At 54.1% G+C, this 54,153-nt stretch overlaps 1 protein-coding gene across 4 annotated transcripts; it reads right to left on the bottom strand.

Annotated features, from left to right (window-relative positions):
* Positions 1-6,198: 6,198 nt before the first annotated feature.
* Positions 6,199-44,972, bottom strand: TMCC2 (transmembrane and coiled-coil domain family 2). 4 transcript variants are annotated; one of them, XM_069544513.1, is made up of 7 exons: positions 44,202-44,972; positions 43,138-43,221; positions 41,946-42,044; positions 32,323-32,838; positions 9,265-10,211; positions 7,779-7,914; positions 6,199-7,543 (listed from the first exon to the last, which is right to left on the bottom strand). In XM_069544513.1, the coding sequence occupies exons 4-7, from the start codon at positions 32,809-32,811 to the stop codon at positions 7,232-7,234; spliced, it is 1,884 nt and encodes a 627-aa protein (XP_069400614.1). In that variant the 5' UTR covers positions 32,812-32,838; positions 41,946-42,044; positions 43,138-43,221; positions 44,202-44,972; the 3' UTR covers positions 6,199-7,231. The 4 variants fall into 4 exon arrangements, with proteins under 4 accessions (XP_069400614.1, XP_069400613.1, XP_069400612.1 ...); XM_069544512.1 differs by lacking the exon at positions 41,946-42,044 and having other exon boundaries at positions 44,202-44,942; XM_069544511.1 differs by lacking the exons at positions 41,946-42,044; positions 43,138-43,221 and having other exon boundaries at positions 44,202-44,949.
* Between the last annotated feature and the right edge of the window lie 9,181 nt (positions 44,973-54,153).

Genomic DNA, 54,153 nt, shown 5'->3' with positions numbered 1-54,153 from the left:
GATGATGCTGGGCTTCAGAAGTAAGCTTTCTGCCCTGTCCCCATCCGAACCCCTCCTGACAAGGGCCTTCTTCCCACCTTCCCTCTCCTCCCTGTCTGCAGTGCTTCCTCTAGTCAGGCTGGAGTCTGGACCCCCTCTGCCTCCCTCAACCACCTAACCTTCCTTCTCCGACCCTGTACAGAGTACAGGGGTTCCTCAGTCAGACCCTTCCAGGTGTGTGTGTCATCTGCCGTGAGAGCTCAGACTCAGCTGCACCTCACTGTGGCCATCTCGAGCAAGTCACTGCGCCTTTCCGGCCCTCAGTTTCCACATCTGTATAATGGGAGCATTGGCTAGAGGTTTCATGAAGGCCTCACAGCCCTCACTTAGCTGCTGAAGTCACAGGCTAGGATAACTGGGCAATGGCCAGGAGTACTGGTCACTGCTGAGCAAGAGGGGCTTAGGTGACAGAAGGGACTGTCTGGCTGGAAGGCTTCCGGGGCATGGGTGAAACGTATGTGATGAAAGGTGTGTCATCAAGGGACGAGAACTTTGCTAACCCAGCTCTCCTCTGGCAGCTAGATGCTCTTTCTTAGATGATAGCTTCACTGTAGCCGTTGCCGAGCTCTACTGTCATTTACCTATTTTAACCTCCATCTTTCTGGATAGATTTTGAGATGTTCAAAGGGAAAGAGTTTGTCTAGTTCACCTCAGTATCTTCCATCTCTGACATAAAGACCTTCGGTGAACAGATGAATACATTGTCTCTTTGGATCTTCCCTAGCCTTTTCCCTCTGGGGTTGGTAATAAGCTCTGTGCCTCAAAGGACTCAAGCTGGGGGAAAATAGAAAGTCAATGAAATCTGTAGAAAAAAATTTTTCCCTTTTTTCCTCCTTGAAAATGTTTTTTCCTCAATCTCTCAGACCCTAAACTTTTTTTTCTCTGGCAGAGTAAATAAAGTTCTCTGAGGGATAAACTAATTCATACTAACATGTGAAGGGCTCAAGGTTTACTCCTCCTAGGGGCACCTACATTTGTACATGTAAGAAGCAACACTTAAGCTGACTGTGGGTATTAGGTTTCAATTACAGGCAGTGGCATTGTCAGCAAGCCTGGGTTTGTCCTGGGGCTGCCATTCACCAGCTGTGTCCATGAGTAAGTTCCCCTCACCCTTCTAAGGCTCGGTTTGCTATCTGTAAGTGGAGTCTTATGACATCTCTCTAGTCACCCTCTAGGGTTATGATGGAGATAAAATTAATCCATGCACACAAAAAGCATTGTGAGCTGTGAGTTCCTGGCTAAGAAAAGGGATTGATATTGCCATGGCTTTGGGCCAGGGTGGGGCCTCCCCACGCCCTCAAAATCATACCTGAGCAGATGACTGCCTCATGGAAGCCACCTCCTTTTTGATCTTATAGCTACCAAGCGGAGAAGAAAACCCTGGCACCTCTCTCATCTTTATCCCCACTGCCAGGGGAAGGTAAGAGGGAGGCCAGGAGAGACTTCAGGGCCAACCCAGGTCTCCCACGCACCCTCAGCCGCCTCCCACCCACCCCGGGCATCAGCAGTTAGGACCCCAGGGCTGGAGCACTAGTCTCCTGACTCCTGTCTGCCTGCGTTCCTGCTCACAGACCTCGCCCAAATCAACCCTCCCCTCCACCACTCCAGCCTGCTTCACAGAGACACATTCTGAATCTCCCAGACTCACCAGCTTTATCAGCCTCTCCATCCTAAATTCTCCATTTGTGTGAACATAGGGACCCTAAGGCCCAGAAAGTTTGCGTGATATTCCCGGTACCACACAGCATAGTTGAATGTGAGTCCCCAAGTTCCTAGTTTTCCAGATTGTCCCAGCTCTCCCTGCCTTATCTCCCCAAACTCCCCGTGCCTTCCCTCTCACTTCCAAGCACAGACAACCCCTCTGAGACCCCGAAGCCTCAGAAGTTCTGGAGTGGGGTTCCCTTCCCCTCTTTCTGCTCCTTCTCCCTGGAGCGGCCTTAGAAGCCGCTTTCCCAGGTGATCTGCCCTCTGGGGGTGAGGGCCGGCAGTACGATGCCTGAAACACTGCATATTCCTGCAAGCTTTCCGTGATGCCTCTGCCTCACCTGCGAAACCAGGGCCTGACCGAAACCATCCGCTACAGGACACTCCCCCTGCTTGCCTCTTGCCTGACGGGTGTTCTCGCTCTTTGCTTGTCCCGTGTTCAGAGAATCCTCTTCAAACTTCCCCCTCAGAGTAGAGCTCTCACTCCCTGGGCCTCCTCCCACCCCCAGCTCTGCCGCAGCGTTTATCTCTTCCTGCCTCTGTGTGTGTGTGTGCGTGTGCACGTGTGTGCGTGTGTGTGCATGTGTGTGTCCCCACACTAGGCCATGGGCTCCCTATGGATATGGACCCTATCTTGCTTTCCTTTTTGTCTCCAGTGCCTGGCACAGAGTAGGTGTTCAAAACTGCGCTTCTTAAATTTCATTGAACCCAAGGCTCAGGGAAACTGGGGGCCACCCACCTGGACTCCAGGCTGCCCAACTGTGATAGGAGCTCCAAGACCAGCGAACGGAGGGGAAGGAACAGGACCCCTGCTCAGCCCCTTCTTTCTCAGCATGCGCGCTGCTGTTTTCCAGGTCTCTCCATCCCTGGCCTGGCCCGGCCCGGCTGAGAAGATGAGGAGAGGACGAGACTGAGATAGCTGACGGGTCTGTGCTGGTGACCTGTCTCTTGCATGAGTCTTTTTAAGTCCCAGTTTCATGGGAAGTCCTCTCCTCCTCACCTCCATCTCAACTCTGAGTGCTTGGGCCTGGGCTGGGCTCACTCGAAAAAGAACAAAGGGACCCAAGAAAGCAGCAGCAGAATTCGGCCTTCCTTAGGAGCCCAGAGATCAGAGCGCTCCAACCAGCCGGAGAGCTAGATCTTTCTAAAGCCTTTACTCTGGTCTTACCAGCCATGCACTGAAATTGCTCCAAGAACAAGGCAATCAAAGAACTTTCTGGCTGGGCAGCTGGTGGGCAGCAAGGCAGCTCCCAGCTCCTTTGGGAGGTTGGCTCCAACACTTCTGCCTGAGGGCCCCTGCTGTCCCTTCTCAAGCCCTGCCCAGGCCTGTCCCGGAGCAGGTCAGAGCCTTCCTTGGGGACCCCTGGTGGCCTGCTGCCCCAGGGAGACACCCAGAGCTTGTGAAATCTCCTGTGGAAGCAGAGCCAATCAGTGAGTGGCTCCCCGGAGGCAGGGTCATGGCCAGGGTGGCCGGCCCAGCACCGCTGGGCCCAGGACAGTTAGCCTTGGGAGGTGGGGGCCCAGGGATGGGCTGCGGGGGGGTGCAAACCTCGGGGAGGACCCACGCTGGGAAGCAGCGCTGGCATCCCCGGCCTGGACCGTCCTTGCTGCCGGCTGGATGACTCAGGTCCTGCCAGCAGGTCTGGATGTGCTGTGGCAAGTCCAGCCTCCCCTCCCTCCCCTCTCCTGTCTCAGCACTCCAGGTGGAGGCCGGGCCTCCTCCTTCCCGCTCCGCTGGGAGGGTGGCTGCAACGCCTCAGCCTGAAGGCCACCGCCGGTCACTTTCTCAAGCCCTGCCCCAGAGCAGGTCAGAGCCCTCCTCCGTGGGGGACCCCAGATGGCCCAGCAGCGCCTCTACAGGCATCTGCCTCAGAGAGAGATTGGGAACCTGGAGGGAGGCACCCACATTCCACATCTTCTCGGAGCCTCACGAGCGCCCTGCCCCTTAGCCAGCCCAGGCGCCCTTATTTCAGACGAGAGGACAGAGGCCTGCAGCCTCATAGCTGGTGCCGAGTGGCTGGGCGTCCACTTAAACCTGAGCCTCCAGATACGGGCTCTCAAGTGCACACCAGGGCCCATGGTCTGCGGGAGGCAGGGCCCCCCACACTCACAGGTCCTGGGCCAGGCAGGCCTCACCTAGTCCTGGCTCAGGCTGGGGCCTGATTCCTTGGGACTGGATTTGTCTATAGGTCTTAGGGTAAAGGTGTGTGGAATAAGCAGGTTCTCAGCAACCAGGCCTTCAAGAGTTGAAGGCCACAATCTCCTGAGTCACCCTCGGCCTTGCTTGTATCTGCGGGGTCGCTGTAGACGTCTCTTGAGCAGTTCTGCACTTGAACATCCCCTGACTTCAGGAAGGAGGAGGAGTCATAACTGCCTCGGATTAGTCCTTTATCATGTTCTAGGAACCAGACTAAGGTCTTGACACACAGAATGTCTTCTCCTCTGCGCCCCAAACCTGCGAGCCAGGTATCGTTTGTGTTCCTATGGGCAGAGGAGGAAGCGAACGGAGACACCGGGGACCTGGTCTAACCTGAGTGGTGGTGCTGGATTTGAGCCCAGGTCTGCAGGCGCCAAAGCCCAGGCTCTTACACGGGAAAGCTGACCCCACCTGAGGGCCCTGCCACACAGAGCCAGCAGGCGCCCTGGCTAAAGCTCCCCTCTTCCCCCACCCCGGGGCTCCAGGTCTCTCCTCCCCACCCTGGAATCACCCTTGAGTAGCTCTGCGTGGTGAGGGTTAGGCGGCCACCCTCTGCCTCCTACCGTCAGAGGTCTTTGGTCTTGGCCCAGGCTGCACCTGCTGCAGCTCCACGGTCTCCACGCAGCTGGCACAGCAAACAAGCCAGCTCCAGGCTGGCCAGCTACCCGCCAAGTGCTGTTGGAGCCCCGGCCCCAGGCAGTTCTGCCCCCGCCCTGGGTGGCTGAAGCCGCGGGAATGTGCCAGCCAGGCCGAGCCCTCCGAACCCCAGTGTGGGGCTTGGGGCTGAGAGGACACGCGACCTGGGACAAAGGCTGCCTGCTGTTCTGCAGTCCAGAGGAGAGTGGGCCCTGATTCAGCGTCTCACTCTGTGAGCCCAGGCGGGTGTGGCAGGTGGGTTCAAACGAGAGCAACTCGTCCGCAGTTTACAGAGTGCAGGGAGGCTCGGACACAAACACAGAAGGGCAGCGACTATCAGAAGGAAACTCAACTCCTGGTCAGGCTGGGCTTTGCACGAAGCCCCTTGTCACAAAGAGGCCAACATAAGGCCTGCCAGTTCCTCTTTTTTGCAGAAGATGGCTCTGTGGGCAGGTGCCGTCCCCCTCCTCGGGCTGTTTGCTTTGCGGCCTCAGGATCTGCTGAGAATGTCCCCCTCCCCCCTCCCCCTCGGTGTGGACTGCAGCTGGCAGTGGCATTGAAGAACCAGTGCAGAGAGGGCACCTGACCTTGGGGAGGAATGTGTGAAATGTCAGCAGCCACCCCCCACCTCGGGCCCAGGAATGCGGGTTCCTGGCCCAGCAGCCCGTGGCCCCCAAGGGAGGTGCATGTGTGGCTGGAAGAGAAGGTGGGTGCGGGGCCCAGGAATGGCATTGTTGGGAGGCCCTGCAAGGTCACCGGGTGAGACTCCCGCCTGGTTACAGAAGGTGAAGCTGAGCCGTCCAGCTGCCCTCCTGGAGGTGCCAGCCCAGCACTCACTCCGATCCAATTAAGGGCACAGTCCCTCACCCCTAAAGGCCCCTGGAGCCCACGGCCATGGGTACAGCTGTGACTTGACTTCTCAGACCTTCAGAACCACAGATGTCAGAGCCCTTCCTCCACCCATGTTGCAGATGCGGAAACTGAGGCCCAGAGAGACGGGAACTGGCCGCAGGAGCACTGACTGTGAGCCAGGTCTCGGGGGTGCGGGGTGCTTTCGCTACACTTCCATGAAGCCGGGGGTGTCTCCTGCTGACAACAAGGGGACTCAGGTGGGCCCACCAAGCTCCCACAGGTTTCCAGCTGGGAATCCAGCACCTTCCGCGGGTGCGCTTCCCTGTCAGGGCAGACACTCTATGGGCTTGGCCTCTATGCTCCGGCTCCTGGTGAGCCAGCAAACCTCTGCTCTAGCCACACAGCATTAATAAGGCCAACCCAACTCCAACCGATGCTCCTCTCTGGGACTGAAACCCAAGGACGTGCTGAGTAAGGACACTGCTGCCCTCTTGTGGCCATGCCTGGGCATGACTGCTGTCCTCCGGGCCTCCAGTGGCTTCTGATTCTCCTCCTCCTAGAAAGCAGCAGGGGCCAGACAGGGTGGGCACCATCTCACCCCCCTATCACCAAGGCCAGCGCTTCAGCTGCAGAAAGCAAACGGGAAGGCTGGACCTGCCGACGTCAGATCTGAGAGGAAGGAAGAAGGTCTCATTACCCAGAACACTTGAGTGTTGGGAGCAACTCGGTGGTTTCCACGGAAACAGCCTAATGACCAACACTAGACAGGGTGGTTTGAAAGTCTGGAGGATTTATTTCTCGGGAAGGTCCACGGCAACTGGCAGGCACTCCCCTCCCCTGTTCCCAAGAGGTTCTCTCTCCTTTGGTGAGAGAACCCCTCTCTTCTCGGAAGTGCCCCTGGGGAGACTGGGATGTGGAGAGAAACCACACGCAACACTCCAGAGCCTTAAAAAATACAGCCACAACGACCTCCCCCACACGAGTACACACATAGAAAATCAACAGACGTATAAAAGAGGCTGGCCCCGCCCCCAGCCGGGACTACCCAGAGCTAAACCGACGGAAGTGCCCGACGGCCAAGACGCGGCCCTGGCTTCAGAGAGGGCACCCAGGAGGCGGGCAGGGGCCCTCTCCCTGGACCTCAGGACAAGGTACCAAGGAACAAACAAATAAATAAATAAATAAAGCCCTAAGAGCTTGGGCTGAGGCTTGGGGCCCCCAGGGGCGCCTTCCCTGAAGAGCAGATCCAGTGACCAGCAGAAAGAAGAGGGAAAACACAAACCCAAAGCTGCACCCACCCGGCCTGCAGAGCCGGCATCCTCAGATGCCAGAAGGGCCCCACCCAGGACCCAGCTCTGGAGGAGGGAGGGGTGAGCTGAGAGCCTCCTGGGCCGGGGAGGCCACCCGTGCTCCTGTCTTCATCCCGGCCATCTCCATGAGCCGGGGCTGCAGCTGTCTCCTGCGTGGGCTCCCCCCCAGGAAAGCTCTCTTCGGCCTTCCTGACCCCAGGCGTCTGCTGGGAGAAGTCCTGCCAAACAGTCCATCCGGGTCCTTAGCTCCGCGTGGCCACAGGCATCTCCCCCACCTCCTGCGGGGGCTACACTTGACGCTCCCTTCAGGCCAACAAAGAAAAGGCAACAGACAGAAGAAGCACACACAGAGAAGGGGGCGGAAGTCGCCAGGACGGACAATTTGGGCAGGAGGTCAAACTGGACACACGAAGATGCCCCACAGACTCAGGAGCCCCAGGGTCCCCCCCGGCGCAGCAGGGGCCAGCGGGGAGCTGGGGGGAGCACGGGGCCCTCAGCTGGGCAGCAGCACGTGCTCCAGGAGGTAGGTGAGGGAGTCCCAGTGCTTCCAGAGCAGGAGGAGGACGAGGGCCAGGAGGGCAGTGCTGGAGACGCGCAGGCGGGTCTTCATGAGCGGCGTGATGAAGCTGGCAACGGTGGACACGAACACCAGCAGCACGGCCATGAGCGCCAGGATCACGCTGATGAACTTGCCCAGCAGGGCCCGCGCGTTGGCGTTCTCCACGCCCTCCAGCTGCACCACCTGCTGCTGCTGCTGCTGGAGCTCCAGCTTGGTGACCCGGGTCAGGCAGGACTCCACGGCCTCCTGCAGGGGCACAGGGGCGGGTGAGCTTAGGGTGGGGAGACCTCCAGTCTGAACCCCACCTGCTCCTCGGGAGGCGATGATGCCCAGGGCACCCCCCTCCAGAGGGTGGTCAGCTGCAGCTAAGGGGCCCCGGTCCTTTCATGCTATTTGGAGAGGCTGAGGGGAAGTGGAAGTCTTGATTAAGGGGAAGGGGCGGAAGCAGCCTGCTCCCAGCTTCCTCTCGGGGCTGATGTACCTGGATGTCCCGGGCCCTCTCGTAGGACTGGTAGGCCACCTTCTCCTCCATGCTGGCCAGCTCCTGCTTCAGGTTGGTCATCTCATTCTGGTGAAGTTCGGTCAGGTCATTGAGCTGTTCCTCCAGCCGCTCGTACCTGGCAGAGGGAGAACACGTGACGCCAGCCCTGGCTCCCCAAGTCTCCCATCTCCTCCCCCAGGGTCAATGTCACTCACTCTCAACAAGGACTCAATCCACCCCCTGTGTCCAGACCCGCCCAATTTTAACAGCAACAAGAAAGCTACTATGCACACAGCAGGCTCCCCAGGTGCTAGTGGTAAAGAACCCGCCTGCCTGTGCAGGAAACATAAGAGACGTGGGTTCAATCCCTGGGTCGGGAAGATCCCCTGGAGAAGGAAATGGCAACCTACTCCTGAACTCTTGCCTGGAGAATCCCATAGACAGAGGAGCCTGCTAAGTCCTAAGGTTGCAGAGTTGGGCACAACTGAAGCGACTTAGCACACACAAGCATATACACAGCCCTTCTTAGAGGCGGGCTCTGTGCTAGGCACTTTAGCTACCTTGCCTCCTGGGGTCCTCCTCACAAACCTTCCGATAAGGACCAGCACCATCTGCACATTTCATCCGAGAAGACTGAGGCCCAGAGGGACTGGGGACTGCCTGAGAGCACAGAGCTCACGGAAGGAGGGTCGGGGCCTGACTGTCCACAGCCTGGGCCTGGGCTAAGGTGCTCCCCTGGGGACAGGGACCCAGACGCACAATCCCTGTCCCAAAGGCACAGATATCAGAGGACGACTGTTACGTGGGGGCACTGAGTTTTCAGGCAGGTTTCTCCCCCCATTTTCCAATCCTTCTTCAAATATGCCAAGGAGGAAAAGAGCTATCTAAAGACAAACTCTCTAAGGATCCCAAGGAACAAGTGCCCAACGCCACGCGCAAGGCGCAGAGCAGAGCAGAGCCAGCAGAGGGAGGACGTGGGGGCTCCAGCTGATCCCAGGCCGGCTCGCCGGCTCCGGCCGGACGTTCCCACGGACTGCGCCAGATAGCTGCGCAGGGCGCAGTCCTCACAAACCCTGTGAGCCGGGATTCACGTTACTCCCGCTTCACAGATGAGGACACCAGGTGCAGAGAGCAAGGACTTTGTCCACGGTAAAGAGTGGGAAAAGTAGAGCTGGGATCCAAACCCAGGTGATCTGCCCCTGGGGTCAGTGCTCTTAGCCAGAGTCGCTCCAGATAAGAAGCTGGCCCCTGCCTCGGTTTCCCCTTTTGCACAACCACCATGTACTCAAGTAGGGATGCCATAACGCTCCTTCCAGAGGCCCAGTCATCCTATCTTCCAATCGCCCTGGAAGCTGGTGGAAGGCTCCTGGGGGCCTCCTCCTGGCCCCTTCCAGCAGCCCAGGGCGCTCGGAGATGCTGCGTCTGCTTCCACCACTGAACCTGAAATCCGGCCCGTCTCACCGGCGGGGCGGCGCGGCGCACGCACCTGTAGCGCTCCTCCTGCAGGCACTGGGTCATGTAGGTGTAGTCTCTCTGCAGCTGCGCCTTCAGGTCCTCCATCGAGTCCTCCAGGTGAGACTGGCCCTCCTTGATCTCCCGCAGTTCTTCCAGCACAGCGTCCACGTTGCCGGGGCCCCCATACAGCGGGCCGGACTTGGGGCTCCCGGGCGCGGCGGCGGCGGCGGGCCCGGCCCCCGAGTTGCTGCCCGCGCCCGCCGAGCTGGCGCTGGCGCTGGAGCACTCGTCGTCGCTGGCGTACTTGGGGCTGGACACGAGCGTGGCGCTGCCGCTCAGCGCCCGGGCCGCCTCCTCGGGGGGCCCGTCGTCCAGGGGGTCCTTCAGGTGCGCGATGTTGTCGGCGCTGCCGAACTTGTTCCGGATGAGGCTGGCAAACTCCCGGGGCTTGGACACCACGGCGGAGTGCGTGGCCTGCGAGAGGCCCGAGAGGCTGCCCTTGACGCCCTCCACCACGCCGCCCCCGAAGCCGCTGATGCCGGCGCGCACGTTGGCGCCCACGTCCTTGAGGCCCTGCTGCATGTCCCGCAGCACGTCCTTGGGCTGCCGCGACGGCCCGTTCTGCTCGATCTCCCTCAGGCGCCGGCGGCAGTGCTCCAGCTTCTTGTGCAGCTGGGCGATGGTCTGCGCCGACTTCTGGTTCTTCTTCTCGAACACCTGCTTGATGCGGGATGCCTGCTGCTTGTCGGCGTTGTTGGCCAGCTTCAGGTACTCCGCCACGTTGTCGTCCCGCGCCTCCTGCTCGATCTTGATCTGCTCCGTGATTTTCAGGATCTTCTGGTGCAGGTGCTCGATGGCCGCCTTGGTCCGCTGGGGGTCTGGGGCCCCGTCCGGCACGTCCAAGCTGATGGGGCCATCGGCGTCACCATGGCCGGGGCCGCCGGCAAGGTTCAGGGCCAGGAAGTCCCCCTTGTCGACCTGGGGAGGAAGGCAAGCAAAGCAAGCTACAGCCCATCAGGAAACTGAGGGAAGGGGGGTTCCCCGAGCCTCTGGACTTGGTTTCGCTCTCTGGAAAATGGACGCAGGATGAATAGGAAATTTTTAAGGAAGGAGTTCAAAAGAGTCCCAGCAGCGGCAACAGAATCCGCTCCCGCCGTCATTTATGAAGGGCGTGCACAGCTGCCCCCTGCCTGATCCCTACCACGTCCCTGCCATGCAGTTGGGCAGACCTGCGCCTCCTTCGGTGCAGAGAGTTCAAGCAACTTGGCTGGGGATAAACAGCTACAGGAAGATAGAACCGGCAGCCCAGGATTCTTGCTGCCCCATCACATGGACCAAGCAGGCCCGAGGCTTCACCGTTATTCCAGGTTATTTCTCAGGGAGCAGACACACTGTTCCCCTGGACTCAGGCATCAATAAGGCTCCTGCCTGGAGCAGTCCTCTCTCTCAGGCCGACCGCAGCCTCACTTGGGAAGTAACCCCCACTTTCCCACGTGGGCTTCCCGGGTGTGGCTCAGCAGGCTCCCCAGTTCTGCTGATGCCTCTCCCCGTCCTGCCCTTACCTTGCCGCTCCCTGGAGTCGTCAGCAGCCTCTTGCACTTCATGGTGGTGGGGGCGCCTGGGCCCGCCCTGTCCCAGAGGAGCAGGCGAGGAGCGCACACCCCTGCCTGCCGGCGGGGTCTCGGGGGACTCGGGTCCCAGAAGGCACCCACAGGCCGGGGGACACGGGGCCCAGGCGAGGGGCCTGGGGACACCTGCCGCCCAATGTGGAAGGAGCTGAACGGGCGGCAGGGAGAGGACAGTGCCTTTTCCTCTCCGGCAGGCGGGCTCCCCGGGTGCATCAGGGCAGCACAGAGAGGAGCCCAGAAAGGAGACAAGATGGGGGGTGGAGCGGAGCGAGGGGCAGGAAGGGGCACAGAGGATGGGCGAGGGGGAGACAGGCTGGATGGAAACGGGCAGGCCTGGAGCCCCACTCTCCAGGGCCGGACTCCCCTCAGCCCTCTGGAGGGCCTTGGTCCACAGCCGAGTCCCCAAGCGTCTTATCACCATGCAGCAACGGAAGCAGCAGGAAATAGCTCAACCCCATGTATTTTTACACACAGCACACCCCAGGACAGCGGCTGGGTCGGATCGTTCGCTCTCTATGTGTATGTTGTGGTGGGGGCAGGATGAGATATACGTGGGGGAAGGGGTTAAACACAAACAAAGTGGCCCCTTCAGCTCACGCAACGGAAGCAGCCCGTGCCAATTACAGGCAGAAGTCACTGGGCTCCATTTCTCGCAAGGTACAAAGTTACTGGAAAACACCATGAAAAACAACAGCCCTGCCAAACTCAGGAGGCTCCCCTGTGGGCTTCCTCTCCAGCCTTCCCAGGTCATGGTGCCACTGGGGATGCTGGGAACAATACCATCCCTTCCCATCCCTCCTAAGGTCGGGACTTTCCTCGTGTCCCTGTGCCCTCTGCCAGGTGCTGGTATCTTCATGACTTTGCACACCAGAGGGGCCCACACCGATCCCGAGGTCTACTCGCTGCATCACAGACTTCAAACGGCATCCTGCAGTTAAACCCCTTCCTCCAGTGCTGCTCCCTACAGTGACGGCAAACAGACGGCCTCTGGACCTTCCTGACCCTCGGTCTTCCCCCCTGTAAAATGGGGACACTCATATCTCTTCTCAGGCCTCTGGTGAGGGGCATGCCACATGATGTCCAAGGGCACTTGGCACAGTGTGGGCACACAGGTACTCATCTGTGCTGGCTGGGTCTGGCAGCACAACTTTGTGTGGTGGAGGAAATGAAGTGTATTTAAAAGATGATACCAAAAAATTCATTCATCATTGAAACTATGAGACAAAATTAAATTCTATATGCAACACAGCTTTTAATACTAACTCATTATTGATTCGGGGATTTTTGCAGAAACTAATACTTGTGGCTGGCAATTTGCTGCACAGTGATATTGAAACCTCTCTGGTCAATAACGTTCAGGTAACAAAAGATGTTGAAAGTGTTAGTCACACAGTTGTGTCCAGCTCTTTGCCACCTCATGGACTGTAGCTGCCAGGCTCCTCTGTCCATGGAATTCTTCAGGCAAGAACACTGGCTGCTGCTGCTGCTGCTGCTGCTAAGCCGCTTCAGTCGTGTCCGACTCTGTGCAGCCCCATAGACAGCAGCCCACCAGGCTCCGCCGTCCCTGCGATTCTCCAGGCAAGAACACTGGAGTGGGTTGCCATTTCCTTCTCCAATGCATGAAATTGAAAAGTGAAAGTGAAGTTGCTCAGTCGTGTCCAACTCTTAGCAACCCCATGGACTGCAGCCTACCAGGCTCCTCTGTCCATGGGATTTTCCAGGCAAGAGTACTGGAGTGGGGTGCCATTGCCTGGAGAGGGTAGCAATTCCCTTCTCCAGGGGATCTCCCTGACCCAGGGATCAAACCCGGGTCTCCTGTATTGCAGGCAGATTCTTTACCATCTGAGCCACCAGGGAAGCCAGTAGAGGCAAGGCTATGGTTTTTTCCTGTGGTCATGTATGGATGTGAGAGCTGGGCCATAAGGAAGGCTGAGCACCAAAGAATTGATGCTTCTGAACTGTGGTGTTAAGAGAAGATTTTTGAGAGTCCCTTGGACTGCAAGGAGATCCAACCAGTCCATCCTAAAGGAAATCAGTTCTGAATATTCACTGGAAGGACTGATGCTGGAGCTGAAACTCCATCAGGCCAGGAGGAGAAGGGGATGACAGAGGATGAGATGGTTGGATGGCATCACTGTCTGAATGGGCAGGAGTCTGAGAAAATTTTCCGGGCGACAGTGAAGGACAGGGAAGCCTGGTGTGCTGCGGTCCATGGGATGGCAAAGAGCTGGACACGATGCAGCGAGTGAGCAACGGCAGCCAAAGATACGTCCCTGGCCAGTAGCGTGCTAAAGAACTTGACCCCTTTATAAGGCCGCTTTCCAAGGTGCTTTCCCAAGAGACTCAACACTTTTCCTCTCTTCCGCTCCCTTCACAGGAGAAAGAACAACCAGAAACGACTGTGATCTGGCTGCTCCACGGCCTGGTGCTCAGCTGGGCCCTGGGCTCGTCTTTATAAAGAGGAGCACGTCAGTCCGCCCACTGGAGGAGTGTGGGAAGACCTAATGAGACGGGGACTCAAAAAGCCTGCGAAAGCAGAAGTTCTTGGGATCACAAGGGAGTGTAAGAAGGCAAATTCCCTGCCTGTCCTGGCTCCAGCCTGGCAGCTCTGAGCCTTTTACCCCTCGATCTGGCGGCTCTCTAGCTTACAAGTAGAAAAGCAGAGTTGCAACTGGCTGTGAAATCCCCGTGAATGAGAGAACAGACGCTCCAGGAAACCAGCAGGGCTTGGTGGTGAGCTCTTCCTCACCAGCCGGCCCTCTTCTCTGTCGTGGGGCCCAGACTCAAGCCGGGGGGTCCCGCAGCAGGGCCCCAGCTCCCTCCTGCCCCTCCACTGAGGTCTACAATGCCTGCAGCGTCTGGTCACCTCAGGTTACAAAACACCCCACTTTCTTCCTCGGTCTCCCCCGAGGGAGGCAAGTAGGGAGTTCTCCACTCCCTCACGTCCCCCAGCACATCCCCCAAGCCTGCAACACCCTTTTAGAACTAAAGAAAAACAGGGTCCCCAGGGAAAGAGAGCCGAGGAGGCTGCAGACAGACGGGCAGAGGCTCAGAGAGGGATTACGGTTTAACAAAGAAAGGAAAACTAGAGCATTAGGAGAAAAAGATGAGAAAGCTGTTAAGAGGCCGTAACAAGCAGCCCCGGAGGAGAATGGGATTTGCCCCCCAAAAATGAAGGAGAATGGCAACGAGACAGGATGCAGGACCCATGCAGGCCGCTAGAAAGGGCACGAAGGATGCGGGTGGACACTGGCTTAGAACGCTGGCTCTGTCCCTCACCGGCGATTTGCCTTCGGACACGTCATTAACTTTCCTAGGACTCAGCTCCACCCCCCTCGACAGATTGTCGGGGGATGAAACGAGACCGAGAGGACAGTGGCCGTGGTGCAGCCTTGGGGCACAGACACAAGCCGCAGTCAACCGACAGTGCACACCCACCGGGACAGCCATGGTTTAGAAAGGGAAATAGCAAGGGCTGCCAAGGATGTGGGGAAATCAGAGCCTTCATACCGTGCCAGTAGGAATGCAAAATGGTGTACCCACTGCGGAACACAGTTTGGAGGCTCCTCAAAAAGTTAAACACAGACTTATCACATGACCCGGCACCTCCACTCCTAGGTACACCCGCAAGCAGTTGAAGGTGGGTGTTTAAACAAGCACTGGTGCACACGTGTTCACAGCAGCACTAAGCCAAAGGGTGGTGGACACAAGTCAAACGTCCGCTGATCACTGGGAAGCAAAACTAGTACAGCCACACTCTGGAATATTACTTGACTATACAAAGAGTGAAGAAAGACTGATACACGCCACAACACGGAGGAACCTCAGCAACACCAAGTAAAAGGAACTAGATACTAAGGGTCACATTCCTTTTATAGGAAATGTGCGGAATAGTTAAATTCTTAGTGACAGAAGGCAGAATAACGGCTGCCAGGGGCTGGGGAAGGGAGAGATGGGGAGTGGCTGCTTAACGGGCCCGGGATTCCTCTGGGGATGATGAAAGAGCTCTGGCGCTAGACAGAGGTGGCGGGGCGGCACAGCCTGCGTGTGCGAGGCCTGGTCCTCAACCTGCCAGCCTGCACTGCAGGTCCAGCCCGTGTCCTGTTACAGGGTGGGTGGCAGGAGGGTGTCTGGCTCCTTCCTCTTACAGCCACATTCTGAACACAGCAGAAGCTCTAACTCACTCCCTCAAAAGAGGAGCAATACAGATCACCGAGCTGCAGGCCGCTAGCAGGAGAAAACTCCCAGGGCCCACCGGCCCCTGAGCATGGCGCTGGGTGGGCTACACGGGCCCCAGCCCTCTGTCCAGGCCCAGCCACCAGCACCAAGGCCTCCTCTCCCCACTCTCCCATCTAAGGGGCCGGATGCTCTGCAGGTGCCTGGCCCCACGACGAATCCCTGAGCGCTGTCGGACGCGGGGCAAGTTCTAAGAAGAGGCGAACCATGAGGGTGAGCCCTGCTTCCTCCATGACCCCGACCCACACAAGCCAGCCAGGAGGCTACCAACAGGCAGTGGTGCTCCCTGCTCAGGGCGACCGACAGCCAGGGCTGAGGGTATGGACACCAAGGTCCCAGAACTGCTGATGGGCGCTCTGGGAGAGCCAAAGTGGGGCACTGCCTGCGTCTGGGATGCAACTCTCCCTGCTCGTCCCCGTGCTCTGGTGAGACCCCTCATACAAGGCTTCACAGCGCCTCGGACTCTCCTCCCTGCTCCCTTCCAGCAGCACCCAGTGAAGCCAGATCAGGCGCTCCGCCAGATTACAGGGCTCCCTGCCCAGGCTCCCCGGGGCCTCCCAAGACGCCCAGGTCCTCCGGGGCCTGAGCCCACGTCCTCGGGTTAACCCCACTGGACACGGGTCTTCCTCCCACGTGCTAGCCCAGCAGCCTGGGTCTCTGAGGCTCTCATGAAGCCCGTCCGTACAGAGGGGAAGGGCACTAGCGTGTCAGGGGTCAGTTTCCTCAGCAACAGTACATCATAAACATTCTTCAGGATGGACCACGTGCACAGTCACACCTGCAAGGAGTGCGTGCTCCATAGCTGTGCTCCGAGGCTCCCCACCTGCAACTCCCCTCCTGCGGGGACAACAGCCCTGCCTACATTTACAGAGTGCTCCCTGCTTACAAAGGGGTCCCCAGGGCAGGCTGACACAGAAGTTGGGGCCTTCCTGTTTCAGCTCCCTGTTCAGGAGTTGAAAAGCCAATGCTAAGTTCTGTTTTAGGGAAAAAAAAAAGGGGGGGGGGAAGCGTGTGGCTCCTCTGCTTCCCTTTAGGAGGTCAGGGTGGCCCCGACATCCTGGGCCAGGTGGCCTCTGGGCCCCTTCCAGGGAGGAGAGCAATGGAGTCAGGCGTCCATCCCATCTTGTCTGTGGGTCTGGCTGGGCAGGCCGAGTCCACGCAGGGTACTACCTCTGGGCAAGGCCTGGGCCAGCAGAGGCCGAGAGCCCCGCAGGCAAGGGTAACGGGGTTGTGGGCCGGGGTGACTCAGCAGAGATGCCTCCATCTGCTGACTCCTGGCCCCGTGACTGTGATCTGAGCACCTTTCTCAGAATGGAGAGCACACGGATTCCTCTTCCACTGGCTCCCCGAAGGAAAGGGAGGGGAGTCAGGCCAGGGTGGAGAGGGGCAGTCATGGCCGGCTAACATCCCTTTGCCCAAACAGGCAGGTGCCTCTGTGATGAAGCTGGGAGGGAGGCAACCTGATGTCTCCCATCCGACCTGACGCTCGGGCCAGAGCAGGCTGGGAGGAGGACGTCAACCCTGGGCCCTGAGTCGGTGGCTGGCCCGTTCTTCCAGATCAGCCGGTGTGGCCTGCGGGCTCTCTCCTGCTGCTACGGACAGGCAGGCGTGAGAGGCCACTCACCCCAGCTCTGGAGCATAATGACCGCCAGCCCAAGCCAGCGGAGGAGGGCCGGGAAGGCGAGAGTGAGGAGGGGAGGGCACCACCTTCGGGGGAGGGCCGGGAAGGCGAGAGTGAGGAGCGGAGGGCACCACCTTCCGTTGGCGCCTGGGAGCCGAAGCGGCTCTGCTCCTGAGGGCAGGAAGGCCAGTGTTTAGATAAAGGGGCACACGTGGAGGAGCACACACGCACCTGGGTCTGGAGAAGAGGAGGATGAAAAACTCCTGCAGTGAGGGCCCAGGGATTCGAGGGCGGGCGCTGAGTGGGGGCTGGCTCCTGACGCAGCGCCCCGTCCTCCTGGTACCCCGCCCTCAGCGGATTAGCCAGGAGCTTTACCCTAGGGCCAAGTCCACACAGACGGGGAGACTCACCCCCTCCCCATTCCATGCAGTGCCCACGGTCTCCAGGCAGCTGGGCACTGAGGCTTCGATCAGCCTTCCCCGGCAGCCCAAGGGTGCCCGCCCACCCTGGTCCTAGGGGCAACTCTGCCTGGCAGAATGTCACGATTCTCACCCAGCCCTGGGATGCCAGTCCTTTCCTTGAGGCCCACCCCCGGTTCTGGTCGGAACCACACCCTCGGCTTAGCGGCCTCCTTTCGCCCTGCTGAGCACAATGGCCTTCTGTCCAGCGGGCGGCCTGCGATCCCCTCTGCCTGCTCACCCCTTCCGCCTAATTTCACGGCAGCTCCTGTGGCCCGAGTGGGGTGACACACTCTGCTTGTTTCTGCAGGACTCCATGCCGGAGTCCCCTCCCCCAACCCCAGGGCCCTGCCAGCGTCCAGCGGCCCAAGCGTGCAGGCCTGCTGGCCAGCCCTGCCCCCTCTCCCATCTTTCTCATGCAGACACCAGAGGAAAGGGGCTGCACCCCGAGCGAGCGTGGGGAACCCGACTCCTCTGACTGACTGCCCTCCTCTGACTGACTGCCCTCCTCTGACTGACTGCCCTCCTCTGACTGACTGCACTCCTCTGACTGACTGCACTCCTCTGACTGACTGCCCTCCTCTGACTGACTGCCCTCCTCTGACTGACTGCCCTCCTCTGACTGACTGCCCTCCTCTGACTGACTGCCCTCCTCTGACTGACTGCACTCCTCTGACTGACTGCCCTCCTCTGACTGACTGCCCTCCTCTGACTGACTGCCCTCCTCTGACTGACTGCCCTCCTCTGACTGACTGCCCTCCTCTGACTGACTGCCCTCCTCTGACTGACTGCACTCCTCTGACTGACTGCCCTCCTCTGACTGACTGCCCTCCTCTGACTGACTGCCCTCCTCTGACTGACTGCACTCCTCTGACTGACTGCCCTCCTCTGACTGACTGCCCTCCTCTGACTGACTGCCCTCCTCTGACTGACTGCCCTCCTCTGACTGACTGCCCTCCTCTGACTGACTGCACTCCTCTGACTGACTGCCCTCCTCTGACTGACTGCCCTCCTCTGACTGACTGCCCTCCTCTGACTGACTGCCCTCCTCTGACTGACTGCCCTCCTCTGACTGACTGCACTCCTCTGACTGACTGCCCTCCTCTGACTGACTGCCCTCCTCTGACTGACTGCCCTCCTCTGACTGACTGCCCTCCTCTGACTGACTGCCCTCCTCTGACTGACTGCCCTCCTCTGACTGACTGCCCTCCTCTGACTGACTGCCCTCCTCTGACTGACTGCACTCCTCTGACTGACTGCCCTCCTCTGACTGACTGCCCTCCTCTGACTGACTGCCCTCCTCTGACTGACTGCCCTCCTCTGACTGACTGCCCTCCTCTGACTGACTGCCCTCCTCTGACTGACTGCCCTCCTCTGACTGACTGCACTCCTCTGACTGACTGCCCTCCTCTGACTGACTGCCCTCCTCTGACTGACTGCCCTCCTCTGACTGACTGCCCTCCTCTGACTGACTGCCCTCTCCTGCCCCCGCCCCCGCCCGGGCCTCACCTGCGTGGGCACTGCTTCCCGCAGCCGGGCTGGCGACGGGGTGCCAGGGGCTCTGAGGGCCCAGCCATCCGCAGGCGGTGCCGGGCCCCCAGGGTCACATTCCCGGGGCAGCACGGGGCTGGCCAAGGGAAGCCGGACTCTGCGGGCAGGTGTCCCGGAGCTCCCGGGCTCTGCACCCGCCATCTCCAGTCCGAGGCCAGGCCTGGGGATTAGGGGCGGATTGCTCGGGGAGATCCCCCCCGCCCTGGGGCTCACAGCTGCTCCTTCCCATCTGGGAGGAGGAAGGGAGATCACGGAGCAGGGGGACCGAGCTGCAATGAGGCACCCTCCCCCCCGCCCCCCCACTGCCCGTGCAGCTGTTGCCACTCTGAGTCTGGTGTGCGGGAGGACATCTGGGTGTGACTGACAGCAGCTCCTGCCTGCAGGCAGGTTACAAAAGCGCGTGGTGACTCGGTTCCTGCCTCTTTCACCCGCCCAGACGCATACTCGGCTTCTCCCACCTCTCATGCATGGGTGCAGACGCTTCTCGCCCTCAGAAAGCCCCCTCACAAACAGGCACGGCACCACTGACTCCCTTCATCAGCCTCAGAACAGAAGCACACCTCCCAGCCAGGCTTCCAGGGCGGAGGCGAGCTCCTCAAAGCCATACAGGCTGGAGCCTGGAAGGGGCTCCCTGACAGACCCCAACACGGCCTCTGCCCCTCTCCCTGCGGCCCTGCCCACAGCTGAAGGCACCCTCACTCCCCAGACATCCTTCCTACTCCAGTGGCTGTCTGCAGGACAGCAGCCAGCCTCACCCGGGGACTTTCTCTTCTCTGAGATCCTAGAAATCTACTTTCTGCGCTGGGCACTACTGGCTTCCGCTTCCCATTCCTCACCCCACCCCTCAGCAAAAGCGCCCAAGATAAAAAGATGGATGGCAAACTCACAGCCTTCTCCTCTTCCTTGGACTTCATCTTGCCAGTCCCAGCAGGAAATCCTGCGAGTGGCCAGCAGAGGGGGCCAGAGATCCACAGGTGGGGCGCGCACGCCGTGAGGAGGGCGCGGGGTGGCCGGCGGTGTGCAGGGTCTGCTGGGTCCAAGCACAGCCTCCAACAGCAGGATCACCAGCCAGAGATGACGCAGATTCTGTGCCCACTGGGGGGTGACGAAGGACTCGGGGCTTAAATATGAAGGATCGGCATGGATCATGCTGACGGGGCGGTCCCCGGTTCAAGAAGGTGCACCCAGATAAGGGCCCAGTGCTATCTCCAGGCCCCACCGCCAGGCCCTCAGCCAAAACACCAAGAGCACGCGTCCCCACACCCCGGGCTGGGGGAACCCTCACAAACATTTGTGGTGGCGATGACCTGGGGTCTGCGAGGACAGCAGCCCAGCGAGGGCACAACACACAGATCCCAGCTTGGGGGCCGGCTCAAGCGGGAGACCCAGGTTCGATCCCTGGGTCGGGAAGGTCCCCTGGAGGAGGGCATGACAACCCACTCCAGTGGTCTTGCCCAGAGAATCCCATAGACAGAGAAGCCTGGTGGGCTACAGTCCATGGGGTTGCAGAGTTGGACACAACTGAGCAACTTTTTTTTTTCAAGCATGTGCGTCAGGGACACATGGGGTTAGGAACGCTTTCAGCAGCTCCTCCCATCTGTAAATGACCTCCTGCCTAGGCCCTCGATTTTCACTCCATGCTTCCCTGGTGGCTCAGACGGTAAAGCCTCCAATGCGGGACACCCGGGTTCATTCCCTGGGTCGGGAAGATCCTCTGGAGAAGGAAATGGCAGCCCACTCCAGTACGCTTGCCTGGAGAATCCCATGGAGAGAGGAGCCTGGCGGGTTACAGTCCATGGGGTCGCAGAGTCGGGCGTGACTGAGAGACTCTCTCTCTCTCTGGGCACTGCACGATGCTCCTCTTGTGTAAAGGAGTTGTAATGCTCTGAGACAGGCAGCGGTCAGATCGTAACTATACCCGGCCCTTCACTGTGCCTAGCATAACAGGCGTGTGTAAAGACCACCTGACCTACCCCAGCAGAGACGGAAGGCACGCCAACTGCTGCAGCCTGTCCAAGGTAGCCCCGGAAGCAGCCTGGACTTCTCACTCAAGACGTCCCTCCTCTGCCCCCCTCCCTCCTAGGCCCTGCCAAGCTAGTCTTTGTAGCCTTTCCTTACAAGCGAAACAGTGGGAGGGAAAAAGGAGAAGGCAGGAGCCCAGAGGCGAGGAGGGGGCTGAGTCAGCCGAGCGGTGGGGCTCTCACGACACTGTGCAATCTCACTCCCGGCTGCTGGTGTCAGGAAGGCTCAGAAACACCAGGAAGAAGTCCCTTCCAGGCCTCACTGCACCAGTGAGCGCACTCACTGCACCCCAGGGAAGACCCCGAGGAGGTGTCTGGCATCCCCTTGACGGGAGGCTCAGCTCGCCTGCAGGGACACCTCACCCACCAGCACAATAACTGGAGCAGGAGAAAGGAGGGCGGAGCTCAGGGCAAGAGAGGAGACAAACAGGAGCCGGGGGCGTCTGCCAGGCAAGCCAGCTGGGGTGAGGTCCCTTCTCCCGGAGTGTCGGTTCCTGTCCTTACGTGTTGAGGATGCAGAGCTTCCTGTTCTAGGGGTGAGGAGCAGGAGCCCAGGGCACCGTGATGCGGCGGGTCCCATACCAGCTATGGGACCTGGGTCAGGTCGGTACAGGTGAGATGCAGCGTCCACAACTGCGCTGGGCAGAGCAAATGAAAGCGGGGCTTGGAAAGTCCCAGCAGAAGGGATTGTGTTGCTGGAAAAATCTTGCTCCCTGGGGGCAGACCTGTCTTTCAGTGGCAAGGCCGAGGATCAGGTCTGAAGGGCTGATGTAAATCCGCACCCCGCCAACTTGCTCCTGATGTACCCTCCACAAGCCCTGTTCACCCCTCTTCACAACGGCAAGAAGAGGCGGCAGCACCCACAAAGCAGCGGCTTGGAGAAAGAGGCCTCAGGGACGAGACTGGTGGCATCAGGAGCCAGAGGAGAGGGTGGGCGAGCTGAGGCCTGCAGCCTCTGCAGCTGAACCTGGTTTCTCAGCTGCAAAACTGTACATATGACTGTTACCTCCCAGAGCTACCAAAGGGGACCAAAGGGGAATATGAGTAAAAATTCCTGACACATCTTACGTTTTACTGAAATCCATGAGTCCTGAGGCCCCTGCACATGAGTATATACACACACCCCACAGTCACTCTAGGAGGTGCGTGGAAGCGTGCACCTGGGACAAAGCCAGAGAGTAGCTTCTGCGGAGCACGCTGAATTATTCACTAGCTGCGGATATTGCCCAAATGGAGCAAAGCTGGGAGGGGCACAGGCGGACGCGGAAGAGCTGCATTAAAGCAACAGGCCCTGCGAAGACAGGAGCCCCAAGCGTCTGTCCTCGCACAGAGAGGAGGCGCCCTGGGTACCTGCCCCCAACTCCCGGCCACCCTGCCACCTCCCCTCTGGCCTGGCGGAGGCGGGCCCCACCTGACCGGGGCAGGGCAGTCGCCAGCCCTTCGCAGGTGTGCCTGGCTCTCTCCACTCACCCGCGTTAGCCTCCGTCCCAAGGCCACTGACGGGCTCCCATCGTCTTGGAAGGGGCCGGCCTTCCTCTGCACGCCCTGCAGGCCTCAGCCCTCTCTTTCCCTGGGTCCCCTTTAGCTTCCTCTTCCTCTTCCTCTCATTTTCACGCTGTGCCCCCTTTTTCCTTCCATTTTTTCTTCCTTTGGCCTTACTATTATTCTTCAGGTTCCCCCCACCCACCCCCCCACCACACACATTTTAAACCTTATTTCAAATCTTCCTACTTAGTTTTTTTCTCTTGGGGGAAAAAAGCACACACCACACACACATTCTGAAGGGTGGGAAACCTGAGAAGTCATAGGCTTTGGGAGCAAAGACAAATGCTGAAGAGCAGCTAAATTTAGTCATTTCAAATACCAGGTGAGGCCTTAAAAAAAAACTTCAGGCTTCAAATGTGCTGTGAAAATCTCGCAGTTAGGATTCCTCCATAAAAGGCGAGCTACTGCTCCAGGGTTACCTCTCAGAAACGAGGGGCAGGAAGTGGTCAGTCCTCAGCAGTCCCTCCCCTAACACTCTCTCTTACCGCCAGCCAGCCAGTCGCTTTCTTAGAAACTCAAGTCACCCAGGAGCCCTGCTTCCTCTTGGAACACACAGGAGAAACGGGCATCTTCTCCAGGGTGAACTGGAACAGCCAATGTGGGTGCATTTCCCAGGAGCACGTGGAGAGGATAGGCCACACGAGCCGGCAAAGCAGACCGGGGAGGCCAGGGTGGACTGCTGCTGGCACACACTCCACGCCACCGCGCAGCTGCTTCCAGGGAGGGGGGCCGTCTCTCCCGCCCTCAGGTTCCCAGCCTGCCTAATGCCACGGACACTCATGCTACAGAGTCCTGCTCAGGCACGGTCACGAGCCAGACACTGGGCAGTGGAGACGACCACACACCTAAGGCCACTTCTAGGAAAATCAGAACTGGTGCCAGGAAGGTAGGAAATAGGGATGATTCCACGCCTCCTACAGCCACTCAGCTTCCCTGGGGGAGGCGATGCTGGGGACAGGCCTGGAAGAAAGTGACCCAGAGAGGAAGCAGCCTCTCCTTTTGGGGGAGTTTTGAGGAAGCAGAGCACCCTCCACCCCACCCTACTTGCCAAGAAAAATTTAGACTGACCCCTTTCTAGGAGCAGAGGGCTGAAACACAGAACACTTGGGGCATCCTGTTGACTCGGGATCACAGTTTACCATGAACTGACGGGAATTCAACGAGAAATGTATGTGGAAGCAAAGCGGTCTGCAAACTGCAGCGTGCTGCCCAACGCGGTGCCAGTGCCAGGAGGGCTCAAAGGGATGCATCGAAGGCCCGGGCTGGCATGGACTGGGGGTGCCCACAGAGCCAGCAGACAGGCACAGTGCCCAGAGTGTATCTGCATCTGAAGCCGCCTTCTCGGGCACTGAGGAAACCTTATATAATGAGGCTAACACTACAGAGCACTTTCCTTTGCAGGGCAGGCTCGCCTTTCCGGCCACCCAAAGGAGGCCTTCTGGTTACAGTATCACCTAGGATCTGGTTTAGCTTCTGCGGAGCATGCTGAATTATTCACTAGCTATGGCTATCGCCCAGCTCGGGGTCCCAGTGGTGGGGCACCTGAAGAGGCTGGAAAGGACACAGCGAGCACACTTCCCAAATCCAGACCTGGAGGAAGGCCAAAGAGATGACAGCCGCAGGCGCAGGGGGCTCCAAGTGTGGAGGACACGGGTATAGGGGCTGCGGCAGAGGAGGGGTCGGGAGGCAGAGAACAGTCAGACCTGCCGCCTGTCGCACCCTGGGGCCTGTCATTGGAGAGGGATGGAGGTCAGAGAAGGCTCCTGTTTCCGGAACTTCGCTCCCGGCCCCCAGCCCCCACTGCAGCTCGGGGGAGCCCTGGGTTCCTGGAGCCCGGAAGGAAGGCAGTGGGGTGTGCGCAGCCTCCTTGCTCCCGTTTCAGGGTCCTCTGCCCTGCAGCACAGGTACAAAGCCTAAACCATGCCTTTGAAGAGCAAGAAGAGGCAGAACAGGGATCGGGTAAACAATACTGTATTTCCATTGCCTCATCTGGCACCAGAGGGGACCAGGGTCAGGTTTCGCGTCCCAGGGATGTGCTGGGTCCACAGAGGAATGTGCCCGGTGGCGGGGAAGACCCGGGCCAACTCCCGGGACCCGGCCCACACCACCAGTGCTGGCTCCCCGTCAGCAGGAGCCGAAGACACAGCCTCCTCTTGCCGCTGTCATCAGCGTGGGCGTTGGGGGCTGACACCCAAGCCCTGGGCACACCGCCCCGGGGGCACTGGGCCGGGTGCAAGGGGCTGAGGCTCCTGAGGGGGAAGGCTGGGCCTGACGGGGCTTCCCACCCGTGTCTGAGCTGGAAGCACCTCACCCTGCTGGGGCAGGGCTTGGAGTCAGGTGCGGTGGGAAGGCATGCCATCTAGGCCTTGCCAGGTAAGCTGGACGTTATCTAGCTTCACCCCCGTACCCAGGGGGCATGCTGTATTCCCAGAAGCCAGAGCTAACCTGGGGAGCGCTGGGTACTTTCTGTCTGGAAAGAGTCGTGGATGTCAGTGCGGAAAAGATGAATAAAGGCTAGTTCCAGAGGCCGGCGGCCTCCTGGGCCAACTGAGCCCCAAGTCCTGCTCTGAAGAGGCTGCTGCGTACAACCTCTGCTGCCAGAGTGGGGATTACGGGGCAGAGTCCTCCGTTTTCTTGGCCTCTCTCCTGATTGGAGACAACCCCTGAAGGGCACAGGGATCCCACCTGAACACGAGGCACTCAACCAGACAAAAGGAGGAGCGTCTTAGCTCGCCAGATCCCACAAGCACGCCGGGAAACAGGGGCATTTAGTCACTGGGGCTGGAGAGGGCAGTGGCACCCACTCCAGTGCTCCTGCCCGGAGAATCCCAGGGGCAGGGGAGCCCGGTGGGCTGCAGTCCCTGGGGTCGCTAGGAGTCGGACACGACTGAGCGACTTAGCAGCAGCAGCAGCAATCACTGAGACAGGGGGCAGCAGTTCACGACGAAGCACGGAGGCACCGGCCTGGGCCTGGCGAGCGGCCGGCAGCCAGAGGCTGCTGGGCTGGGCTGGGTGCCCCCCGTCTGACGAGCCTCCCCACACACAGAGGAAGCGAGGAGGGAAGAGGAGGAGACGGGAAAGGGCAGCCGTCCTCCCAGCCACCAGTGGCCAGCTCGGGCTGGCAGACTCCGCGTGCACGCAGGCTCTGACGCGGCTCTGAAGGTAGACGCGCTGGTGTGGACGGGCGGGCAGACGGGGCCCTCGGCCTCTCAGGGAACCTGGCCGCTCACACATGTCAGCAGGTCTTGCTGACTAACAGGCCAGCCTCCCCGCGCCTGGGGGACATGTTCGGAAACCTCTCTCAGCAGAGCGGGCCCCACCCACCTCCGAACCGGCTCCCAGCCATAAATAAACCAGGCCCCTGGACACCTGCCAAAATCTGTCTTCTTGGCAGCAGCCTAGGACTGAGGGTGGCTCCTCACTTGCCATTCCTGCCAATAAACAGGGGTGCTTGTTTATGCCCCTTATTTACCAGGGCAGAGTGGAAATGTTGTTGGATAAATCTGGCCAGAGTGTACCAAACAGGCTGTCCAGAGCTCTGGTTTACGTGATGGGCGGAGGCCCCTGCCCCTCCCCAGCCTCCCCATCTGGGACCTGGAGATAACACCTCCGTGAGGTCACAGCGAAGGTCCATGACGACATCATCTCCATGCCCTCCCCGCAGCGCTGGGCCTCTCTCCCACCCCACCTGCCCTCAAAGCCAGGGGCCACAGACTGGCCTGTTGCTACAGTCCTCAGCCACTGGGCAATCCGTGTCAGTCTCCTAAGGCTCTGGACACCCTCTGTGAGCTTTGGACACGCACCCCCCAACCCATGCCGTGCCTTGTCCTTAGGAGGACCAGCCTCTCTGCACAGACGGGGCAGGATGACCAGGGCAAGGTCAGGGCCAGGCTGGCAGAGCCGGCTGTGAGCTGTGAGCATACCAGACTCTCCCTCTCCAGAGACCCTCCCACCGCGGCACCCAGCTCAAGCCTTCCATGAAGCAACAGCTATGGAGAGCTTCTGAACGAGGCCAAGAGGGAAGCAATGACCCAGCCCAACTTGGGAGAAAGGCAAAACGAGTCTCGGACCCCTGCGACGACGAATCCACTCTCTGGAAGTCTGGGAGCAAGTTATCAAGGCAGGACAGAAGAGTTGCTAGGCTTTCCTGACAGTGCACTGCGTTTTCTAAGAATTGCTGCTCAGCAAAAGAGAGACTGGGAAGAGGGGTGAGACTTCTCTGCCGAGGAACCAAGCGGCCTAACTATTGCCACTGCACATACCACCAGAGGTTCCTGCTGAAACCGCCAGGGCCCAGGTTTCCAGAGGTTAAGACCACTCGCAAACGGGGAACCCGGATATCACTGCCTACCCATCTGCCAGTGTCCCAGTGCATGTATCTGCTTTCCAGACATAAGAGTGGTTATCTTGCTCAGTGTCACACCAATAGTAGAAAGCAGAATGGTGAGGCTGAGATGACAATCTGTGTCTGTTTTGAAAGGGGAATCATTTAAGGCACAATCTCGAAGTGGATCTGGAGGCAAACCACACCACCAAGGCTGAGCTGCCTCCTGGGACTACAAACCCCTCTCTGAGCCTCTGCTGTGCCCTGCCTTCCATGGGGCTCCAGGTGCCCCCCTTTGCTAGGGAGCAGCTGGGCTGAGCCTCTCAGGACAGCTGAGGAACTGAAGCTGCCTCCAGGGTGTATGGGCAATTCAACCCCTGGCAGGGCCGGCTCTGGGCTGAAAGTCAGCTGCTGGTTTCTAAACAATGGCAAGGGGTGTGGGTAGTGGGGGAGGCTTATGAATTAAAAATAGATGCTAGTAATCACCAGGGAGCTTGCAGAAAGCATGTGGGGCTGTGTTTACTAGAGAGAGAAGAATCCCTTCTATTCACGCCCAGAGACCAGGGCAGGACCAGCTTTGCACACCAGCCAAGGAGGCCTCTGGGTTGGAGGGAGTCGGCTGACCACGCAGGGTTTGCTGACCCCTGGAAGACCCCTTTCCACAGGACATGAAGGCACCCTCTCTTCTCAGCATTCCCCAGGGCCACACCCATTCCTGGGGGACAGTACTGTGTCAGAAGGGATGTACACAGAAGGGGAAACGGCAACCATGAGATAAAATCACTGTCCTTGGGCGGAGGCAACCCGCTCACCACGGGTGTTGCATAAAAGGTCCCTGGCGGTTTTAGAGACTTCAGATCTCAGATTGGTCTTGCGGACATGCTAGAAACACAGGGTCTAGTCGTCTCTCTGCCACAGACTGGCCAGGTGCCCTTAGGCAAGCAGCCTCCTGATTCCTCTAGACCTCAGCCTGCTCATCTGTAAAATGGAGATAACAGTACTGCTCTGGCAACTTCACAGAGATGTCATCAGGATTAATCAGGCAATAGAATGGGAAAGACTAGAGATCTCTTCAAGAAAATTAGAGATACCAAGGGAACACTTCATGCAAAGATGGGCTCGATAAAGGACAGAAATGGCACAGATCTAACAGAAGCAGAAGATATTAGGAAGCGGTGGCAAGAATACACAGAAGAGCTATAAAAAAAGATCTTCATGACCCAGATAATCACGATGGTGTGATCACTCAGCTAGAGCCAGACATCCTGGAATGTGAAGTCAAATGGGCCTTAGGAGGCATCACTGCAAACAAAGCTAGTGGAGGTGATGGAATTCCAGTTGAGCTCTTTCAAATCCTAAATGATGATGCTGTGAAAGCGCTGCACTCAATAGGCCAGAAAATTTGAAAAGCTCAGCAGTGGCCACAGGACTGGAAAAGGTCAGTTTTCATTTCAATCCCAAAGAAAGGCAATGCCAAAGAGAAACTACTGCACAACTGCACTCATTTCGCACGCTAGTAAAGGAATGCTCAAAATTCTCTAAGCCAAGCTTCAACAGTAAGTGAACCAAGAACTCCCAGGTGTTTAAGCTGGTTTTAGAAAAGGCAGAGGAACTAGAGATCAAATTGCCAACATCCGTTGGATCATAGAAAAAGCAAGAGAATTCCAGAAAAACATCTACTTCTGCTTCATTGACTACGCTAAAACCTCTGACTGTGTGGATCACAACAAACTGTGGAAAATTCCTAAAGAGATGGGAACACCAGACCACCTTACCTGTCTCCTGCAAAACCTGTATGCAAGTCAAGAAGCAACAGTTGGAACCAGACATGGAACAACAGACTAGTTCCAAATTGAGAAAGGGAGTACGTCAAGGCTGTATATTGTCACCCTGTTTATTGAACTTATATGCAGAGTACATCACGAGAAATACCAGGCTGGATGAACCACAAGCTGGAATCAAGATTGCCGGGAGAAATATCAACAACTTCAGATATGCAGATGACACCACCCTTATGACAGAAAGCGAAGAGGAACTAAAGAACCTCTTGATGAAAGGGAAAGAGGAGAGTGAAAAAGCTGGCTTAAAACTCAACATTCAAAAAACTAAGATCATGGCACCCAGTCCCATCACTTCATGGCAAATAGATGGGGAAACAATGGAAACAGTGACAGACTTCATTTTCTTGGGCTCCAGAATCACTGCAGATGGTGACTGCAGCCAGGAAATTAAAGGACGCTTGCTCCTTGGAAGAAAAGCTATGACCAATCTAGACAGCATATTAAAAAGCAGAGACATTACTTTGCCAACAAAGGTCTGTACAGTCAAAGCTATGGTTTTTCGAGTAGTCGTGTATGGATGTGAGAGTTGGACCCTAAAGAAGGCTGAGCACCAAAGAATTGATGCTTTTGAACTGTGGTGTTGCAGAAGATTCTTGAGAGTCCCTTGAATGGCAAGGAGATTCCAACCAGTCCATCTTAAAGGAAATCAGTCCTGCATATTCATTGGAAGGTCTGATGTTGAAGCTGAAACTCCAGTACTTTGGTCACCTGATGCGAAGAGTAGACTCATTAGGAAAGACCCTGATGCTGGAAAAGATTGAGGGTAGGAGGGGAAGGGGACGACAGAGGATGAGATGGTTGGATGGCATCACCGACTCAATGGGCATGAGTTTGACCAAGCTCCAGGAGATGGTGAAGGACGGGGAAGCCTGGCGTGCGGTCGTCCATGGGGTCACAAAGAGCTGGATGTGGCTGAGCGACTGAACAACACAGGCGATGAAGCTCTGGAAGGATGAACCTTCTAAATAAGGATATTAGACGGTCCCTGGAATAACCATTTTCCCCATTTCCATCCTGCACCTCGGGAACCATCCGCCAGTGAGCTCACCCAAGAGTCTGCAGTCATGCCTTCCACCAGCAACAAAGAACAGAACCCTGTCTGCCTCCTGGATATCTTGGGGGCAGTGTGAAGACCAAACATGAACCTCGTGGAAAAACTCCCCAGCTGATGCCCTCCCGTCCCCCCAGCCCCCTGCATTCCCACTCAGCAAACAGCAACAAACTCTGACAGCCTCCAAAAGTGCCCGCTCTGCACCCACTCCATCTGCTCAGCTTCAAGACTACAATGCCCACGTTCTCTCTCCTTGTGAAACGGCTCCAGGACCAGAGACCCTGTTTTAGGATTGTTCTAAAGTGACTTTTAAAAGGTATCCACTGACTCAGCAGCAGCAAGAGGCGGGCCGGGTGGCTGCTGCAAATAAACTACTTGCTCACTGGGAATTCTGTAGCAGTCCAGTGGTTAGGGCGTGGCACTTTCACTGCCAGGGCCCAGGTTCAAGCCCTGGCGGGGGAACTAAGATACTGTAAGCTGTGCTACATAGCCAAAAATAACCCCAAACAAACAAAAACCACTTGCTCATGAAGGGCTGAACAACTTGGTTCCTGCTGCTAGTTCCCTTTGGGTCTCCCTTCCTTCCACAAAGCCACGTTTTTCCTTTCAGCCGACACATCCAGATCTCAATCTTGGCACAGTCATCTCTGCAGTTGAAACTAAGCTTGCAGATGGTTCAGGGCCATCGTTTTAAATACTCTATATGCTGACAACCCCTAAACGTCTGTCTCTAGCCTGGGTCTCTTCCCAAGACTACAGACTCCAACATCCGACTGCTTATTTGGCATTTCCACATGGATGTTTAATAATCATCTCAAACGGAACATGTCCAAAGACTAGCTCTGATTTCTGCTCCCACAGCCCCTCCAGCTGTGCTGGTCCAACTCAGCTAATGGCAATTTCTTCTTCTCAGCAGCCAGGCCGAAACCTGTGAGCCCTCTCTGCCTGCTCCCTTTCTGCCCTGCCCCGCATTCTTCAGGAACCGTTGTTGTTTGATCTCTGAGGGGAGTCCAGAATCTAGCCCTCCCCCGACTCTCACCCTGCAGTAATCTCTGGCATCTCACCTCTGGGGGCTTCCAACAGCTTCCTAGCCTCCCTGCTCATAGCCTGGCCTCCACACAGCACCCAGATCCGTCTCCTTATAGGGTGTCCCTCATCTGTTCAAAACCTAACGGCTTCCCATTTCACTTTGCAAAGAAGTAAAAAGCCTTTTTCCTAACCCACTAAGTGATCTGTAGCCCTCCCTGCCCATCTTTTAAAAACTAACACAAACCGGACTGCTCAACCAATTCTGTCCTTTCTCCCCCCAGAAGAGCTGCCCCTCCACTTCTACCATCTCCACAGTCTACTAAAACCAGTTTCTTGCCACAGTTATCAGTGACCCTCACTGCTTGATACCGTCTACGTACGTGTCCAAATCCAGATCTGACCTTTCACTCTCACTGCATTTCACTTTGCTGAAAACCTCCTCCCTCTGAAAACTCCTCTGCCGTGCTTCGACATCATCCCTCCTCAGGTTCACTCCTACAGACCTGATGCTGTCCCTTACACGCCAGCTCTGTACGGCCTTCACCATACTTAACACTTGCTTAAGTCTCATCCACACCCAGCTCAGTTCCATCTTCCACGTCCACTTTCTTGCCTAGTACTATTGATGAGAACTGCCAGAGGTCTTCTGAGTTTGTCTCTGCCCTCCCATCCTCACTGATGCGGCCTAGACTCCAGCAACAGCTCTGATAATGGTTTCTTTGATTCCATTCCTGCCCGGCTTCCTAATCTACCATCTACACTAAGACCCAGCGGGGCCTCCTCCGGCCAGTTTCCGGCCTAACACCCTCTGACAACGTCACACTCCCCCAGGCTCCACATGGCAAGACCTGGTGTGATCTAACCTCTGCCTACTTGTCAATCCCCAAAAGCACTGGACACTCCAACTGCAGTGAATGTGAGGCAGTCCCCAGCAGCGGCTTGTTTCTCTGTACACTATACCCTTCCAGCCCCCACACCTGCCCCAAGTCCTCTGGCTAAATTGTACTCCTTCTCCAAGATTTAGCTCAGTGGCTTCCTCCAGGAGGTCCTCCCCAAGTTCTCACATCCTCTGTCACAGCCTCATCACCCCATTCTGTCTGTTCACCCATCTGTCTCCCTTCTATTCAGTGAGGACAGCCCTAACCCTACTTGTTCCCTCCAGCTCATTCATTCTTATAGCGCACAACAAGTATGCACGAAATACTTAGTATATGAATGAAAATGTGAACATAGAAATTCAGAAACATCCAACTAGATTTTCTCCCTTCCAAACAGCCCTTCATGGATTCTTCCTCTCTCATCTTGGGTTGGTAATAATAAAAACTATACCACACCAGACTCTATTCCAAGACTGTGACATGTACGACCCCTATTTAATCCTAGAGAATTCTACTAATATTATCTCTATTTTCCATTGAGAAAGACTAAAGTGCAAAAATACTGAGTTGACTCAGGCAGAAAGTGGCACACCAAGGTTGACGCTAGTCCAAACTACCGCATGTATTGTTTCTTGAGCGCACGCTTAAGGAAAACACACCAAAATTACTATCAGCCCAAGGAAAAGATAATTTTGAAAAACTAAATTCCTAAGCAAACAAAAATCGGCTTTGGGGAGCTCGCCCCTTGCTTCTGGCTTGGTCCTCTCTCTGGCTCCTTCCATGAAACAGACAGTTCCCCAGAGGCGGGGTGTCCGCACCCACCAGGCCAGGCCCCAGCTCAGGTCCTCAAGGCCCGAGGCCCGAGGCCCGCTGCGCAGCGGCCCCAGCCCGGAAGGCCCGCCTCACCTTGTCACCGAGACCCTCGGCCTCCTCCGCCAGGAGGGAGGCGCCGTCGGGCAGCAGCAGGGCCGTGTCGGTGGTGGAGGAGGAGCGGGGGCGGCCCTGGTGCTGGTGCAGGACGGCGGCCAGGCCGCTGTCCTGGGGGCCCTTGCGCAGCAGGTGGGGGCTGCCGCGCTGCGGCTCCAGGGAGCCGCTCTTGGCGCGCCGGCTGCCGCCCCCGCCGCCGCCGTGCAGGCTGGCGCCCCGCTTGATGGAGGGCCGCGCGCGGATCTGCTGCAGCACGCGGTTGAAGGCGGTGGGCCGGGCGGGCAGGTCGTGCAGGGACACGGCGTAGGACACGCGGTGCATCTCTGGGGAGCGCTCCTTCTCGTCCGGGGACTCGTGGTCGGACATGCCCTGCTGCTGCTGCTGCTGCGGGTCCTGAGACGACGAGTGCTCCCTCTCCCGCGACCGGCGGCGGCTGTGGAACAGGTGCTTCAGGCCGTGGCCAAACATGGAGCCCTCCGAGAGCTGCTGGATTTTCTGAAGGGAGAAGGATGAAGAACCCCGTGAGTGCAAAGCTGGCTGGGGACAGAGGTAAGGGGCCTGTTCCTGGGACACTAGTGCAGTTCCTACAGCCGCCTGAAACTGGAAGATCCCCATGAACGGCCGCGGGAAGGGGGCAAACCAGACCCACTCCTCTCCTCCCCAAATACATGTATCCCCGTGGCGTCCCTCGGGACGCTCCTAATCCACACATGGCTCAGGGTTACTGGTCACGGTATCCGTGTGGCTACAGTCTGGGGCTCAGTGCCACATGCTGGCGGCACTTGGCTCATGAGTTTTATCCCTCTGGATGGATTCTCCCCCCACCCCTGAGACCTCCCTCCTTCTAGATCAGATCCTTCCTCAAGATCCTCTTTTGGCCCAAAGGATGCCTCATTGCAATGCTCCTTGGGAAAATCAGGGTCATGCAATCAGATTATAGTATGTAGCAGATACTGTTAATCACCTACGCAATATCTATTCTCCTTTCTTCCCAAATTGCATGGCCTTCCTGCACCACACTAAAAATTCTTGCTTCATCAGAGGCCCTGGCAGCCTGGGGTAGCTACATGACACAGTCTTGGCCAATGAAAAGCAAGATGAGCTTTCTGGGGGAACTTCTGCTTTCCTAATAAAGGCACTAGCCCTTCTTGCTTCTTCCCACCTGGAATGTGGAGGCAATGCTTGGATCATGCTTTACCAACAGCCATCTTGGTAAAGCCCCCAGGGATATGCCTGGGAACGTGATGACCCTATGGAGTCATCAAATCGGGTGTGGATGCCTACCCTGGGATTCTTGATTCATGAAACAGACAAGTCTGTCGTTACCTATACAACTTTAGAGTAATTTTCTCTTATTTATAGGCAATCTCATTTCTGACATAGCAATACATTTTACTGAAGCTTCCAGGCTGATAAACACTTCCACATGCCAGGAGGGTAGCACATCCCAGTTCCAGGGCAACCGAAACTCCTGTACCCAAGACCCTTCCAAACATCTTCACTGGAGGTTAGTCGCTCAGGGCCTAACCTGTGCCCTCAGGTTAGCCGCACCCATGAAGCGTGCCTCTTCATGTGGCTGTTCATTTGCATCCTGCATAATGACCTGGTAAATGGAAAAAAGCACACAAACGACGTCTCCGGGCACACCTTCCAGCGCAGGCAGTAAAGGGACGACCTCCTCGGCATACACATTGGAACCAGGACGACCTCCTCGGCATACACATTGGAACCAGCTGTCCACAGGCTGGAGCAAACCAAGGGAGCGCTGGAGCCCAGAGCCGTCCCGGCCCCAGGCTTTCACAGTCCTGCCCCTGAGGTGCTCCACCTGCCCCCCCCAGGCAGAACTGCTCAGACAGGGGCAGCCTACTGCCTGGCCAGGGCGAGGCCACGTGCGGGATAACTCCAGACCACCGCTTCCGCATGGGGGCCGGCTCACGTGGTGGAGCCGACCCTCAGCAGAGAACTTCAGAGCCAGCAGGCAGAGGGCTGGGACTTGGAGGGCCAGCGGAACCCTTAACTCCTGAGAGGGGAACTCAGAACCAAGTGACCCGGGGCTCCATGAGCTACAGGAGGTCTTCATCTGTAAGGAACACCCTCGGGAGGCAGCCTGTCAGCTAGGAAATCTTCCAAAGGATTACAAGTACTGGATTTTCTTTTTTTCTAGAAACAACCTTATAGAGGAGAAAACTTGAACCACGCAGACACCAAGAGAAAACCATCTTCAGATCTGTATTAGCCGACCCCACTCTCACTGTAGGCTACCCACTCCAGTATTCCTGGGCTTCCCTTGTGGCTCAGCTGGTAAAGAATCTGCTTGCAGTGCAGGAGACCTGGGTTTGATCCCTGGGTTGGGAAGATTCCCCTGGAGAAAGGAAAAGCTACCCACTCCAGTATTCTGGCCAGAATTCCACGGAGTAGGAGCCTGGCAGGCTATAGTCCATGGGGTCGCAAAGAGTTCGACACAACTCAGCGACTTTCACTTTCACTCTGTTAAGGCTTTCCTGGTGCTTCAGCTGGTAAAGACTCCGCCTGCAATGCAGACCCCAGTTCGATTTCTGGATTGGGAAGATGCCCTGAAAAAGGGCATGGCAACCCACTCCCATCTTCCTGCCTGGAGAATTCCCATGGACAGAGGAGCCTGGCGGGCTGCAGTCCACGTGGTCGCAAAGAGCTGGACACGACAGAGCGACTAAGCACAGGGCAGCAGCACTCTCACTGCTACTTGACACCTCAGCTTGGTTTGTGCAGACAGCTGCACTTACATCTGATGTCAGTAACTACGCACACTACTGTGGATTTGTGTCAAAGTGGAGGATTTTCACTTTTCACCCCGTTTGAATAGTCCCACAATCTTCAAAGTAGGTGGGGCCTTTATAACACCCATTTTACAGACCAGATAAGTTTTATCACCACAGCTCACTGTGAACTTATGGTTTACGGTTTTCAACATGTTCTTTCTCCTGCATGATCTCACTCGACTTTCCCAGAAACTAATACAAGCAACAGCAGCAACATTTCCATTTTTAGGTGAGGAGATGAAGGTGACCACCACCGCTCCTCAAGAATTTAATCCTGGGGCAGCCCTGGAGGTGCTGGGTCTCCCCACGGAGCCACCGTCTCCAGGGCCAGCCCGGGGCAGAGTCGGCTCAGGTAAAACCACCACGGTCAAGGAAGGCCGGACTGAGGCGTGCATTCTGCCAGACTTCGAAACCGCCAGATCCTGTGGCCTCTGGACCAGAGACAGGCTGGGACACCCTCCCCCTCCTCGGGCCCAGGCCTTCCTGCAGACATCACGGATGGGGCCAGCTGGCTCTGGCACTTGCCCAGCAACTTCTGCCAAGTGGTCACATTACATATTACAAACGGTCTTTCTAGCATTCTACTCCAGGCCTCTTCCTTCCCTCCCTGGCACTCCCAGCCTAGCCTCTCCAACACTGAGGCCCCTCTTCCACATCGACTCAGATACTGACTTCCTTCAGAAGACGGCACTAGAGTTCTGAGGCATCTCCTCTCCCCGAGCCCCAGGAGGTTGGGGTAGGCGCTGGGGACAGCAGTCCTCACTGTCTGCCATATTGCTCTGCATCCAAACTACCTCGGTCAGATTATTTTAAACATCATACGACAGCATTTTCCAAGGTGCTTTCCGAGGTATGCTGTCCTTCTCGCCTGACACGAGTGTAAGCCCAGGAGGCAGGATGTGTCTCCATTTCACAGCTGAAGAAATGTAAGCAGAGCACAGCTAAGTGGCTCATTCCATTCCCGGAGAAGAGTCTCCAACTTCTACTCAAATGAGCCTCCACTGGCTCACACGCCGATTCCGAGACTAAAGCAGACACGGTATTTACACAGGTCCCAGAAGAGAACTGGCATCACCGACTCAATGGACATGAGTTTGAGCAAGATGCAGAGATGGTGAAGGACAGGGAAGCCTGGTATGCTGCGGTTCATGGGGTCGCAAAGAGTTGGACACGACTTAGCAGCTGAACAACAACAATGGAATAGCATCACAGGCAGGATCAAAACAGAACAGAATGCCTGAGTCACCGGGAGCTCAGTCCCCTGAACTCTTGCGGTGGATCTTCTCATGTTACACTGTGGGACGTGGGCAAGACCTGTAACCAGTGTAGGTCTTCCTTGCCCACCCTGCCCTCCATTCTGCAGGTCAAGGAGAGACAGGGTGACCCAAGGACCTTTGTCCCAGCAGCACGGAGGAGTCTGCTAAAGTCCATGGTGAGGAAGAAGACAAAGAATGATGGGGGGAGGGAGGTGGCTCTGTACAAAGGGGTTTTTCCTCACAAAGTGCAAGGCAAGAGAGCAGAGTGATACGTGCACGTGGGTGTCAGAGAGGAGATGGTTAAGGAGTTTTGACGTAACATGGTAAGTATTTAAAAAAACAAAACAAAAAACCCAGCATACACACATAACCAGCCTCAAGTTTTGGAAATGAGGAAAACCATGGTGACTAGCTTGAGGGAACTCAGCCACCAACGCAGCAGAAAGCACCACCTGCTCTGACTAACAGGTTCCAGCTACTAAATGTCACTTGCTTCTCCACATTGTCTCATGCTTTTCCCCAGCTGCCAGGAGCCATTTTGGTGGCCGAACGCAGCCATGTATTTATTAGGAGAAGAGAGCTGAGCTGCTTCGGAGTGAGAGGTGGGATACAAACAGCTCTCCCGATCCACGAGAATGAACACAAACCATCCCACAACTGCCCAGAGGCCAGAAGGGAGGCAGAATGCAGAGTGCCCCAGGGCCAGGTGCCCACGCCTACAGAGGGAAATGAGGGACGTTTGCTGCCCTCCCCTGAATCGGCTTTAAGGGCAGGAAGGGCCCCGCCTCCTTGGGGTGCCATCATCCTCTCAGGAAGAAAGGGTGGACTAAATGCTTTCTGAAAGATCCTTCCTGAGAAGGCTGTGGTCTCTGAACAGTTAGGCTTCATCCGTTCTCCTCCCTGGGTGTGGGTCCCCAAAAGGGGAAGTCTGCTCCAAAAGCTGCAAACACAGCTGCCTGAGATCAAGCAAAATGCTTTGGGGTGCAGTGACTTTGGTACCATCTGGTTAAAAATAGCCAAAAGCGGCTTCTAATTCTTCCAAGTCCCTGCGTTCTTCACAACTCCCATTAATGCTGAAAGGATCTTTAAAAGTGATGCTGACCTATAACTGATTACCCCGCCTGGCAGCTGACTGCATCTCCCCTCCTCCCAGCTGGGTTTGAAACGCCCTCTGCCCCACCACTGGTTCGGCAGGTAGGGTTCAGTGGGGTGACTGGGTCACTGTGAGCCTCAGCAAGCCTAGGTCGCCAACGTTCCTCTATTTATAGGGTCTCTATGGAAACAGGGCCAGCATTAACGAGCTAATCACTGTAAAAACCCACAGAGTCCTACTCTCAAGATAAAAAGTGCATTGCAGAAGTCTCCGATTACCCTTAAGAAGCCTTGGGTGGGGAGCCTGGGGCTGGAGCAGGAGAGGAGCAGTCACCCCAGGTCTGGCGCTCATGGCCATAGTGATGGAGAAGAGTGAGCGGCTGCAACTGTCTCTCTTAAAAACACGGTGATGAAAGACTTTTGGAATCATTTTTTCCTTCCCCAGCAATTCAGCTGACATTAAAAAAAAAAAAGAACAGATTTCAACTTAGGGGCAAATGATCTTCCCATTCTCAATTTTATTTAAGCTTCTTATTCCTTTATGGCTCAGAGAATTCTGCCTGGAGTCAATGCAAGTCAGGCCCAGCGACCTCACGTAATGGGTCTTTGGGCAGAATCGGCTCAACGTACACCAGCATAAGAGATTCTGATTAAAGTTATCTTCCTGGTGTGCCCTCTCTCTGCCTCTTCTCATCCTACCCACCCTTCACCACCCACCTCCCCTGCTCCATACAGTTCTCTCTTACACGCCAGTCTAAAGAGATCTCACCACCCTGCTCTGAACCCCAGAGAGCTTGTTATCTACACCATTCATCTTGCCATTAATCATGTTCTGCCTTGTGACATGGCTCTCTCAAACTGTTATCCAACTTTTCACTAGCTTCTGGATGGAATCCTCAATGAACACATGGAGGGCAGGAGCTATATCATCTATTATCTCTGTGCCTCCAATAGTAGCGGGCAGAGACCTTCACACCAATATGGCCATTGAAAGTGAAAGTGTTAGTCGCTCAGTCGTGTCTGACTCTTTGTAACCCCATGCACTGCAGCCTGCCAGGCTCCTCTGTCCATGGAATTCTCCAGGCAAGCATACTGGAGTGGACAGCCAATCCCTTCTCCAGGGGATCTTCCTGACCCAGGGATCGAACCCAGGTCTCCCGCATTGCAGGCAGATTCTTTATCATCTGAGCCCCGTCGCTATTTAATAAATTTCTGAGCAAAAACTCTGCACATCTACAAGATCATCTTAAAAAGGAGATTTAATCCTTAGACAATTACCTTTTCCAAAGATTTAAAAGCTCAGTTGCACAACTTTTTCTCATGTCTAGCCCAGATCTCTCCTGCTGCAGTTTAAACCTAATCTCAGTCTGTCATCTCAGTAACTGCCAAGATTGGGCTTCTTGGGGAAGGACGAACAGAGACCCAGGAGCCTGGATGTGTTGACTGTCCTCACAAATGGCTTAGGTCAAGGCCCATGTCCTCCCAGCTAGCTCTGTTTTCCAAGTGGACATCATTCAGCTAACCTGGCTGGACGCCTTTAGCCAATAGGTATGAAAAGTCAAATATTATCTTTTTCATACAGTCACAAAACGTACCTGTGATCCCTCAAACAGCTTTGTTTTAAATTCTTAACATGGAGAGAGGCTTAAGTGTTTGGTTGATGAAGGGGGACCCTGTCCAGTGTGGCCTCGTTCTAAGAACATATCATTCTTAACTATGAGGATTTCAAAGCCCATTTCTTAAAGGAGAAATGAAAACAGACGTGAGTTTTGAGTTGGCCTCCAAGACCACCACTGAGAAGCCACCTGAATTTGTTTTCCCCGGCCCTGACACGTATTTTTTAAAACTTCAGCCCCCTAATTCAGGTTCTATCAGATGTTTCAATTCCTTGCTGAAGGAGAGATTCTTATTAATGGGATTGGCAGTGAAGACAATTAAATACACACAAAAAACAGCACATTCTGTAGATGCCAAGCCTACGAGACAGTTCTCACTGGAACAAGGGCAGCTGGGGATTCATCTAGAACCCAATATGCAGCAGAACAGACAGCTTCATTTGGCATGTGCTTTCGCACTGGCCAACAATTCCTCCCGAGTCCATGTCCAGAACGTCTCTGAAAATTCCTGAAGGCAGAGGGGGTGGGGGAGGGGCAACCAGTCCCAAGGACCCTCCATGTTCCTCCCGTTTGGTCCAGGTGGGACAAAAACAGACACCCTCTGCATTCTTCATCGCCCTCCACTGTGCCTGACTACTTACAGGGCTGGGCAACTGCATCTGGTCAAAGAGGAACTGGCCTTACCCGGGACCTGGCACTTGCCCTCTCACGTAGAAAGTGCTCTCCTCTTCTTTGGTAATTAAAGTTCCACCCTTTACAACTTGCTCAAAGCACACATCTTCTGATCAACCTCTTATGTTTCTGATTTCATCAATGATGCTCGAAGCACCCTTAAACTTAGGTGTGCTTTGATGATGACTTTCTTGCAAGTGTTTCGGCCTGTCTGCCTGGAGGCCGAGGCGGTACCGGCTGCCAAAGAACTGATTCCCCATTTCCTTATTCTTGGCTCTACCTCAACTCTATCTCTCCAGATGAAACCTCTCCTAGGGTCCTGCTCCCACCTGAGACTGCAGAAATCTTCACACTGGAACATGTCCCTTCTGCAGGACAGCTGGGGGCCCCTGTTGCAGAAGGCCACAGAGAGCCCTGCCTACCGCCGGAACCCTTCACAGGCACCTTTCCACCCCACCAGCATCCCACGAAGCTGCTGATCTTCTCCGTTGAAAAAGTAGAGAAAGTGAGGCCCATAAATTTTATCAAAACCCAGGGCCTTAAAAATAAACAAAAGAACAGAAAAATAAGCAGAAGCTTCTTGGGAATGTAAATGTTCCCCCTCTTGGGTAGCAGGTAGCTGGGGTGTCTATTTTGCCCCTGTTATTTAAAGGGCACACATACTCTCAGACACTTTTACATACAAGGCATGTTTCACAATCTAAAACAGGCTTTCCCATGGGAGGTCAGTGTCTGCTGCCCCGTGAAGCCTTCGCCAGCGGGCTCTCCGGGAGCAGCGAGGAACATGGTGCACCTGTGCTCAGCACAGGCTGCGAGCCAGCAAGGACAGTCCTACGGATTCAGCTGTGACTTTCCCTCAGCTCTTTGGTTTCGAATCGCTCTTCACTCCAAGCAGACAGGAAGAGCAGTGAACGGTACAGATGAAGGCACCCAAGTGAGTCCCGAGTTACAAGCACTTCGAACCAGGACTGGGATGATGCACTTCAGAGCACCCCCTTCTTCTTGGAAAAAATATTAACACTGTTCAGAACTCTCTGGGGAAATGAATCGCACAGGCATCTGTGAAAGGAAAGAGAAGCTCAGGGAATGTCTAGGGGACAGTTTCTGGGCAGCACATCCAGAGCCTTCCTTTCACAAAGGCCAAGTCCTCCAGTTGTTCAGGGGTGAGAGAGATGGCAAGGCAGATTTCCTCCCCTGCCCTTGGGCTTCTAAAAGGCCTCAGGGCAGAGCCAGCTGACTCTCGTGCTTAGCCACCCATCCCGGGCCTCAGCGGCATCTGGCACATGTCGTGTTTCTAACAGGAACATGTGCTCCATGTCCCTTTCTGCAGTTTTCCCCGAGCTCCTCCCACTCCCGCTCTCACTGGCACTGGGTTTACTTGCTGGAAAATCTCAGTGTACTTTTGGTCAGCCAACACTCTCTGTAAGCAGCAATCGAATGTGTCCTCCTAGCTAGTAAGGAAACTGGCAAGAGCAAACGCCTGGATAATGACCACAAATGAATCCAAGACATGAACTCGAGTGGTTCAACGGAGTCCAAGCCACAAGCCAAGGGGGAAGGCGATGTGACTCTGAATTTTGGGGCTCCTGTTGCAGGAGTGTCTGGTCACATTGCCCCTGAAGATCACATCAAGTGCGCAGAGTAGCTGAGAAGGCCTCCAAAGCACCTGCATAAGCTGCCTGTGGGGCAATGTACTTTTTCAGGCTATTTTTCAATTAGAGTTTTAAAACTGCTGCTTAACTATTTTTCCTTCTCACTGGTCCTTCACGGCCCCCAATCGCAGATCCCAGGCTACCACAGGAGAAATCTACAGTGCAGTCCTCCACAACACTGAAGGACAAGAAGGGAGACCACCGGAGCCCCTGCTCCGGGGCTGCTCGACAAGCTTGTCTATCAGGGCACATGCGGATCACTCTGTCCTCTCCTTTCGCCCAACTTCCATGAGGTGCTTCAGACAAAGCCTTTTTTTTTTTTCCTCAAGATGATTTCCTCCACTGCTCCTAATCCATCACAACGCCTGGAGCTGTTACAAGAAAACAGCGGTGGACTAAGGGACCAGAAATTCCTATTTCCAAAGTTTAAAATGAAAACAAAACCAAGCCAGAACTGCAGGTTGCTCCAGGCCAGACACAGGTAGGGGACAGGGGGTGTTAAAAAATCAAACTTACCCTATTCCGGTACCACCATCACACCTAAAACAAGGTAGCTTCTATGCAGCGCTACAGCCAAAGATGGGATTTTTCCATTGCTGGAAAACTATGCCAGTGCTGGAAAATAAGTTTAGACATACTTCAAAATTCCTAGTCCCTTTCCCCAGAAAAAGGCTCAGAAAAGTTGAGTCACTTGCCTGAGATCACACAGCAAATTAAACTGCGATAGCCCCCAAGTTGGTGTCTGTCTCTGAAGTCCCTACTTTGTAAACACGTGATAAAGCAGACGGAGATAAACAGGAAAAGGCCCTGCTTGTCTCCCCGAGCTCCCACGGAGCAGGCAACAGCTAGGTTTTCCCTGAGCTGCCAGCCTGGGTTCACACAGCTGTGGTCAGCTCAGAAATATGTTTTCTGATGGGGGTGGAGGACAACTTGGAAGGACAAGAAAAGAAGGTGTCCTTTTCTCACACCTGATCTCAACTGTGGTTCAGGGATGACCCGCATTTAATATCAAGTGTAGAGCTGTTGTTGCTGTGTCTGCCCCAACCAGAATGACAGTGTCAACCGCCACCACCCTCCCCCAAAAAGAGGGAGAGAGAGAGAGAGTATAAGAGGTAAGCGGGTGGAGATGAATGAGCTTCTTTCAGCAGCTTTATCTACAGAGACAAAGACACTGCAGCCCCCACCGCAAGCCCACCTTCCCTTGTGAAGGCAGCGGGGGACATGAACGGAGCCGGTGGTTTTCACTGCGGCCGGAGCTGAATCGTGGAGGAGTTTCCAAGGCTGCTTTTCATGGGCTCGGGGTGAGGATCCCATCTCACCAAGGAATCAGGGTGTGCTGGCCAGACCCCTCTGGATCAGCCCAGAAGGAAGCTGAAGTTTGCAGCAGAAGGCTGCCCCTGCCCCACGTTAGCACTAAGGGCAGCCCTTTTCCTTCACCATCTCATTGAAAATAGGAACCACGGCTCCTGACCACTCAGGTGGGCTCAGAGGTGGCAGGTGGGCCAGGTACCAAGGACTCTCCCTGAACTGCCTACCCAGTGGAGCTCATCTTACACATAAAGCTAGCCCCGATCCTCTGAAAAAGGGCAGCCGCAAAATCAGAGGTTACGTTCAAATAACTGCCACCAATTTTTAAGACACACACATGGAGGCAGAAGTCACCTTCTTACCCCTCCCCAGGAAACACAGACAGGGGACACACACTCACCTGCGCTCTGACTTCCTGGCTCTGTGCCGCTCAGGCCAAACGAGGAGTGTCATTGGTTTATTCTGGCGAGCTCCTTAGTGGCTGCTGCCGTAGGAGACAGGCTTTATTTAACATAATGGAGTCCTTTTGCTCCCCTAGCCAAGACCTTGCACCCCCTCTGGAGAAAATCTCCCCAAGGCATCAGTCTCCAAGGCGTCTAAGTTCCTTCCTTGGGCTGACATCGCTCTCAGCCCGGCGGTGAGCTTGCTTGAGAAGCCTGAGCCTGCAATTCCTGTGGCAGCTCCAGCAAAGGTGCATTATTTATCACAGCTGCTGTTTTAGTTAATATAGAGACATATCCAGTACAGCTCAATAATTGTCTCGGCAACCTAAGCTGGAAAATAAAGGACTCCCAACTGCAAGTGGCCGCCTCTCTCAGATCCTGGTTCTCCCTGCCGGCTCATCATGTGTGCAACTTGAACCGAGGCCCCAAACCAGCGCAAGCACCAAGCGGCCACCTGTCAGTTCTCCACCCTGGGGGCTGGTTTAGGAAACCAGCCCGGATCTCCAAGCACTAGCTTAACCTCTGGCTCCACCTAACGGCAGGAAACCCACACTCCCCTTTCACAGATGGACAAACTGAGCTTCAATCCAGGAAGGTCCCAGAAGGAGGAAACTAATTCAGCAAAGGAGCTAATGGTCCTTTGCTTGGGTTCCCACCCCTGTTATCTCCTTCCCCTTCCAGGGAGGGGAAGGGATGTCAACTTTTTAGTTAGCATTTCGGATTTCTCCAGCTCTTTGTCTGCGAATAGCGCTTCACACACATTATTCAAACAACCTCCGATGCGTGAGTCACTAGAACGTCTGCTGAATAATGAGGAACAAACACAGAGGCCTGAAATAAGCTGAAAGACAGAGGCACAAATGGTACCTGAGATCTAGCCCAGGGTCTGGCTGAACATCTGCCCATCCTCTCTGACCTCTGTCTGGCTTCCCCATCACTTTTAGCCTGTTACAGCACTTCTGCGTGGGGCGGGGAAAGCTAAGTCGCCGGTTGAGCTCTCAAGGGGAGGGTCTGCGCTCACCTTTAAATCGGGAGGCTTGCTTCGGGGACCCGGGTTGGGCGCCGCGGCAGCGCCCGCATCCGAAGTTGGCCCGCCAGCAGAGTTAGCACCCGCGGCCTCCCCAGGCCGGATGTCCGCACCCGGCAGGTGGCAAGCAGCATCTTCCAGCCCGGCTCCATCCTCCTCGCCCTGCTGTTGCTGCAGCTCGTCCGATTTGCACCTCTTCATGGTGTAGATGGGTCGGCAAGGGGAATCTGTCCTTCCAGCGCGCCGTCCTGGGGGGAGACCGCACCCCCTCTTACACTCAGAAACGAGGCTCCGGGTCTAAATTATTAACGAGGAGGGGAGTCGGGCGGATCACAATTTCTTGAATTGAAAAAATAAACCTTTTCAAGGGAGGGTGAGGAAAGGGCGAGGAGCGGGGAGCCTTGGTTACAGCTTGGAATAGTTCATCGCCACCCGGGGAGCGAAGGCAGGTCACAGTCGAGGTTGGGCAGCATGAGTCCTTGGGCAGTCATTGGAGCGGGAGGAGGAAGACAGCCCCCGGCCCCCAAACTTTCTGCTTCAGGGCACGCGCAGGGCGGAGGAGAACCGGGCGGCACCGCGCATCCCTCCCGGCGGGCCGGGCTGCTGGGCGCGGCAGGCATGGGGCGGCCGGCCGGGCAGGTCCTCGTCTGCCGCCCTTGGCGGCGACTGCGGCCCCCCGCCCCGCCGCGGGCCCCCGGCCCGCACCTGCCGGCGGAGGAGCCCGCAGCGCGCCCCCGCCCCGCCCCGCCCGCGCGCCCGGCCCCCGCCCGCCGCACCGCCTGCTGCAAAGCCGCCGCCGCGGCCTGAGCCCGCGGCCAGCGTGCAACCTAGCCGGCCGGTGCGGCGGCCGGGCGGGGGAGGCGAGGCTAGGAGGGCGTGACGACGGCCGCCGGCCAATGGGGAGCCCCGAGGGCCGGGGGGGGGGGGGCGTCGCGGCCGCGTCCTTGGGGTTGGTTGCACCGCGCGATCCCCCAGGAGCAATCCGGAGGGCTGGAGTGCTGCGTCTTAGCATTGCGGACAGCGGGCTGCGGAGTTGAGATCAGGGGCGTCGGGCCACCGAGGCGCGATTTTAGCAGAAGCACCCGAGGGACCCTTGCAGCAAACACTCTGTCGGGGTGTCCCCCACCCACTCATTTTATTTGGCGGGGAGGAGGCGACATAGGGATGCTTATCATCACGCCTTTTTTGCTCTAACTTCGCACATTATAGCATCTCTTCGGTGAGGAAGACGCAGATCCTAAGACCCTTGATCTGAAACGCGGACAGATTGCTACCTTCAGAGCTGCAAATGCAAAGGGAAGGAAGAGAGCGGGTGTTCTTCTGCCCCATCGCCTCCTCCCCTAATTATCTAAAGAGTCTCAGCTTTGTGCTCAGAAATAAGAAAGTATCTCATTTTTGAACACAATAATGTATGTGAGTGTTTTTGCAAACTGTGAAGCAGCTTTTAGATAAGAAGGTGTTTTAATGACAGGAGGTTGAAACGTGGAAGAGAGGAAAGGAATTCAATCTTTTCCCTCCATAAATCTCAGCAAAACTGCACTGAGTAATCTGGAGGCAGAAGAGAGCGAATACTGGGGTTACCAAGAGATGGAGCCGGGTAATAATGACAACCCTATTCTAGTAGCTACCTTGTGATTACTGTGGATACCATGGGTTTTGCCCACCCAGCAGCCTAGATGAACAGTTTTGGAAGTAGGTTCCAGGACCAGCAGCCTCAGCATCACCTAGAAACTTGAGAGAAGTGCAAATTATTGGACACCATCTAGACCTATTCAGAGAAGGCAATGGCTCCCCACTCCAGTAATCTTGCCTGGAAAATCCCATGGATGGAGGAGCCTGGTGGGCTGCAGTCCATGGGGTTGCTAAGAGTGGGACGTGACTGAGCGACTTCACTTTCACTTTTCACTTTCGTGCATTGGAGAAGGAAATGGCACCCACTCCAGTGTTCTTGCCTGGAGAATCCCAGGGACGGGGGAGCCTGGCGGGTTGCCGTCTATGGGGTCGCACAGAGTCGGACACGACTGAAGCGACTTAGCAGCAGCAGCAGCAGCAGCCAGACCTATTGAATCAGAAATAGTGGGTCCCAAGATCTGTTTCAACAAGTCTTTCAGGTCATTCTGATGCACGCTAACGTTTGAGAACCACTGGCCTAGACCGTAGTGAAGGGACCACTTAGTGTGTGAGTCACAGTGATCTCTAAGGCGTTTCACAGTTTCCCAAGCTCTTTCACACCCATAGTACCATTCTAGCCTCAATTCACTTACCCTTTCAGTCCTGCTAGTCTGTGAGTTTCCTGACTGTTCTTTTTCCCAGTCCAACCACTTGTTTTAATGCGTGTCCTAGAAGAGCCTAAGTTGTTAAGTATTTACTTCAGCCAAGCAGCTACTTTCTAAACAAGGCAGCTCCAATTTTTGAACACAGAAGTTTAGAATGGGCTAGAAATGTAAAGCCCCTCCACCTCCATTACACAGTGTCAGGCACAACGTGTAAAACGAGGCCACAAGTCTCTAGCATTTTCAGTAGTGGGGGAAAAGCAGAATGCCAGTCAAATCTGTGGCAGGACAAGGCGGAACCAGTCGGGGCTGATGACCCTGGTGCACGATGTCACTGTCCCCTGATGGCTCACCCCAGGGAAGTGCAGGGGTCCCACAGACCCTGGACAAGTCTCGGGTGGCAAATGGTGAGTGCATATGGATGTACGTTCATGACCTGACTCTAGGCCGAAGAAAAGTGGAGGCTGTCAGTGTGAAGCTCTAAGGAAGCAGAGACCATTATCATTCTGAATTACATTTCCTTTCCATACTAGGTTGAAGCTGACTTTGAATTTTATATTTATATTTTCATGTACACATAGCATGATGTCCAGATTTCCCGTTTGTGCCCATGTTTTCCAAGGAGTGATGCAGGTCAATAAAAAAGTGTGTTTCATGAAATCAGCCAATACTTTACATTCAGTTTTGGAGAGACAGCGTTGAGAGGTTAGGAGCTCAGACTCTGCAGCCAGTCTGCTTGTGGAGAAATCCTGGCTCTGCTATCCACTGACTGGGATTGGAGGCAAGTTATCTAACCTCTTTAAGCCCCAGTTTCCTCATTTAGAAGTGGTGATGCCAACCTTATAGGGTGTTGGGTATCATAGGGTGCTATATATATAATATATACAAAGCACTTAGACATTGCCCAGCAGAGTGAAGGCCATCGATTTAAACAGAAATGTCATCCAGCTTCAAAAAGTTGAACATTCCACTCCAGTGATTCTATCCTCCGGAGTTCAAATGTGTCTCACCCATTTCTGACTTACGTTGAGTGTCATATTATGCTGCCAAAGAAATTTGGGTGAGAAGTTGTGTAAAGAGCTGTGTGACATGCAATCACCAGTTTGAAAATGATGACAAATATTCATGAGCCATAGTCAATTACTGAGTACCTAAAATAAAGAGAACTTGAAAATACTTGGATTGAAATTTTATTTAAAGGACTAGATTATTCTATTAAAGGTTTCCTGGGAAAATGTAGGCACATACTATATTTTGATGTTCACGATAAGATAAAAATGTAAAAGTTTACAATACAAGAAATTATATTCAGTATGTAGGAGTAGCATTTTCCAGCTTACTTTGGTTCCACTGGTTAATTATAAATAAATAACATGATGTAGTGGGAAGAACACTTGTCTTGGCATTAGAAAATTCATGTAAGAATTCTGGTTCTGTTACTCTCTGCATCTTTTCGGGCAACCAAATCCCTTTACCTCTCTTATCCTTGGTTTTCTCTTCTGTAAACAGGGCCTAATAATATCTATCCTCACATGCTTTTTGTAAGGATTAAACTGAAAATGCTTGTTGAAAAACGAGTGTGGAAACACTTGACACACCGTATGTGCTCAGTAAGCCTGAATGAAACAAAAACAATGAACAGACTCATCTAAACACACTGTCTGCCACATGAAAAAGGTGGGATTATCCCACTAAGCTTAATGCTTTTTGTGAAAGGAAATCCCAATTAGGCTGCTGAAAGGGGACACTCCTGGTAATATCAAATTTGCTAAACTAGTAAGTGCATAAACAAGGAGGATAAAGATTAGGTTTATAGAATCCTGTTTTCCTTCTCAACAGCCAGTTCATTTACCTTGAAAATGATGAAGCCTTAATTGTTGAAGATAAGGTGTCAAGATCAACAGGTAAGCACAAAGTTGTTTCTCTTTTTCTTTTTTTTGTAAATCCAATTAATTCTAAGAAATAAAAGACTTTGCTTTTCCCAGTAGCAAGAGGCAGGAAATTGTTTCCTATTCTGTGGGAATTCATAAAAAAATTTTTAAACATCAAGTGGGTTGTCAGAGCTATTTTAAAATTTAGCATACTAACCAGAGTGCTTTGCTTAGAAGGTAGAAGTACTCTCTTCAGACACTAAGTGTAATAGTTTTGATCACTGCATCTTGATCCCAGCATCACTACCAGTATTCCTTTGTCATTGTAATTTTCTTCCCTTTCTTTTGGAGATTTCCACTTCCACTCGAAGCTCTCCCTAAAAGAAACTGGGTTCTGCTGGCATAGGAGGCGTGAACTATGCAAATAACCATCAGGGAGATTGGCTGAAGAGTTGCTGACGTCACAGTCCCACCACCGAAGTACACGCTGTTTATTGGCTATTGTAAGAGGCAGGCAGGACTGGGAAGGCTCTGCATCACATGTGAATTGGAGAAGGCTCTTAAATCTAAACTAAATTTTATTCTGTGGTTGTTTTTTTTTTTAGTTAAAATGTGCTCAGAAGCATTTTCCAATATGTTATTACATTTTCCCATGTTATTCCATATGTTATTACGTCAACATATGTCTAGGTAAACATTTCAAATGATTATTTACCATTCTATCAAGTGACTATTTCAAGGTTTATTTAACCTCTATCCACCTTATTCTCAGCCATTCATTTCAGCTTTTTGCCTTCAGGTATAAAACTGTAATTACCGTTTTTATTGAGAAATTGTGTTTATTATTTCCTCCATTGCATAGAATCTCTGATACCTAACTAGCAATGCTTTAAAGGAGTAAACAAGCCTGGCCTGTCACTTCTGTGACCACTTTTCTCCTGGCTTTCCTAAGACCTGCATGGGAAATCCAAAGTCTGTCTCATCCCTGGGAGCAGTGAATCTCCTATCTGTAATAAAAAAGGGGAAGTTCCTGCTTCTAATTTCAGGTCGGGTGCATATTCTTCATTCTGGGTGCTTGTTGCTTCTTAGCAATGGGAGAAAAGTCACAGGAATCATGGCCAGAACAGAGGAGGTTTGTGAAGCATAAACTTAAACCCTGATTGTCCTGCTCTGTGTGAGAGCCTGGGGCTGGTAAAATGGCTGCTTTGTGTCCTTTCCCATCCCCATAGGGAATCCATACAAATCCCTAGACAATCTGTTACTTAAAGCTGAAAATGCTAGACCTTAAAATATCAGAAAGAAAGAAAAGAAAAGAAAGAGAAAATATCAGCTTTGCTCCGAGAGTCTCAGTTGTTTATTATTTTACATCTGAAGATAAATATCTAGGGCAGTTCCAGCTATTGTTCTGTGTGGCACTTTTAAATATAACAGTAAAAGCAAGCACAAAGAACCATAGGGGTTAGGCATTTTGCTCGGAACCTTATGAATTCTCTCTTAATCTGCATGTCCAATCCACAAGGTGAGTGTTACTCACCTTACAAATGAGAAACAGGCTCACAGAAATTATAGCACTTTCATAGGCCTGAGAGCTACACTTTCCTCTGTTTGACTCCGAACCTAAAAGCCTGATAGTCTTTTCCTAACTGTAATTTTGAGCCATTCTTGGGGTTAAGAATTTATCAGTGATTATTAAGCTACAGTCAGATGCATCTCCATTCATTCAAATATATTTATGGAAGAAATATAATTTATAAAGGCTTTGCAAGACGCTTGTGGGAGATAGAGAACAAGAAAAGACATTGGTCCCTGCCTTTGGACTTAAAGTCCAGTTGGGGAAATGAGACACAAATGAAATGTAAAACAACCACCTAAGATTTAAGTGGTAATGTCTGTCAATATTCCTAGTGGGAGATAATTAAGTGTCACAGTCCAGGGAGAGAGAGAGATCTCCATGAGGGGTTAAGATGACTCCAAGTAAGAGTCTTTCATCCGTGAGTATTAAAAGGATAAAATGTCACTTTAGGATGATTCTGAAGCCTTTAAGTAGGTGAGAACTGTATAAATCTTCCTGAATATAGAATCATTCACTATTTGGATCTCTTTAATTTTATATCTGCATGTTTTTGAGTTTTTATGGATATTAGTGATAGGAAAGGAGAAGGCAATGGCACCCCACTCCAGTACTCTTGCCCGGAAAATCCCATGGACGGAGGAGCCTGGTAGGCTGCAGTCCATGGGGTTGCTAAGCGTTGGGAACGACTGAGCGACTTCACTTTCACTTTTCACTTTCATGCATTGAAGAAGGAAATGGCAACCCACTCCAGTGTTCTTGCCAGAATCTCAGGAACGGGGAGCCTGATGGGCTGCCGTCTATGCGGTCGCACAGAGTTGGACACGACTGAAGCGGCTTAGCAGTAGCAGTAGCAGCAGCAGTGATAGGAAAAACTTTTTTCTTTCTCTCTTTATTGCGTGAGACCACAGAGCAGTGTTTCTCAAAGTATGGTTTATGGACTACCAGCAACATAAACTACCTTGAAATTGAGTGGCACATGTTGATTCCTGCGCCTCATCCCAAACTAATGGAAACAGAATTTCTGGAGTGGAGCCTGAAAATCTGCACTTTAACCAAATAACCTAGATGGTTCTTATGCTCACTAAGTTTGAGAACCACAGATGTAGGGGAAGACTTATTTGATCACAATTATTGATAGATTTGTGAATTAGTAGTAGCTCTGGTTTGATTCCTGGGTCAGGAAGATCTCCTGGATAGGGATAGGCTACCCACTCCAGTATTCTTGCCTGGAAAATCCCCATGGACAGAGGAGCCTGGCAGGCTTCAGTCCATGGGGTGGCAGAGTAGGACACGACTGAGTGACTAAGCGCAGCACAGCACCTTTGTATCAAGCATTCTGTTTGGCATACACTCCCACTTAGTCTGTAAGACCACCTTTGTATATAAGTATCATAATCTCTGTTTTACAGAAGAGGAAAATGAAGCTCGAAGAAAATTAGAGATTTGCCCTAGGTCACCTGGCTAGAAAGAGCTAGCTAAACCAGTTCTGCTTGTCTTCAGTGTTTATGCTTCTCCCACAATGCCTACTGTACCTTGTGCCTTGGCACTGAATGCCTATTATATGGCATATGATTTCAGGTTTAATCTTTTAGTGCCTTCCAGTGGCTGGTACTCTTGTCATGTAAGATAACTAGGATTCTTTTTGTGGACGGTAGCCCACCAAGCTCCTCTGTCCATGGGATTCTCCGGGCAAGAATACTGGAGTGGGTTGCCATTTCCTTCTCCAAAAGATATTAATATATTTCCCCAAATTACCTTCCACCAGTCGGAATGGAGCTTCTTATTCTAGTATGAACATGAAATTGCAAGATGATCAGTCTTGTCCTACTCTTTGTGACCCCATGGACTGTAGATTGTCCAGGCAAGAATACTGGAGTGGGCTGCCATTTCCTTCTCCAGGGGATCTTCCCGATCCAATGATCAAATGCCGGCCTCCTGCACTGCAGGCGGATTCTTTACCCTCTGAGCCACCAGGGGAGCCTGGTGGCTTTTCCTCAATTTTCTCAGATGACTTTTCCTCAATTTTGCTTCCTCCTGAAATTCCTAAAACATTTTCCACCTGCTACTGGGGCCTCCTTTCTCTGATGTTATTCATCCCGACCCTTTGCACCTAGTTCGGAATAGAAAACCGTTAAGTGAAGTCCAGACTTGTTTCTAACAGCTACCACACCTCTTCCCAACACAAAAATGAAGAGCTCAGTCTGTCTGAATCAAGATGGAAATGTCAGCTGCTTGAAATATCTTCTGCTGATCTTGTGACTACAAAGAGAAAAAGACAACTTCATCAAGGAAACCTTTCCTGGGAAGGGGGAGTCACATTATCCCACATGAGATCTTATTCAAGAGTATTCATGCTTATGCTCTAAAGTGTTTTCAGGGAGTCTCTTATGCCCCTAGGGCACATCCAAGCAGATAGAGGGACAAAGGGTTGTTTTCATTGGTAAATCTCCCAGGCTCGCCTTAAACCTCTCACAGGGTGCTGGTGAAAGAAGACCGTGCTGCCCTTCGAGATGCAGTGACGTAGCATAATTCAGTGATATAGAGCTGGAGCCACATAAATGCCTGCACCCTTTCCCCCAGGAAAACCCTCCTGGGAACTATCCTGGGAAATAATCCAAAAAAAGAAAACAGGCACAACAACAAAAAAATGTCTGTAACAGTGAAAAACCCCAAACCACCTAAGTCCCCAAGAATAGGGAGTGGATGAACACCAGTGGTATAAAAGATAACGGAAAGTCGGGCTGTTATTAAAAGACGTAAATATGGAGACTATCTACACACAAAAAGCCTTCTTTAAATAATATAAAGGGAAAACACTAGAAAGCAAATTGTGTTGAGCTAGAATAAGGGCTCTGGAGTCAAATGAATGTGTTTGAACTTAGACAAATCACTTAACCAGAGTCTCAATTTCTTCATCTATAAAATAGGGTTACAAATATATGACTTTCCAGGGTTGTCATAAGAATTAAAGATAATATCAACTAAATGATAAAATTTGGGTAAAGCCTGTGTAAGGATAGAAGGGGAGTGCTAAGAAATAATCCTAAATTTTATGCCAAGATTTGAGACTATTGAAAATTTATTTGAAATGAATTATTTTTTATATTTTAAAGTGAAAGCTATTTTTCTTTTATTCCTTCTCACCCTTAAAAAATGTCATACTCCCCTATGTAGGAGATGTGTATCCATGTCATCTGGAAACCTGCTTAGGGATCAGTTCAGTTCAATCGCTCAGTCATGTCCGACTCTTTGTGACCCCATGAACCGCAGCACGCCAGGCCTCCCTGTCCATCACCAACTCCCGGAGTTCACTCAGACTCACGTCCATCGAGTTGGTGATGCCATCCAGCCATCTCATCCTCTGTCATCCCCTTCTCCTCCTGCCCTCAATCTTTCCCAGCATCAAGGTCTTTTCAAATGAGTCAGCTCTTCACATCAGGTGACCGAAGTATTGGAGTTTCAGCTTCAACATGAATCCTTCCAATGAACACCCAGGACCTATCTCCTTTAGGATTGACTGGTTGGATCTCCTTGCAGTCCAAGGGACTCTCAAGAGTCTTCTCCAACACCACAGTTCAAAAGCATCAATTCTTCGGCGCTCAGCTTTCTTCACAGTCCAACTCTCACATCCATACATGACTACTGGAAAAACCATAGCCTTGACTAGACGGACCTTTGTTGGCAAAGTAATGTCTCTGCTTTTGAATATGCTATCTAGGTTGCTCATAACTTTTCTTCCAAGGAGTAAGCGTCTTTTAATTTCATGGCTGCAATCACCATCTGCAGTGATTTGGGAGCCCCAGAAAATAAAGTCTGACACTGTTTCCACTGTTTCTCCATCTATTTCCCATGAAGTGATAGGACCAGATGCCATGATCTTCATTTTCTGAATGTTGAGCTTTAAGCCAACTTTTTCACTCTCCTCTTTCACTTTCATCAAGAGACTCTTTAGTTCCTCTTCACTTTCTGCCATAAGGGTGGTGTCATCTACATATCTGAGGATATTGATATTTCTCCCGGCAATCTTGATTCCAGCTTGTGTTTCTTCCAGCCCAGCATTTCTCATGATGTACTCTGCATATAAGTTAAATAAGCAGGGTGACAATATATAGCCTTGATGTACTCCTTTCCCGATTTGGAACCAGTCTGTTGTTCCATGTCCAGTTCTAACTATTGCTTCCTGACCTGCATACAGATTTCTCAAGAGGCAGGTCAGGTGGCCTGGTAGT

The sequence above is a fragment of the Ovis canadensis genome, chromosome 12, assembly GCF_042477335.2.
Source record: "Ovis canadensis isolate MfBH-ARS-UI-01 breed Bighorn chromosome 12, ARS-UI_OviCan_v2, whole genome shotgun sequence".
Taxonomy (NCBI): Eukaryota; Metazoa; Chordata; class Mammalia; order Artiodactyla; family Bovidae; genus Ovis; species Ovis canadensis.
Note: the sequence above shows the minus strand (reverse complement) of the source record. Positions and strands in the feature narration are given on the sequence as shown.

Bases quoted from the DNA above. Each gene is read 5' to 3' on its own strand.
- TMCC2 (XM_069544511.1), bottom strand. From the start codon at position 44,408: ATGAAGAGGTGCAAATCGGACGAGCTGCAGCAACAGCAGGGCGAGGAG. The intron at 32,839-44,201 runs GTGAGCGCAGAC...TTCTCCCTTCAG, and splicing joins GCAAGCCTCCCGATTTAAAG to AAAATCCAGCAGCTCTCGGA. The intron at 7,544-7,778 runs GTACATCAGCCC...GTGCCCCTGCAG, and splicing joins AGAGGGCCCGGGACATCCAG to GAGGCCGTGGAGTCCTGCCT.